Raw genomic sequence first — 72,089 nt, forward strand, 5'->3', positions numbered from 1 at the left:
GGCGTTTCAGGAGCCGGGGTGTCCGGTATGAAAGCGGGAGGTGGGGTGAAGTCGAGAGAGGCGGGGAATATTTCTACCGCAGCACGAGAGTCGGGTAAGGTGGGGATGTTCGGAAGACGGGCCTTTGGCGCAGCGTATTCTGGCTCTGTTGGCGCGTTGCCGAAGTCAGAAGGCGCCGGGATCAGAGGAGCCGGTCCAGGACCGTCTAAGCTCAGGGTGTCCAGGATGGGCTCTGCTGGGACCTCAGCGGAATTCCTCTTGGGTGACTTCTTGAAGCCCAGGAAGCCCTTCTTCTTCGACAATGTGGCATAAAGAGGCTGCGGCGGTGCCGCGGCCGGCACCAGCTCCGCGGTGCCGTCCTTAGTCGCCACAGAGAACAGCGGGAGCGACGGGAGCTTCTTCTCTTTACCGTTCTTCTGCTTCTGATCTGCCGAACCCTCGACCGGCTTCTCTTTGCTCGCTTTCACCTTGTCTTTGCCCTTTTTCGGCTTCCCCTCGCTCTTGTCTCTCCCCTTGGAGTTGATCTGGATGAGGGGCTTTTTGCTCTCCTTCTTGTCGTCCTTGAAGATCACTCTGGGCGCGTTCCCCGACCTCCCCTCCAGGCTGATGGAGGAGAGCAGGGAGGGGCGCGCCCCCGCAGGGAGGAAGTGAGTGGGGCTCTGGGGAGAAGGGAGCAAGTGAGTGGGGCTCTGGGGAGGAGGGACGGCCCTCGGTTTCTCCGGGAGACTGGGTTTGATCATGGGCTGCTTCATGAGGTGCTCGTCCTCCTGGAACTTGGCCCTCAGGGCCTGAAAGTCCAACGTGTCCTCCTGGTGAGAGAACAACACAACACACAGTGTTACGGTCAGGAAAATCAAACAATGATCACCTGATAGTGTCGGACAAAACACCTGCTGTACAAGACGTGAAGAGTTAAATCTTGGGACAAGTTTCACAGCAAAATGGTGGTTTTGTGTTTAAATCATTTGCATATCAATCAGTGTTTCTGCCTGGAGGGAAAGTCGACAGACCTGATTTGTAGTGAATCAGGAAAGTTTCAACACACATGTTTTTTATATTAAATCCTGAACAATCAGTCTATTCTCTATACAGACACTATAACTCAGCTTATTTAAGATGATGTCATTTTCACAAGAACACAAAATAAAACAACATAATTAAACAAACACACGTTTCGTTATAAAGTAATAACTCACTTTGCGGAAGGATTAGAGTCGATTAAAAAAGGGCAACAAACCTGATCCATTGCGTGTTTAATTATCCACCGAAACGACACAAATCTTCTCAGCAGCTTCTCATTCTCTCGTCCTTGAACAGATCACTTTCTATCGACCAACTCGAGTCGCTGGAGACAACTTCAGCGTCCCACGCGCACAGGTGAGAGCTGCAGGAATGAGGTCGAGTAGGAATACCCGTCTCTTATAAAAAAAAAAAACAGTCTCGTCAAACGGGTCGAGCGTTTAACAAACCGACTCTCAACACGCTGTTTTTTCATCCCTCAGGAATGTGGCTCAGCTTGTACTAAATGTGAGTCACCGCCAGGAAGCCTCGGAGATGGAGTTGTTTCTTTTCTTATAAATCTCCACTGTTATCAACGTTTAAATAAAGATATGTGTGTGTGTGTGTTGAGACGGTGATACGTCCTGAGATGCGCGGTGTGTGTGTGTCTGAATGTTGAAGGAAGAACGTAGAAGGAAAACAAAAGAGTGAGGTCAACAATCCAGGTTGGTTACGAAGAATACAAAAGTATTTAAGAAGGTATTCGTAATATGGCATGAATACATAGTGGCATGAATACAGTTACTGTGTCAGAGACGTCAGGCCTCCTGATTATTAAACATGATCCACTTGGTCCGGTCTCAGAGAAATGTTGGTAGATGAAGCTTGTGGGTTATTACCTTTGGTTGTTTCCAGTTTATTTCATCTTTATTTTACAAGTACTACCCCTTTGATGTTTAAAATATCTTCATTTTTGAGGGAGTCCTGGCCCGAGACAGCAGCATTTAAACTCAGTGATTCTCAACTGGTGGGTCGCGACCCAAAAGTGGGTCACGGACCCGTTTTCAGTGGATCGCGGGCCTTTGCCTGAAAAAAACCCCAAAGCTTTTATTTTGAAGGGGATTTTTTTATGCAGCGTGGTGCCTTCTATTCACACTCCTTAACAATATTTGGCGTTAATGCCTTGTAATGCTAATATCAGCAGAGGATGAACTGAAAGCTATTCCTCTGTCCAATGACACTATAAGTAGACGGATTGAATGTCGGATGACATCAAACAGACCACAGTGGACATTTTGCATTACAAATGGACGAATCTACAGACATAACAAACAAAGCAGTTTTACACGTTTACGTGGAACATGTGTGGGACGAGTACTTACAGGAACAATTCCTCACATAAAAGCATATATAACAGACTTAAAAACAAAACAGCAGAAAGTTTAAAACAACGTAAGAAAGTCCACATGAAAGAGACGAGTAGATTTAAAACAAACGAATGAATGAGCAGCGTTCAGTAACAGGATGTGTGCATTCAGTGGTCATAGTGTCTTTAATCCTGTTTTATTTATTAAATAATCTCATCACATCACGCACCAGGTTCAAGGTTTTGTCTGCTTCAGTTTTGAGACATTAATCTGGCATCAACATAATTAAATGTGGGGTGAACTTAATCTCTTTTGTGAGACTATAACTGTATTGAAAAAAACAAAAAAAACCTGCAACTTGTCTTTTCCAGAAATACTGAGCCGATAATCCGGGACAGAAGAAATAGTCCCAAAGAAAAACTGCTGACAGTGACGTTTGTGGATAATTCAGGAACTGGGACGATGTCTTTGGGAAACACAAGCTGCTGTCAAACGTTTCCAACGCTGTGAAATGTAGAACTGGAACCAACTTTGGCCCCGACAGCGTTTCACAGGGACCGCTTATCTTTCTTGTAATATGTGTGTAAATATATATGACAAATACATATAGTTATACTTTGTTTTTTGCAGTCTGTGTATAGAAAACATCCATTAACCCTCAACTCGCCACATCAATACTCAACACAACGAAATGCCTTATTTTGTATCATAGTCTTGAATAAAATGCTGACGGTGCATTTGTTTTTTAAGCTTTGCAGATGATGTAACTGTAACAAAGATAAATGTGTTTGTGAAATGGAGATGATGATGAGGAGGAGGAGGAGAAAGAGGAGGAGTTTCTGAAGGAGAGGAAAGGAAGTGGGTGAAACTCTCTGGCAAAGATGACATTTTTTTTCGCTGGAACCAAACTGCAAGAATGCGACTCATAGATGCAACATGCTTCCTGTAGAGCAGGCGATGGCAGCGGGCAACCTCAGACGCAACGGTTGCAAGAAGATGAAGCAACTATGAACGGTTGAAGCAGGAAGTACCGTGACACGTCCACAAGAGACTGATGCTGGAAAAAGGACAAATCGGTGCATAAAAATCACCAGGATGCAGGAAATGAAATGTCTGATGCTCAAAGTTTCTTGGAGGACTCTCGTGTGTCTACTGGTGTGATGTCATCGGCTAAGCTGTTAACCAACAAGAGCATCTTTCACAGGTTCCGCATGCCGGTGCATAAGTTCATTAAACAAATGTTAAAACTGAAACAATTGAGCTGTTTAGACGTGCAGCAGGCAAGAAAACAGACAAATAAGAATTATATAAGAAAACGTTTCAGTTCAGAATCGATGCTCCATCAAACTAATAAACATAATAACACGAGGCGATACGTTATTAATCATTCAGTTAGTTAACGGTTAACGGGTGTCGGCTTATCGAAAGTCCCTCGTCAGATGTTGAAAGACAGAAACCGCAGTGGTGGGTTAGTGAGAAAGTGTTTAGTTTGTGTGAACTGAGCCTTTAAAACCTCTGCCAGGCGCACACCATTAGACACACACACACACACACACACACACACACACACACACACACACACACACACACACACACACACACACACACACACACACACACACACACACACATTAACAGACACATCAGTCATTTGGGATGTGTTTATTTGTAACAGTAATACATGGTGGAATACGTAAAATCAAGAGAGAACCAACAAATCATCTAAAAACCCCACTGTAGAATGTCATATTCATAAAGATAAAAATAATGTGTCAATGTACATTAAGAAACTGTTAGCTGAGGTAAAGTTAAAATAGGTCTAGAAATGTTTACGTACTCAAACAGACACCGTTCCCCTTTTCAACGTCTTTGCTCACCTTCTAGTCGTCAGATTTTTAAGTTAATCAACATCGTAGTCCAAAAAAAAATCAAAAAAAATCAAGAAAACAAAGAAAAAGTTCTGAAGTTGACATGAGGGGGGGGGGGGGGGACGGGACTCTGGCCATAAAATAGAGAGCCACCGGCATCACAGTGGATGTCGTAGCAGAGGTCACCTGACCAACAGACAGACGGATGGGCGGAGCATCGCTGCGTGACTTCATGGTGCAGAGACTACTCGGGGACGGTGTGAGGCTATTCGGTAACGCAGGAATCTGCTTCGGGACATAACGTGAGGGGGGGCGGGGCTTAAAAAACGTGTGCAGCTGGAATCAGGATTAGTAGGCGAGGTTAAGACGACAACATCCGTGCACGAAGATTTAAAAACAGGGGGGGGGGGGGGGGGGGGGGGCAACAACACAAAGGAAAAAAAGAAAACAGGTGTTGGTATTGCTCGGGTTAACGTCAAGAGTTTGCATAACTGAAGCTTTCCTATTTTATGGCGCAGAAGTCCAGTGGACAGAATGCTTGTTGTTGTTGTTGTTGTTGTTATAATTATTTACAAAATGAGTTTGGCAAACCAACGATCAGATGCCTTAAAGCCTTGTTGACTCTATGTCTCCCATAGAGCTGACCCCAGCGGCTTGATTGACTTATAAAATAAAAATTCAATTTTTCAATTTCTCCATTTTTTGTTATTTTTTTTTTTTGTGGTTTTTTTAAATCGGTATTGTACAAAAGCTATAGAGAATGAACAGTTTCGATCGCAGAATCTGTTTTGACTTGCAAACACACCTTCCCTCTCAGGGTCCGTTTTCACTCCGTAATGTCCGGGTCCTCTGGCCTCCGCGTGAGTCCGTCCGTCTGTCCGCGACGAGAGACGTTTTGGCAAATCACTGCATGTACGTGTGTTTAGAGAGAGGGTGACTGTGTGTGTGTGTGAGTGTGTGTGTGTGTGTGTGTGTGAGTAGCTCCCAGAGTCTGTTTCTGCATAGTGATCCAGCAGACACTCACAAGAAATTTGGGGAGACAACACCCGAGGCTGACCGGAAAAAACCCAATCAGAAGCAGCGAATCCCAGTACCCGGCCATCCCTGATAGGCTCGTTTAAAAGAGTCCAGCTCCTCCTGCAGGGGGGGGGGGGGGGACCTTCCATCGCTACAGATTCTGGTCCGTTGATGGTCATTCTAATCCCGTGGTCTGTGTGTGTGTGTGTGTGTGTGTGTGTGTGTGTGTGTGTGTGTGTGTCGGAGACGGGGAGGCACTGCTCGATTCAGTCCCTCCTTGGCGGCACAGATGGAGGGAGGAAAGAGGGAAGAAGAGGGAAGGAGGGAGCAGGTTATGTCCCGTGTAAGGCTGGGTGTGTGAGGCGCCACAGGGAGGAGGAGGAGGAGGAGGAGACAGCGCAGTGGAGGGAGAACTGGATCCGTCTCGGTGATTGATATCCCTCCTGCCTGGAGAGAATGGGCTCTCTCCTCTCAGGAGCAGGAGGAGGAGGAGGAGGAGGAGGACGATGAGGCTCCTCCTGGGAGGTTGTTAGCCGGATGAGGAGGAGGAGGAGAAGAAGGGCTTGGCCAGGCAGGGAGATGTGCCAAACACACACTCACACTCACACACACACACACACACACACACACACACACACACACACACACACACACACACACACACACACACACACACACACACAGACACACACACACGCGCGTAGGTGAGGGTTCTCCTCCTGGTCTCTCGGTGCTGGTCTGGTTATTTCTTCCCTTTGTTGATCTGGGCGTAGAGAGGGTCCTTCCCCTTCTGTGCAAAAAGAAACAAAACAAACACACATGAGCTTCTCTTATGAACCCGGTTGGATTCGTTTATATGTCGCATGATTATAAAGGGAGGATCCGAGTTTCTGCCTCTGATTCATTCTCTTCAACCGGCTGAACTGCACGGTTTCACCTACAAGCCCGAGCAAGTCCAGAGATCCAGATCTGCAGAAAGCTCCCGTACCGGACACGACCACCAGGTGGCAGTATCGCTTTAGATGAGACGTCCAGTCATTTCCCCTCTCCTCACTGACTAACTCGCCTCTCTCTCACGTCTCCAAACCTTTTTCTGGTGTGTGTGTGTGTGTGTGTGTGTGTGTTTTCATGCAGTATTCTCTCCCACCAGGACCAGTATGAATCAGAGGTAGACACGCCTTGAAAGACCAGTCGTGAGTCGTCGTGTCTGTTGGACGGGTGATGGAGTCGGCTGCAGTCACTCACAGCGGAGCCCCGTTATTATCGTACACATAATTACAGCCAGCGACTCAATCCGCCGCGCAGACAGCTTGATTGGAGGCTACTGGTCTCTTTTTTTCATGTTCTGGAAGACTTTTTCTCTCTCTCCCAGTAGCCTCCACACGAGGACAGAGAGACGGCAACCGGACGCTCACGGAATCGGAATATTTAAAACTGAAGAGTTTCTGCGCCGATGTGTTAAAGGTGCGACATTCTCTTCAGGGCGAACAAACTAACGATGTTACGGTTTTAGCAATTATCAGAAGAAAATAAAAGGTTTCTGCTGCCGCCGTGCGCCGCCCTCCGGATCTATTACACGACACGCGACAGCTACGTGAGAACCTATATGACTCAACTTCCTGAATCTAGAGTGAAGAGGTGAAAAGTTGATTTATTGATTGGCCATATAGTATATAGTGTATATATAGAAGTTGATGGCGATATATCTGTACTTGTGTATTGGTTGGTTGTGGTCAAAAGACACACGATAAAATCAATTCTGTGTTTGAATTTGCACAAATGAAGCAAGAATGCAGATCTCTCTGCATCGGCCTTCACCTGAACAGTGAAGTTCAATTCAATAATATTTTGTATCGCACCAAAATCACAAATCACACATCTGCCTCAGAGGGCTCAGAGTGGGGTTAAAGTTTGGGAGGAAAGCTTTGAACTGAGGCTACAGAGCTGTAACTGTCGAGGTCAGACAGGCAGCAGAGAGTAGCTGCCAGCAGCCCTGAGAGAGGTGACGAAGAGGCTGAGACAAGCAGTGACAGCCAGCACACACACACACACACACACACACACACACACACACACACACACACAACCCGGCAGTGTCATCCTGCATCATCTAACCAGCGCCGCTTCAGCTCCATAAAGCCGAGGAGGGGAGGGGAGGGGCTGGGGGGGCGAAATATCTGGCCTGGCTGGTACACATGTGGACATCTATGTGTGTGTGTGTGTGTGTGTGTGTGTGTAGTAGGCCCTGGGCAGTGAGGGGGGCGGGGGGCGATGTGAGATTGCTCAGTGAACCGTGGATGCAGGCCATTTCACGGCTGAGACTCGGGAGCGTTCGCTGGACATGATGAGATCACCCCAGAAGAAAAAACACTTACACTCCCACTAGCCTGAACACATGTCCGTCTGAGGGGGGGGGGGGGGGGGGCGGGCGGTATTTTTGGCTCCGATATGAACACAGGTGGCGACAGTATCGAGCACAGGTGTGCTTATCTGGGGAGTAACTGGGCCTTTTTTTTTGCACAGGTGTGTGTGTGTGTGTGTGTTGTCTGAAGTCGATGCGATTGAGCAAGTAAACACCATCTGGGAGCAGCGTCATTGGACCGGGACCAAAGTAGTCCACCTACTACAGAGGGGGGGGGGGGGGGGAGGACTCGCTGCTTCTGGCCATCACAGCCAGTCTGCAGCCAAACACCCCCCAACTCTACAATCCGTCCTCCCACTTAAGGCCCCACATCCACCTGCTGCCCCGCAGCCTTCAGACCGTCTGAGTGTGAGGAAGGAGGCCAACAGGGAGGGAGGGGGGGGGGGGGGGGAGCTGCTCAGCCTCCTCTCCTCCTCCTCCTCCTCCCCTGAAGTGGGGAAGGACACTTGGGTTTCTTTAATTAATGCCAATTACGCCGAGGCAGTCATTAATCTTGGCGCGGCGGTATTAGCTGATGAAAACCAAACCGTTACATTTCTCCAGCAGCTCATCATTAAGGAGCTGAGAGGACACCGGGCGGGGACGCAGCGTCTCCTTCTAGTTCGACTTTAATAAAAGTTTTACTGACGATAATTCGACCGATATTCAGAATACGAGATCAGATCAGGAGAGCTACTGAAGTTAGCAACGTTGGAGCTAACAGCTAACGAACGGAGGTTCCATTCAGTTCCATTATGATGCGTTCAAGCTCTACTCAGTAGAGTTATAACTTCATTATGATGTGTTCAAATGTCATCTTGTAAAATTAGGTTTTTGGTGAGAAACAGTCATTTGAGGGAAATGTTTTTACAGAAATATAAAACAGATATTAGAGGGAACTATGAACACTCGCTCTAAGTAGTTTGTAACACATCATTAAAACTAAAAGGCCATTTAATTGTGTGTCTGTGTGCAGATGACCATAGTTGACTTTAACAAAGTTAAAGGATGACATTTAGAGTTTTTAACTGTTTACACTGATTTCAGGGAGGTTGAATTTATTATTTCGGGACAAATCGACGATCGGCAATCTTAAATCTTTTTCTTTCTGCTGATCCGAACTGTGGCTCCAAACCAAGCTACGATCCGAACTGAGCGTTTTGTGATGCGTTGGACGTCTCCTCTCCTCCGTGGCGTGTTTGTCCCGTTGTCTCCTTGAGTAGACAAACTGCATGCTCACACGTCTCCCACAGAAAAGTCGTGTGAACGCTTTCCTGTCGGATGAAGTGTTAAAAAGTCGCACACGTCATCAGCTCCCTGAGTGTCCACAGCAGCTGCCGGTCTCTCTCCACATAATGTTCAGAGTTACGTGACATCACGCAGCACTTCACGTCATAAAGCACACAAAGTGACAGCACACAACGAGCTAAACATCCAAGATCAGCATATTTGCGCACACACACACACACCACGTCGGCAAAGCCCAGGCGACGTCCTGTTCACTGAAGTGCACAAGTTTCTGATTGGCTGTCACACGCTATTGGCTCTCCCGAGTGGGGATGTGTGCTATTCAGGGAGCGAGGGCGTGATTTACAGCAGGAGGACACGCAGACGGGACACAATGAGGACGACAAAGAAGCAGACACGACGAGCTCGTCACACGCCGTTACAAAAGAACTGATGCCACATGCTTACAAAACTCCAGGTGACACAAATAACCAACACACACACACACACACACACACACAACACAATCACACACGACAAACCAGAACCACTCATGCCTTCCTTTGAGCATGCGAGACATCGGGTGAAGGAGGAACGAGGGGTGAAAGTAGTCGCTTCATTTTGTTATCGTGTGAAACAAAGAAACTCTTGACATCATGTGCAGCAGAGTTATTCATTTAAATGGTTCGAGCGCCACAGAAAAGTGACGGAACTTTCAAAAATCATCAAACAACTTGTTTTTCTTTTTAAATTAGAAGAACATTGCCGCTGTAATTCGTTGAGCAGTTTTTGCCAGCGGAGTTACAGATGTGGCAGTTTGTTTGACCTGCTGTCTGTGTTGTTGGAATAAAAACCGATCGTCACGAAACATATTTTACTATTTTGTGCGACAGACTGCACTTTGATATCAGACAATCAGCTGCAGCAGCAGGTGAACTTCACAGTTTTTGGAAATGCAGCGAGCACAGATTAAAAACCCGTTCCTCCGACTTTGGCGTGTTTATGACCTTTTAAGTCGTAACGTAGAAACAACTTGGACGCCACAAAGAAGACGTGTCGTTCTGTATTTTATTGCTTTAACAACACGGCAGCTGTGGTTCACTTGGATTTTCTCCAGTTGGGAACACATTTTTCAGATTATTCCGGAGGAGTGACGTAGAGACGGCGTATACGTCTCTGGTAGAGACCTGTCAATCACAGTAAGCCCCGCCCCTAAAGCATCCCCTGCTTTATGGTCTGTGTGACTCTAAATGGACCATCATTTACTAAATGAACATCATGCTGTATTGAAGAAGACTTGAAACTAGAGATTGAGACCATAAACTCATGCTTACAATGTTTACTGAGGTAATAAATCAAGAGAGAAGTAGAGTCATTTTCTCATAGACTTCTATACAACCAGAGGAGTCGCCCCCTGGTGGACATTAGAGAGAATGCAGCTTTAACACATGAAGCATCGTGTCTTGGAGGAGGAAACAAACTGCATGTTGACATGTTAGCACACGTGTGTTCTTGTTGAAATGTGATCGCAACGGGTCGTTGAATGTGGGTTTTGACCCCCTTTGAGTGGTACCGGACTGTACCGGTCTACTTTCACCCCTCAGAAAAACAACAACAGTGGAGGAAAACATGAAAAAAAACAAAAAAGAAGCAGCACACAGAGAGCGATCAGCTTGATTAATGTAAGTGGGCGGTACAACAGTCAACCAGAAGAACAGATAAGGGCAGGGAGGAGGAGTTAGGGAGGGGGGGGGGCAGGAGGAGAGGCATCGATACCTACCCTGCCCTGCTGCTATCTAGCTCCCAGCCTCTGGACTGGCCTGGTCTGGGCTGGGCTCTGCTGTCTCGCTGGGGCAGGGCGACCCAGAACCACACGCCTAGAGAGGGGAAGAGAAAGAGGGGGAGGAAAGGAAGGTAGAGAAAAGTGTGGGAGGAGGAGTTGATGGAGGGGAGAATAAGAGAAGGGGGGGAAAAAAAGGGACAGAAGAAGAATAAATCTGAAAGAAGGACTCAGTGGAGACTACAAGAGAGGACGTAAACAGGAAGTAAAAGGTGTCAATACTCTGAAGGAGGAATAAGGACACTTTGAAAAGAGAAACCCACACACACACACACACACACACACACACACACACACACACACTTACAGTTGTATATCATAAAAGCCTTCATTCTATTGATCTATCTCCTTGTTTTTCTGTTAAAAGCACTTCTGCTCTTCACACCTTGCAGAGAGTGGGAGGCTGTTTTTCTGCCTTCGCTCCATCTTTCCCGTCTCTCTTTTGTAACCTTTTCGCTCAGCCGCCGTCACCGACGCACATTTTCTCTTGGTTGTGAAAAGCAACTGCGTGTTATTTCAGGGCCCGGTGACATTTTCAGACATTTTTTCTTTTTTTTTTTCTTTTTCCAATAACAGCTGGATTTGGGGGCATAAATCTAATGTTTCACGGCTGGAGAGTTGGGGGGGAGCAAAAGAAAGAAACACAAAAAGAGAGAAAGAGAAAAAACATGTCGAGGAAAGAACTGCTTGTTTCTTGGAAGGTCACTCCTCCTACAAGCACTTCGGTCAAAGGCAGAGAGTCTCTCCGCCCTCCCTAAAAACCTCTTTATCTTCTCATCTTCCCTTAATTTCCCTCTCGTGGATCAAGGTGCTGCTCCTTATTAAGATAAATATGAATCCCCCCCCCAGGAAGAAGAAGAATCGGGGTGTTCTTCCTCCCTCCGTGTGGAAGTGGTGATGTATGGACGCTTCCTGGCTCGTATTAATAACAACTTAATGATGTCTCTGACAATCGCGCCAGCTAATTTAACGCGGTGTTGACCACGCACACGCCGAAACCACATACTTATGCAGGCACGCAGAAACACACACTTCATGTGCACATTCATTCACACACACACACACACACACACACACAGCATCGGTCCCCTAATCAGCCAGAGTGATTACCTGGCCCGCCAACACCGCTACAAAGGCTATTTATCAGCAGATCTCAACACGCTGCGCAGGTTATAGCAGCATAAGGAGTGAGTTATTAAAGGCACACACACACTTGACTTTACTCCTCTTCTACCGTCCTCACACACACACACACACACACACACACACACACACACACACACACACACACACACACACACACACACACTTACAGCGTCTTCCTCTCCACTGCGGCTCGGGCTGCCTTCTGCCTCCCCGAACGAGTCGTCTGTGGGCGGGTCTGTGGCGTCGGTGGGGGGGTCACTGACGTGGGAGGCTGAGGACTTGGAGGGGGGGCTCTGCCTAGGAGCCGGGGTGGGAGCTGCAAAAGGTGTGTGTGGGGGAGGGGGGGGGGGGGGGAGACAAGCCAAGTCAGACAAAAGAGAGCGCAGAGTGCGAAGGACAAAAGAAAGGGCGCAGGCCAACGTGAATGGACGGAGCGCTCACGTGAGTTGGTGGACGGCGTCGTGGAGGTCACCGGTGTCAGGTTCATCTGAGAGATGTCGAAGTCGTCGCAGTCGTCCGTGTCCTGGGCGGTGCCCACGCGGCTGAAGTAACTGCTGAACGCCTCGGAGGTTCCCGATAAGCCGGGCTGCTCGCCCTTCTTCGCCGGCATGGCCGGAGGCTTCGCCAGCTGGAAATCCTGAAGAAGAGGCAGAAGTTGGTGAGGAAGGCTCGCCAGTACAAACTGGGCAGAAAAACGATATCTGGGCTTTGGGTATGAGTGTTTAAATCATAAGCTGTGTGGAAGTGCTCTCCATCTCTCTCCCCTCGTTCCCCGTCGCCTATCTATTTACAATATTCCTTCAAAAACCTACAATTAAGACAGGACGTACAGAAAGCCACAAAATAGGAACAAACGGAGACGTAAACAACAACAAAAGGGAGCAACAGCAGTAGTCACAAAGAGTGGTGTTATATTTATATAGATTTGTTCCCTTCAGACTCAGAGCTGCAGGGACGACGTATTTCTTTTAGACCAGGAGTCAGCATCGCTCTGGTTCCCTCAGGAAGCCAGAGGGATTCTGTCACCTCGTTTAGACACGGCCGTCTTTGAGATACGTAAAAAACCTTTAAATACAAAGAGACATATTCTATGTCGTAGAACAAAACATTAAAATCTCTCAAGCTTGTGTGAACCACAGACTTTATTTCAGACTTCTAACAACAAAACCCACCGACTATAAAACGAGGGGAGTGCAAACACGCTGACTCATGTCTTTGTTTTAGGACTCGTTCCTGCAGCACTCTGTTACTCGTAATCATTCCTCTTTCAGATATATTGCTTTTGGGATCCAGGTCGCTACATTTCGGTTCTTTTGCATCAGACCTTCCTCCCCACCTTGAACATCTCCTTGCCCATCTTCCTCGCCCTCTCCCCGTGCTGCGGACTCGACGACGCCGACGGGGAGGCGGCCGACGCGCCGGCTCCGGCGCACGGGTGGCTCTCGCCGCCCGAAGTCATCGCCGCGACGGGGGCGAGGGCCTGGAACATGGCGGGCAACCCCACGGGTTGGGCGGGGAGGTAGGCTGTGGGGGGGAAGGCTCCGGCTGCCATGGCTGCCCACTGCTGCTGCGTGGCGGGGAAGATGTTGGCCTGGCCCCAGATGAGCGGCTGGCCGCCCGGCAGCACCTGGGCCACCGGGCCGAGAGGAGACTGGACCCCGAAGGCCAGCGCCTGCTGGGACCAGTGGCCGGGCGGCACGGCTCCCATCGTCACATAACCTGGTGGAGAGTAAACGGCTTCAGGTTAACCTCTGAACACAAAGCAGTTCGTTAGATCTCATTCTTCTCTCCGTGGCCTTGTTGTTCACTGTGATATAGAATCCTGCCCCTCTATGGAAACAGCATCATCAGGTTTGGGGTTCAGACACATATAGAAAATGTTGGTATTTCATAAAATGTGATTAAAATACCCACAGTGCATATGCATATTATCCACACAAACCCAGAGAGTGCTGCCCTACTTCTGCCTGCAGCTAATGCGGTGTCTCCTGACGGTCACGGTGAACTATTATAATTACCTCCAGAATGAGGGAGAGTCATTACGAAGAGCCCGACGCGCGCTCATTAAAATCACTCAAACTCATCAGCAGGAGCTCTTTCTATCGCGCACTCTGCTCGTGTCTGCTCGTCTCTGCTCGTCTCTGCTCTCCTGTCCTTACCTACGGCGGGGGAAGTTGACATTTAACCCCCGGCCGCCCTCCCACGCCGACACACGCAGAGAGCCGGGGAGACGAGAGGTGAGGAGGGGAGTAAAGCAGGAGATCCGGTACACACCGACGTCTAATCCACTGTGCATACCGAGGAGCCTTCACTGCCGTCATCTCAGCGTGTTTTATTGCTTCCCTCTGACCACCACAGTTGCCTCAGCCACAGGTAAATCAGCAGCATCCGAGGCCGCAAGTTAATGATGCATTTTATATTCAACGCACAACCAACACCACCGTTTCCTCTCTTTCCCCTCCCTCATCTACATTTCAATCCTATTCCGTCCCCCTCTATTTATTTCAAACCCTCCCTCCTTCTCCTCATCTCTCTCTCTCCCTCTCCTCGTCTCTCTCTCTCTCTCCCCCGCTGCGTTTCTTTCCCCCTTCGCTTGTAGCAGCGGGTGTATTTAAGCTTAGAAATGAACAAGGTCCTACCTGAGGGCACAGACGCAGGATTGAAGGGAGCGAACAGTTCCGTGGGAGGCTGCAGGCCCAGCGAGGGGTCGAGGATGTTGGCTGGAGAGGCGGGAGTCTGTGCAGGTTGTGGATTCAGGAAAAAAAACACATCTTCATCATCATCATCATCATCATCATCATCATCATCATCGGAAATACAGTTCGGATTTTATAAGATGTAGAACACAAACTGTGTACGTAGGAGAGCAAAATAACTATTCGATAAGAGAGTATATGCGGAGAAACCATAGAAGAAGAACGGGAGTAGAACAAACTCATTAGGTGCGTCAGGTTTTAGCAAATGTTTTCTATTTTGGTTCGTCATTTTGAACAGGAAAAGTAGACGTTTTTAGTAGTTTGCCTCCGTGGCTTTCTGCCACAGTTTATTTCAACCTAAACCATAATCTCGTACTAAATCTAACCGAGTAGATTTGTTGCCTAAATCTGTCAGAAAGCCCTGAAAGGCAAACTTCTCCATCTCCCAGCGCTTGTGACGGTAAAATATATTCTTTTGAAGACAAGACAACAGTCGCATAAACTATTCAAATAGTAGAGAATCATGACCCATCGTATGCAGGACGGCTACTCACCGATGGAGAGGTGATGTCAGGAGGCGTGGACATGTCTCCAAAAATCTCTAATTGGTTGATATTCTGAGAACAAGAGAAACTACCAGTCAGGTACAACAACAATAACGTTATATAATATATATTTATATATATTATCTGGGGTCGGTTTGCATTCCAGTGCAACATGCAGCACACGACGCATGCGACACGACACTAGCTTGGTGTGTTGGGACATGTGGTACCTACCTGAACACTGTGGCAGCAACACAGAAGAAGAAGAAGAAGAAGAAGAAGAAGGAAACGATGGAGAGATGGGATAATGAGATGAAATGAGTGATTATGATGACATACCTACCAAGAGTTATCACAAGCTTCCAATGAAACACACAGTCTTTGTCATCTTCTCCTTTCTATCAGCTGGTACAGACCCCCCCCCCCCGCATCATTACAGCACCAGTGTGTTCTTTAGGACAAGTCATTACGTTCCTCCTGTCGTACGGAGGAATGTGTGGTTCGCCTCAGAGGGAATCACTATCAAAGACAGCAGACGTTTTCTATTTGATCTGAAATTCTTCTGTTTCCTTTCTCAGTCTCCCAACGATCCTCCTCTTTAGTATCTCGCCCTTTTTTTTCTCTCCGTCATTAATAATATCTTTAGGCCCGGTGGCGAGTGAAGTAAAGCTCTATTTATAGCCGTAAAGGAATTTAAGCCTTGAATACATGGTCAGAGATTTGCATAAATCATGGAGGCGGATAATTTCTTTGGAGATAATGAATGTTCTTAGAATATCTTCCCCCCTCGTAGGTCACAAAGTTCTTCTTGCATATATCAGAAAATGGATCTGAGAGCACGGTGTTTTTTACAGTCATGGGTACGTTAGGAGGATGATGTAATGTGTGCTACTGCTGCTGAGCCTAACGTAGGAGATAAAGATCAACAAGACCAGACGAGATGTATCCAAGATATGCAACATGGACTGATAACAGGAAGTCCATGGGATTAAAAAAAAACACTCTCCTGGACATAAAACACAATAAATTCCTTCGGCTGTTGCTCTGAGTCGATACCGCGGAGCCTTTGCTAATGTTCTTCAAACAGAAACCGCAGACAAACAGTCCAGGAACTTGGACGTTTATAGACTTTCCGTCCACTTCCAGCACTCAATATTCCTCCCGTGTGGCGGCGGCGGGGCGGTGGGGTCAGGCTCCTGTGATTGTCAGAGTGTTTTGAATGCTTTATTAATGTACCGTGAGCGTATGTGTGTGTGTGTGTGCGCCGTGTCTGCCCGGCGAGATGACCGCCGCTGTCTCGCTCACCCCGCCGACCTCCACCGGTTCTCTGACAGACGCTCTGACCTTTACGTCCACTCCGCCCTGGAAGGACCTGCAGCTCGGTTTGCTGCCGGAGAGGTTTCTTTTTCCTCTCATCTCTTTTCGCACAAGTACACATGCAGATATGAACGCTCCCGTTATGCACCCGTACATACGGCGCCACTCCACTTTACCTTCTGCCTCAACCTGGTTGCTACGCAACAGCAGGGTCGCATGTTTTATTCATGCGCGACGAGGGTCAAGAGCCGGGCCGACCTAACGGCTGGAGACGGACAAAAAAAGAAAAAGCGGTAAAGACGAGGGCGAGTAGATCATCTTGAGAGTGCGCCTGAAGAAGCCTGGTCATCAGGGCTGATGGGTAACAGTATGTTGAGGACCCTTCTTTGCTTTTGTCGCAACTGGAGTTGGGTTGATTTCCATTTTGATCAAGTTTGAACCACTTTGATTTAATGCAAACCTGCTGACCCGGCATTTGTTATTATGACACATTCTAGCAAATGAAAACGTTGCCTACATCATCAACCTGAGCCTGGCCTGCATTCTCGCTAATGACCACCAGGGGGCGACTCCTCTGGTTGTATAGAAGTCTATGAGAAAATGACTCTACTTCTCTCTTGATTTATTACCTCAGTAAACATTGTAAACATGAGTTTATGGTCTCAATCTCTAGTTTCAAGTCTTCTTCAACACAGCATGATGTTCATTTAGTGAATGATGCTTTAGGGCGGGGCTACCCGCTGATTGACAGGTCGCTGTTGCTACCAGAGCTGCATATACGGTGTCTCTACGTCACTCTTCCTCAGTCTAAATGTGGTAACTTTCGTTCAATGGTTGCAAAAAAGCCAAGATGGCGACGGCCAAAATGCTGAATTTGAGGCTTCAAAACCGCATCAAACAAACCAATGTCCACTTCTTATATACACAGTCTACGAGTGTAACATGGTGCCGCTTCCCTCCCCGTCCATCTTCTTCTTCTGTAGTGTTTATTGGCGGATGGCAAACCAGCTTAGAGGTGCATTACCGCCACCAAGTGGACCGGAGTCGCTACACTCTTATTCCTGGGCTTTCTCTCTCAGCGTCATTATGTTCCTCTTAGTGGTAAAATTCGATCTACCGGTCCGGTGTTTGGTCTTATATATCAAACCGGGTGAAAAAAAGACACAAGCTCCTTACCTGAGTCACCATTTCCAGGCCTAAGTCTATCAGATCTGCCACTGCCGGCTGCTGCTGTTCTTGTTGGAGCGGCTGATCGTGATAATGATGATGAGGATGATGGTGGTGTTGGTGGTGGTGGGGGGGGCTTTGATGTCCGTTCTGCAATCACAACCCCAGTGTTAGATGGCAGGTGGGGATGAAAATGTGCTCACACACACAAACATATTAGTTGTTTTTCTTACACTCAGAGAGAGGGTGAGACAGAGGGGAGAGAGGTGGAATGAGGGGGGAGGAGGATGGTCTGCAGGTGTCACGACACACACACACACACACACACACATTCAGAGCACAGAACAACGCTCCTCTCGCCAGACTTCGAGCCCAAGTGAAGATTTGAACAGGTTTAGAGATCATCCCTACCTTTAGTCTACACTACAGCGCTGAGCTGGGCTTTAAAGCCCCTTTTGTGTTTCTGTAAAGCTGCTCCCCGGTGTCAGCAACCACAGTGTGAGACAGACAGGCACAGCGAGAGCACCTGGATTAACTAACATGCTGTTATGAGAGCGCAAACGGGGAGGCAGGATGTTACATTATAGATGGGGGGGAAAACTGCTTCCTTCCTGCTGAGTTTGCTCTCCGTTGAAGTGAATTACAATCTAAAAGTCTTAATAATCTGAAACAAATCCCATTAAAACAAAAAGCCAAAGAGGAATTTCTCACACTGCGTCTGTGCAGCCAACAGCTTAATACTCTTAAAACACACATATGAGAGCCATACTGGTGGTATTTGCATGTATTTTGCACCCTGAATGATGACGCCTGGCACCGACACACAACGTGCAGATTGGTCCTGGCAAAGCGGGAGCAGTTGGTGCACGACGTACAATATTGCTGAGTGTTTTCTTTTCTCTGGATGAAAGCATGAAGTATGGCCGTCATTAGCCGAGGCTGAAGAACGGGAACAGCTTGCCCAAATACTAATCAGTTCTGGAAATATTGTCCATTTCTCAACCCCCCGAACTCATTATGGTTCATTTAAAACCCAACCGATGAAATGTAGTAAATCCTTTCGGGACGTTTAAATGCACCTTTGACAGTTTGTTTGAAACAGATCTTATTCTTTGCTTAAAGCTACAGTCTGCTGCTCATTCCTCTGCTTCTCTTCCTCCACTCTCTCTCGCCGTCCATTGCCCGGCCAATTATCCCTCCGTGCCCATTATACACCCTCTCCATCTCTTCAGCCCGGCCCTTTATCTTTATCAGAACGGCCGCCACCTATCAATTAGCCGTCTCGGGGGGAAACCGTAATTACCTGAGCACATGTGTTCTGCATACAATTATCGCAGCCCCTTTAATTAACGCCACCTCGCTGATCCCCCGCCGTCTGACTGATCGAACTCTGGCACGCGGTCGACAACACTGCCAGACTGACACATGCAAACACACACACACACACACACACACACACACACTCACAGAGACTCACAACTGGGAACAAAACACAACCAGGCTGTGGACGTTTTTCACGACCTTTGAATCATTTTCTCGGTCGCTCTTTCACACGTGGACGTAAAGCAAATAAAGGACATAAACCCATAAATAGACCATCTTCTCCCTGAAGGTCTTGTTGGTTGATGGAGGTCAGATAGAGGGTCCGGACTAAACTGAGACTGGTTCAGAACCAGTTAAAAGCTCCTCACAATAACTTTAGTTTTAGTTTTAACTTGGATTTACTAAAGAGAGATTCGTGTTTAACTGAGCAACAGAGATCCGCTTCATCTGGATTTACTCATTTTAAACCTAGTTTTGCTAAACTCTGGTGAGAACTAACCTTAGATGAGAAGAATCCTTGTTGGTTCAACTCAGCCTATTTGAATGCAACCTTTATTTAAACCAGGACGCTAGGCCATTCATGCACGATAAATGGTCTGATAAATATCATGTCATGTATCGTACTAACCTAATGTTTGGACAGAGTTGGTAATATGCTGCTGACCTCCACATGTGGGCTTCTGTTGATTCAACACTCTCAGTTCTTAGGGGGTCAGAGTCTCAGTAGATTGAAACGGCCTCGTGTGTGTGTTTTATCGATTTGTCATCGTTGAAGAAGGTGACAGAGTAAACAACGGAGGCGATTGCTTAAGACAGGAGGTCGTGTTTCTGCAGCCGGCGCCATCATTTCCTCACCAGACGTAGCGGAGCAACTGTTAATCCTCCTCCTGAGAATGCAACGCACCTCCGCTGCCAATAAGACACACATTAAGTCCACCGTGAACAACGACGGTCAGGTAAAAGCTGCTGCCTCTGGTCAATCCCGCCTCAGTGAAGTCACAACAAGCTTCTACTGCTGCCTTCACGCCACGTCCGCCGAATAGGAAGAATTAGAAACCAGCGTTCTGTCGTCAACTCCCGTAAACGTCTCCGCTCGTCCGTCAGCAGCTCGCTGACCGCCTTCACCGGACTGACTGCTGCAGTAAAACACCGTACATACACGTCGGCTCCACGGGAAGAAACAACAGTGCTCGTTGTTGATTAACTGATTGTAGTGATGCAGACTACTTTGATCAATCAGTCAAGTCAATAAGCTCAATACGACCCAAACACACACACACACACACACACACACACACACACAGTGGGATATTTGAGTTTCTATGCAGACACGCTTCACTAAATGCTACAAAGCCCTGCAGTCTCCATATGAACAATACTATAATAATGTTATTTTCATATAGCTCCTCTGTAATTACCTTGTGTTGGTGTTAATGTATTTCCATCACATCTTACGGCGGCTTCGCTGCCATTTTCGCATCCTTTTTGTGGCACTTCTGCAGTTCTTTCCACTAAATGTGAGACATTGTAGCTCTCAGAAATGTCTCCTTGCGGCTGCTCATATACACAATACGATGTGAATTCTGTCTTCTGATGTGAAAGACGTGCTGTGACATCACTTACTGTGGTGCCACATGCTTGAAAGATTCAACCCGTAGAGAGAGAAGCACAGCAGCGGTTTCCTTTCTTCCCTCTGAGTGAGTCTGAATATTCACCGTACAACCAAATTACAGTATCTCCAAATCACAATACGAGCCACAAAAACGCATTCTTAAATTTGTGATCCGTTCGTGTCTCTATGATGCTGGGTTGTAGTTACTCCCTCAGAGAGACTCGAAACTCGCTTCGTTCAAACTCAGAACGGACGACTCGTCCAATTGGTCGCACAACAAGAGAGACATATTGGATTTGCTCACGTTCAGACACCCGCCAACACAAAGGCAATCCAAATAGCAGCATGTGTTGTGGGCCCGGGTGAGGAGGGAACAGAAATACTACGGTGCCTGTAAGCTTCTTACCAAAGCTGGTGATAATATGCAGCCAGAGAACTGTGAGACCGATTCCAATTCCACCAAAAAAAAGAAAATCATGGAGTGGGATTGCGACTGCCAGTTCTTAGCAGGTTTAAGGATTAATAATGGAGCCGGTGGTTTCTGGATGGGCTGAGGGAATTACTGATCTACAGACCAGCAACATGGGATGAAGTGTTCACACACACACACGCACACACACACACACACACAGGGCAGCAGCCTGGTTATGGGGAGTGTAAAGATTTTAGCAGATTAAATCAGGCAACAATATAAGAAGCATCTTTATAGGCAGATAAAAGAGCAGCTGAGTTATAGAGCAGCCTGGTCAAGGTCATCTTTCATTATAACCAGTGGCAGTGTGTGGGGAGCTCTCTCTCACACACACACACACACACACACACACACACACACACAAGTACCGCACACACCTGCACAAACAGCGATATAGATTTATACTGCAAACACTTTGCTTAAATGCATGACCGTCGTGATATGTATAAATTGAAAAATATGAGGCCATGCACATTTTAAAGTCAGACACATCATTCGTGTCCGTTACAGGGAAAGATGACGGAGACATGAACGTGTGTTGGGCACAATCAGGGAGAAGGGCATGCAGGGTTTTGCCGCTGGATTCAACCACCGGTGCCAAAAACCACCAAGCCAGGCATGCATTCACACACACACACACACACACACACACACACACACACACACACACACACACACAGACACAGCGTCCCCCGGGTTGTAACCATATGGGAGCAGGCACCACGGAGCACGAGGAGAAGGGGCACCAGCCACCACAGCTACAGCACAAGCAGAACAGCAGCACAAGAGCACTGGGTCTCAGCAAAACCTCTCAGGGGGAACATTGAAGACATGAAGACTTTGTCTGAGAAGGGGGGGGGGGGGGGGGGGGGGGGGGGGACGGGACGTGGAGCAAACACACGGGTCACTCACTGGGTGTCGCTTTGGGACGTCATAGACCCCTTCCTTCTGCTGACTGGTGGGAACCTACACAGTCGGCCAAGAGAGCCCGTTACCTCTGGTTTAATCACACAGTGAAACGTCGCACATCACACGTCACATGCTGGGACAAAAACCCTGAAACCTGGCTCCTCGGTTTCAAATCAATCACTAGCAGTGTGTGTGTGTGTGTGTGTGTGTGTGTGTGTGTGGGGGGGGATAATCAGAATTAAAATCTGCGGAGTGAGAACTCATCCAAGAGGCTAATCAGTCGACTATCGGCCTGCGGTGACGGTCTCTCTGTCTCTCTCTCTCTCTAATAAAGAATGGATAAGGCTGCTCATCACAGCCACAGACATGTAATAACTCAGATTGTCACACACATGGAGACATGTAATAACTCAGATTGTCACACACACGGAGACATGTAATATCTCCGTGTCACGCAGGCGGATAGATTTGACGGCGTGTGTGCAATAGACTCAAAGGGCACGGGTATGTTTGAATCCTCGGTCTTTGTCTCTCCCACAGTGACACGGGGTGTTTAAAATAAAGTTTTCATCTTCCCCAGGTGGACGCGCACCAATCAGAAAATGAAATCCAGCGCTGATAGAGTGCGGATATCAATCTAGCACCAGCCTTTCGCCTTCTTTCACATGTTTATTTCCAGAAGCTGCCATCTTTATTCATACGTTAGCTCCTCTGTGGCTGGAGGCTGGCTGAGGCTCACGCTTCTTACGCCTGATGTGTGTGTGTGTGCGCTTTGTTTGTTTGTGTGTGTGTGTGTATGTTAGTTCACGCGCCAGCACTCCCTGTCTATTTTCAATCCATTTTATTTAAAGATCAAACGAGAGGCTGGTGATTAATCTTTCTCACCCCCCCCCCCCCCCCCCACCGATCGCCTGCTTTTCTTTCATCTCCTCGTGAAAAGAGGGAGGGGAGGAGAGAAAAAAGAGGAGGGGTAACCAGGAATAACCTCCACATCCCCTCCACGCGGCACCGATCCCTCCCCCTCTCCATCCCTCGGAGGTCTACCCACGTCCTCCGAGGAGAGCACCCAGAGAAAGGCTCCTCTCCCTGGGGCAGCCAGCTTTAGCTGTCGGGGGCCCTCTGGAGAGTGTTGTTCGCCTCTGTTCTTAGTCTTTTATTTCCTGTTTGTACATTTTACGAGTGAACAAAGGCAGCATTTCATTTTATGAGCACTATATATATGTAGTGATGTAGCTGGTGGCAAGCGAATGAAAGATTCAGGCTACATCCACACGACTACGTTTCTGATTTTGAAACGCCTTTCTTTTGCTACGTTCACGCTTAGCGTTCAACATCGATTACAGGCGTTGCCGACCTTGTCGTCTTTACTAGCAGCTGCCGCGCAGTTAAATTCTGCATTTTATAATTCTACTACTGCCGACAAAGCAAAGCTATTGTTGGGAGAGATTAGCGAGCAGCGTGTCCAGCGGCGTTATCGGCCCTTTCGGACCGGAATGTTTGAAGTCACTGTTTGTGGCTTTGAGGAGGGCGACGCGTTATTTTGTTCTGAGCAGCTAATGTGATGTTCACAAAGAAACTGTAAACAAACAAAAAGCATAGATGCTCTCCAGAGCGCGAGCTACGAGTCAGAGGAGACACCGACGACACCTCGAGAACGAGTGAAGAGACGCGTGGTCACCACATTTCTTGACCCATAATCTAGTACAACTTTAAACTTGTAAGTGTTCATTTGTTAAATAAATTGGATGTGTGAGAGAGAGAGATAGAGCCAGACCTGCAGCGTTGTAACTAAGTTTGACAAATACACTACATGTGTCTGAGTGCATGTGTGGGAAATATAAGGAAAATCTTAAGTATCAGGCGCGACCTTTTATTGTGAAAGAGTACAATATTGTACTTTGTTTGAACACTTTAAAGAGCTTCTTGTTGTTATTGGTGGTGGTGACTCGACCACAGCTGAGTACAAGATGACGGGATAAAAAAATAAGAAAACCTCAAGCAGACAAGACGAGCTTGTGAGTACCTGATAAATGCTCTCTTCTGATTGGTCGCGGATGGGCTCGTGTCCCGCCTCAAACACAATGTACTACAACGTCAGCAGCGGAGGGAGGAGAGGAGAAGAAGAAGAAGAAGAAGAAGAAGAAGCGGGAGAGAAAATTGGAAGATAAAGGAAGTTGAGAGAAAAGTGGTGAAATTGTAGGTGATTAGTCAAACAGCATTGTCAATATTATTTATAAAAAAAATAAAAAGCAGAAGAAGAATAGATCCGGGTGACACAAGGAGGAGAATTTTAAGCAGCAAAGATTCCCGAAGCAGAAAAGTAATACATCTTTCGACTGGCAGACATGCACCGTAGACACACAACACCCACGACCGCACACGTTTGGAGGGCGTCTCCTACTGTTGTCGACATCACACAAACATCTGTACCGTACACACTGTAACCAGACGTCTCCCCAACAGTGCACACACACAGAGAGGAGGAGCAAGCCGACTAGAATGCAAAGCTGATTGGTTTAGGAAGTTACCTGGTAGACCGGGTCCTCCAAATCCTCCTCCAGTATTGTCTGCAGAAGAGCGGCGGGGCAGGCGGATATAGAGGGAGGAGAGAGAGGACACACGGGGAGGAAGGAGGGAGAGAGGAGACAGAAGAGGGGGGAGGAAGTTAAGCCGGTGGAGCAGAGAGAGAGGAGGTGGAAAGCACAGCAAGACGTGGCAGCTTCCCAGCATTCAGACAAAAAAAATCATTTGGCAATAATCAGAGGGAGAGAGAGAGACAGACACGGAGATAAAGAGAAATGAAACAGGTGATGCAGAGAGGACAGAACAGAGGACGGCGAACGGGCAGATGGTGCCACTGATGGAACCTGAAAGCTGCTGCTCTGCATGTCACTCACTTTGCTTTGATGTTTGTCTTTTCCAAGTCTTACTCAACTTGTCAGTCAAGAGTCTCTCAGATGAGGCTCGTCATACTTAAGGCAGACGATTAAAATAAGGTGAACTAGCAAATAACTAGAAGCAGTCGAGTTAGCGGTCCTCACTTCATCCTCCCGGTTCTCAGCGCTAACTGTTCCACCAGTCGACCAGTCGGAAGCGCTCGTCGTCTCTCCGGGAGCCTCCTCCTCCCCCTCTCTCCTCATTTTGCTTCATAAAATAACCAGCTAAAGACGGCACAGTGACAGGATACGAGCGTCCTCTGGAGGGAGCATATCTGCTCCGTGTGCACAAATGGCGTCCGGCGTGCATCGGGCTGTGACGGCGGCGTAGGGAGTACACGCCGTAGGGCTGATAGGGTCGATCCTCAAGATGACTTTTACAAGTCTGGATGTGGGGACGGATTACACTGTGGCTGATGTCGCCGCTCATCGTCGAGCGCTTGGATTGAATGCGACGACGTGACATTTTGACTCACAACATTTTTTTTGCATTTGCAAACCATTTCGTTCGCAGCCATTTTATCCTCTTAAGACATTTGTGTGAAATTGACATAATTAGAATATGTATTCTTGAGTAATGGGGTACGAATTAGTTTTGTGAGGTCACAATGACCTTTGACCACCATTCTAAAATCAGTTCAAACCTCGGGTCCGTGTGGACGTTTGGGACAAATTTGAAGAAATTCCCTCCAGTGGTTCCTGTGATATCACGTTCGCGAGGATGTGTGCGAACAGACGGACGGACAACCGTGGCCGTCACTTGGCTGTAAAAAAGGTCAAAGCGTGCATCGGTTAGCGTACCTGGTAGACCGCCTGCTCACACTGCTTGTCCTTCTGGGCCTTCTTCTCCATCTCCTCTCGCTGCTTTATCTCATAGATGAGCTGGAACAAGTCCCGCAGGTCCAGGATCACAGGCTCAGCCTGGGAAGATAAGGACACGTTATACACAATCACACACACACTACACACACACACTACACACACACACACACACACTCCTCAGCACTGATTAGAACTGCAACCATGCCTTCTTATTCTAGTTAAATGGCGATTAATGTCGACCTCCTCATGACAGAAGATGGAGGTCATGCTCAGACCAACATTGCAACTAAAAACATTATTTTCTCAGAGTTCCCGAAAAAGTTTAGACTGGCTCAACTTCAACACGAGCACATTTCTGCTCATTGACTCTTAACTCGAGTGGTTTGTAGCTTCTTTTTTGCCTTGAAATTGTCAAGACGACGGAGTCTTGTTATTGTCGCCGTGATCGTTTTCTCAGAGCTGTGAAACGCTGCGCAGACGTTTTAGTGTCTTTGCCTTTCAATCTGCTTCCAACTATTACTCAACGTTGATCATATTTCATCTTCCCATCTGTGGCAATGTGTCCCAACAGATCAGGCCGTTACGTTTTCCTCTAATTCGGTGCTTCTTGAGGTCGACTTACGCAGGATGAGTCACAGATACCTGATTGGTTTGCTGACAGCTGATTATGGATGAGTCCATTAGTCCACCAGCCCGAAAAAAACAAAATGGCAGCAAACTGGATTGGACAATTTTGCCACTTCTGCAATTAGTTTGTCTGAAATCTTTCATTCCAGGAAACAGTGTCTTTAGTGACCGATTGTTTGCTGATTAGTTAAACGCTGACAAATTCTTGCAAGAAGTGAAAGCGACTAAAACCAGAAGACTGAAGTTCCAGACTATGAATCTCTGAATCAACAGAGCGGCCTGAGATGTATTTATGAAGGTGTTTGACAGGGACGGAGCTATATCTATATATATCTATAGAGATATATCTAATTGACTTAAAACTCATCTATTTAAATCTGTAAAGTCAGTTATGTATCTTTTTATTCACTGTTATGACGTCATCTATGTTATTGTAATTACTTCTATTGTTTCTGTTTTTGTAAAGTGTCTTTTAGTACCTTTTAAAGCGCTATACGAATAAAATGTAGTATTATTATTATTAACTGTGTTTATTTTGCATTTGCGATATGATTTGCAATTTTAGAGGGAATGATCATTTTTACATAATATTTTGTTCTTTGTTCTTTTTTGCAGCGATGTGTACGCAAACAAAATGCTAAATCCAATAAGATTTTGATGAATCTACATTTACATCTTCATGTGGACGCTGATTTGTTTGTTATCTGGGAACCAGATTACGGCATCGCTCCATCTCGTTCTCCTCTCGGCCTCGTTCACACAGCAGAGACCGTCTCTTAGTCTCTTCTCTTGTCAGGGGAGCACAAGTACAGACGATGAACGAGTCAGACGACAACTTAGAACTACTGTCACAGCAAAGAGTCCTGCAGTACGACGGTGTTTCAGACCTGATCAATTATTGACCGGGGCGATGCGGAGCGCAGCCGGAGTCAACAGACTGACGGCTGCCTCGGATAAGACGGTTCACATTTGAGTTTTCTTTCTGCGAGACGTTCATGACAAGACACTCTCCCCGCCGAGCCGACACTGAAACATGTTGTCACTCTGTCGGATTCAAGATCCTCTTTGCATTTGACGACACATGCTCTTTATTTTTCCTCGCCATCTGTTTCGAGTTCCATTTTTTTTCCGCCGCTTCTCCGTCAAAACTTCCTGGCGAGAGAAGCCGAGACGAGCGAAAAGGTGAATTCTGGGTAGAATGCAGAGAGAGCTCTGAGGTGGATGGAGGAGGAGCGTCCATAATGGACCGTAGAGATGAGATAACCTCGGTGCAGCGCTCTTCAATCAGATGAGTGATTCATCGCCTGCGGCAACGGCGCCGAGTGATTCCAACAGAAAGAGATGAAGACTTTTACTGCAGATACACGGTTCTATTAAAAATCTGCACTGATCGGGAGTTTTGGTTGAGATCCGCCTGAATATTAATAACGGCTTCACCTTTTGCCCAAATTAAATCCTGGTGTTGGTTTCCTTCTCCAGGATCTCTGAATGTATTCAGAACCCTCCAGAGAACTGAATAGACAGCTACAGAAAGTAAGTGATGGTCAACTACAAACAGGGAAATGTTCAAACTGGACAGACGAGCAGCATCTCTGACTCCTCTGAGACCGACATCCCATCATGTCAGACCACATGCCGAGGTGCTCAGACACAAATCAAAGGTTGTTTTTTTCCCCATTAAAGCTTTTTTTGGGGAGTTTTTCCTTCCCGGGTCTGAGGACAGAGGACGTGGTGTGTGTGGTACAGATTGTAAAGCCCTCTGAGGCAAATCTGTGATTTGTGACGTTGGGCTATAGAAATAAAAATTGAAAGTCATTTTGCTCGGTGACTCTGGGCTCAGACAGCTTTGATTGACACCGCTGACATTTTGGATAGTTTCAAAATGTTTCACTAAACTAAGCTGGAAGCACTGCCTCCAAAAACGGTCCAGAGATGAAATCTGATGGTGTAAACATTTAGTAAAATCACCTTTATTCAACCCGACAATATCGTAGCAATATCCATAATGAGCTATTTGGTCAAAAATATTGTAATATGTGATTTCCTCCATATCGCCCATTCCCAATTAAACAGTAACTTCTCTAAAAAAAAGTTACAACAAAGACTGTGATGAGCTAACAGAGTGTCCAAAAGCCTTTCTAACACAATTAATGTGCTTCCATCTCCGCTAGAATAAAACACGTCCTTCTCACGCTGAGACTTTGAGCCGAGCGCTAAGCCAATTACTTTTCAATGCACTCCCAAATTGGCCTTTTTCGGAGGAACCTCGAGTCCTCAGTCTTGTCGTGACGACGGAGACGCTTTGTTAATTCACATCAAAGCGGTTTACTTCCCAATTACAGCCTCGGCTGTAAGCTCCGCGCCTCCTCTCGTGGTCGGCTCCGCGACAAACCGGCGGCGTGCGAGCGAGTGACGGCGGCGGGTTCAAATCGACCGGAAAGATGTGAGTGAAATAGAGCGCTGACCTTTCCTCAGGCGCTCGCCAGGTAAATGACAGCCGAGGTGACTGATGAGAGCTCGCGCTACGCTGTTCGCCACGGTAGCATTTGGTAAGCAACACCTTTTCTTTTTTGTCTGGCTGGTGTAAAAGTGAGTACAGCCCCCGTGTGTGTGTGTGTGTGTGTGTGTGTGTGTGTGTGTGTTGAAGTCAAAGAGCCACGGTCCACGGCCCTGGGAGGATGGATATGCCATTAGAGCCGGTGACACACACTCAAACCCTCATCGACTCTCTACGGGAAATCAATACGGCTCCAGAGCGAGCCAGCTGGATCCAGACGAAACAAAGCCAGGCACATAGACACAACAACACCACAACAATCACACCGGGTCCAAGAAGAGGTACTCAGTACCAAGAAGAGGGTGTGGCTGCAACGTGAAATCATCCACACACACACACACTCAAGGGCACTAGAGTAAACCGTTTGTTTGATGATCGAGCTGGTGTTCAAGGGTCCTCGTCTAAATGACAAGAGGTCCGTGCAATTGAGAGAAGACCCCGATGAATCAAACATTAACCTGCATGCAGCGGACGAGCGGTAAAACATGGGACACACAAGACAACTGACCGACTGGGCGGTCTTGATGGCCACGAAGCGGTGGTTCCCTTCCTTCCCGCAGACGTAGCCGAAGGCTCGGTGGTCCGTGATGTCCTTGGCGATGTAGGAGATCTCGTGGACCGCGTGGTGGTGTTGGAGGACCTGGAGGGAGGCGTGACAAGAGAATGTGTTAATACATCACACAAGACGGCGCCGAGAACGTACACGTTGACAGATTTACACTTTATTCTCGTGATTATTATTACTTTGTTGTTCTAGAATTTATGCAAATAACATGCAACTTTCTGCTCAATATGTTGATTTTATTCATGAAATGAGACAGTGGCCCCAATACCAGAATACTGCGTAAAAACACATAAATAAATAGGGATATCAGATGTATTTGGCATCTTTGTTAAGTTTGATGCTGTTAATATTTCATTGTTGTGACTTGTTCTGTTCGCTTCTCTTTGGAGCCATGTAAAGTCGGCTCGTGCTGATTTAAGGGACGATCGACAATATTGTTTCTTTTCTACGTCGATATCGAGGCGATTTGAACTGACTTACTATCAGAACTACAATAATCTCTAGAATCTGCAGCCTGCTGGTTCTGGTGGAGCTGCATGTCAACACGCTGTGAATTTAAAATCCCTAATTAGAAAACTTCTCCATGGATCTGAGACCCAACATCTCCGTTCTCACCGACACGATGCGCTCCATGAGAGCAGCTGATGTTAAGGATGAGGCTGCATTGAATGTCATTCTATTTTTACATTCTAGGCTTCATTCAGAACCTCAATAGAAGCTTCTGTGGTCACATTTTAGAGATTATCACCCTCAAGAAAATGAGAAAAACAAGTTAGATATAAACATGTGAATTTTAGAAATGATGACATCGACCTTTTTTCCAATACATTTTTGACTTTTGGACCGAGGAGTGAACTAATGTGTTCTGATTGTTTGAGACTGAGCTGTTGGGTACAGCCCTAGTTACAGATGCTGTGATATCGTCCCACCAGGCACAGACCAGCGGACTTTTAACATTTCAACATTCTATATAAAACGTGCACGCTTCTTCTTAATAAAAAGTCATTTCAAAGCTCCGTCAGAGCGCCGCCGCCGCCGCCGCCTCCTGGCAATCAGATCACCGATCAGTGTCTGTGAGTCGCGTCGGTTTTAGGATATGATCATAAAAAAGATCGCCCAAACCTAATTTAAAGCACTAATAAGAAGCAAATAATGCCACCGAAAGGAATGTGATTGAGTTTCAGGTGTACAACAGCTCTCAAAAGACAAGGAGACAAAACACAACAGAAGAATTTCTACGCTTTTATTAAAAACTCGTGGGAAGCAGAAAAAGAACCTGCATGCTACCCCCCCCCCCCCCCCAGGCGTTCACACAGACACTCTCACACGGAGACCTTGTATCCGATATTAAACGGCTCCTCGCTCCCCTGCCCGCTCTGGTTTAGCCTGGGTGGGGAGAGTGCCAAGCTGGCATTGCCCGTGGCAGATGGCACTGTTTTTCCTGAGGACAGGGGGGGGGATCAGTGACAATCACAGCTCGGCAAGCTGTCGACTTGATCACTTCATCTGTGCCCTCGCTCGCACAACACACACACAACACACACACACACAACGTGCAATGGCCCGCTCTGTAAAGTCGCACTAAATGTCTGCTTTGTTGTGATTGTCTACGCCAGCTGCATGCTGGGAAACAGCGACACACAGTCGACATAATGACCCCGGTGGCCCTCGAGTGCATGCGAGGGGGCTGCAGCTCCATACATCAGAGGCTAAACACACACATCTGCTCTCTTTGAAGCTATTCCAGAGCCAAGACACGGCAGAATGGAGTGACACCAATTTAACATTGGGGCACGCACACACACACACGCACACGCACACGCACACACACACACACACACACACACACAAACACAGTGAGAGCCCCAGTAGAAATAGATAATCATTGTGTGAGTCATGTCTTCTAAATTTAATAATTAGATAATGATTATTATTATCACCTCTGATTGACCTGAAAATGACTACTAGGGCAGTGCATGTGAACACACAAACACAAACACACACACACACACACACACACACACACACACACACACACACACACACACACACACAGCTCATTTGCAGAGGTTATTGAATTATCTCTGGGCGGGTGGGGAGGTGACAGAGAGGGACTCTGATTCAAAGAGAGCAGAGAATGAGACGGCTGCATAAATTCAATTGCTGCGCTCCGTCTTGGCGGCGAGTACGTCTTAGAGAGTAGAAACAATTTACATAAACTTACAGTCACTACCTGGTCTGTCAGGTGAAAATGTTCCACATGGATCTTGAAAGGGACCTGTTGTACTGGCTTTGTATGCCAGCAGTTTACCCAGACCTCCACTCGACTACTTCAACAAATATTCAATATTTTTATGGGCAGCCAATGTACTTAAAAGTTAATACTAATATAGCAAACTGGGCTTTTGCCTTTTGTTGTTTTTGTTCTTTACTTTTTCCACATGTGACGTGCACACCAGCCGTGCAGCTGCACCCAATCAGAAGGCTTCCTCTCTGTGGCGGAGTCATGCTGTGAATAGAGGTCATGAAGCTGTGCTCGTTATCAGACTACCACCAGTAGAATGAAAGGACTGTTGAGGCTGTACCTGATAGGTCAGATTTGTTTAAGTGGCCGGGCGTTGTGCAAATGCCAGCTTGCGAGCCGCATCTCCTCTTTCACTTAGTGTACAGCCGGTGTTTTGCTTTACCAAGTGACCGTGTCAATTCTCTCAGACGAATGCGTCACGGTTGCAGTTGTTGCAAACACGAACAGAAAGCCTTGAATTTTCCTTTATTTATTTTAAATAAACACTTCCCCGTCTCTATCATCTGAGCCGACCATTTACATCAAGTTACTGCGAGCACACAGATGTATTCGGCTGAAAAGTCACCAGATAACACGGCCACAGGAACACAAGAGTTCCAACTCTTCTAGCTGCTTTTAATGGAATTTAACATTTAAAATAAATATGGTGAAACACGGCAGTTTGCTTGAGTTCATCACACAAAGACGGTGTAAAGCGATAACAAGTCAGTCGGAGAACAAACTGGCATCAGGGCATCATACGACAAAAAGAAAGAGTCAAATAAAATCAAGTTAAACGCTGCCGCCTCCGGCTGTAATCATCTAAAGAAGCTACTTTAACATTTTGGACTGGAGTGACTTATTCCAATATTATTGTTTATTGGGTATAGATTTAAATGGATTTGATGCTGATGTTGCTGCATCTGCCATCTGTGTGTGTGTGTGTGTGGTTTACGTGGCCGCCGTGCCAGTCTATATCATAAGTGTCATTTTTAACGTGACTGGACATGTTGGTGCGGCTCCATCCAGACGCTTGATTAATGATGCTGTGCGTCTGTCAGCTGTGTGCGGCTGCTGTGCCAGGACCCTGCTGCTAATGCTGGTCTTCCTCTCCGATGATGATGATGATGCATAAGGCCTGTATGATTAAACGCGAGTGCATTCGGGGAGGTTTAGTGTGCAATGGGCCTTTTTAGGTCAACATGTGTGTTTCAGAACAGATTTAGTAGCCGGTTTGGTCTCGGACGGACGAGGAACCACCGACTTCATGCCCAGCCACACTGAGATTTCTGCAAACTATAATATCATTTTTAAATCAATTTGATAGAACGGGAAAATATTGGGACTCCTGGACTTCAGCAGCAGCACTCAAGCAACGCTCCTGTCTAGTTTTAGTGATAAGAGGAATAATGTGTTCTACTAAATCAACTAGAGCTCAAACTTTATATTGTAAACACCAGTCGTGCTGAGTCGTTATTGGCACAACAAACGTCATTATTCTCCTTCGATGTCCTACGAGACGACTGCGACTTGCTGCTGTTTTCGTTGCAAACAAACCCTCTCGATGTTTTCGTGTGAGGTAGAGTTTGGACTGAACGGTGAGATTAAATCCCAGGAGGGCGAGCCGTTTGCTGGAGCCCACATGTCTGGCGGCATCTCGACTATCAGACGCCGCTCAAAGTTGCTTAAACAGATGTATTCTCTGGGGAAGTGGATTGTTTGCAAAAACAGGTGGGTGTATAAAAAAAAAACACAGATACTGACTGTGTACTCTGTCTTCTTTTCTCTCCGGCGATGCTGATAAGAACTATTAGTCTCTCTCTCTCTCTCGGTGTCTCTCTCTCTCTCTCTCGGTGTCTCTGAGGGACTTTGGGCAGCATGCCCTTCAGCAGCAACTGGCCACTGAACCAAGATATTCTGTTACAGTGGGAGGGAGGAGGGAGGAGGAGAAGCAGCAGGATACCGTCTCTCTCTCTCTCTCTCTCTCTCTCTCTCCCTCCCGGAGGGGAGACCATCATGAGAGCGCCTGCAGAGGCCGTCCAGCATCCAGCACAGGACAGGAAGTAGATTAGCAGTTAGCTGTCAGTCACTGAAACAAATGCACATAAACTAGATTGTGCCTGTAAATAATCAACAGTTTGACACGGCGTTGGCAGGGATAGTGACTAAAAAGACTGCGGACCCAAACAAAAGTCCCCCACTCAACCGTTTCCTGCTTCCTTGTCTTCCTCTCTGCTTCCTTGAGAACTTGCTCTCTGCTGTGGGGTATAGGACACGTGTGCAGCGTAACTGGAGCTGTGATGACGGAAGGCAACACGAGGATGATGTTCGCTCAGGTGCTCTTTAGGTAAGAACGATATTGGGTCCGTCCTTGAAATGAAATTCTTCATCAACTATGACTCAGATCTGTAAGATCGGTGGAATTTCTTTATATTTGTATATCTAAATATGTTCTTGATTTTTAACTAAATGTTCATGAGCTGCTTGTGTAAATACACAACCCAGGGAATATTTGATCATATATACAATGTAACCTTCAAGTTGTTAACATCCGTAAGACTTAAGATATTAAATGTCTATTTTAGTTTGAGCAGTTTACGCTCGTTTGTACGCAGCGTGTTCACAGGACGGCGTTGTCAGCAACATCATTAAGTCAGCGTGGATGAAGGTTTACTGACCCTCTACCAGTCCCCGTTTATTAATCTGGGATGGGACCTAATGCGGCGGAAGCTGCAGGCAAACACACAAACAAAGTGGAAAGTTGACGTGAAGAGGGTGTAGGAGACGGATCGGAATCCTTTCACCACCCGCCATGACGCCTCCCAGTCTAGACCCGTTCATTTCCATCCAACCCACGGTTCCTCCCCTCAAGCTTGACCCTCTTACCTCGAACCCCCTTAACATCCTCTGGCCCGTCCTTCGTATTCACACAGTAAGTGTGATGGTCTTTGTTAGTCGTCGTAAAGTAACTGCATCTCTGTCTACCATCCGTATGAGTACTTTGCTCCGGGGTAGTTTATTTTTCTACTTGTGCACTTCTTCCCGCAGTCCTCTCTGCCGGCTGAAGTGGACTAATTTATGATTTCATTCTCTGAGAGAGCAGCAGGTCGGCGGGCTCGTGAGTTCTTGACCTGACGTGGTGCAGCGACCCTGACCAGACTTTAAAACGTGGCGTCTCTATGAGAGAGAGAGAGACATGCCGGTCTCCCCTCTGCTAGATTAATGTCTCCCCTCTTCTTCTCCTCCATCTCAAGCACCAGCTCCCTCCATCCTGCACGACCTTCCCTCCTCCGAGAGAGAAAGAGAGGCCATCCATCCATTCGCTCATCCGTACATCCATCCGCCCATCCGGCTGACTGATGCCCGGGAGGGGAACGAGACTGTCAAGATCCCTGAACCTCAGCAGAGTCTCCCCCTCTCTCCCCCTCTCTCCCCCTCTCTCCCTCCTTCCCCTTGCCATTAGAAGTGGTTGAAGGACTGATTGTAAGGACAGCATATCTGCACGGTTAATATTAATGTGCGGAGACAGAGGACAAAGTCTCCCTGCAGAGAGCATTACTTTGACATATGCTCCCCTGATTCTCTACCTACTCCTCTAACTCCCTTTCTGTCTCAGCCTCCTCCCTCCCATCATCCCTACTATCTGTCTTTTTCAATTCCTCTCACCTTGTCTTTCTCTGGTTTCTTCTCCTCTTCACTCTCTACCTCTCTCTCTCTCTCTCTATCTTTCAGTGCAGAGGGGTTTTGGAGCACGAGGAAGGGGAATGAGACGAAGAGAAATGAGGGCTATAAAGAAGAGGGATTGGACTGGTGAGGGATCATGCAATATGGCTGCCATGTGGGAGGCCACCGGCTACCGTGTCCTGTCTGTCTAATACCCTGCACTTTTGAATTACTGCTGGGCACACACACACACACACACACACACACACACACACACACACACACACACACACACACACACACACACACACACACACACACACGTTGTAAGTGACATGCAGCTCCTGTCGAGGTGTAAATCTCCGATGCTAAAGCATCATATTGTGTGGAGACCAGACTGTATTACCAACCAGATCCACTGGCAGAGCGCAGAGACACAGACGAGCTCACACTGCGGATTTACACAACACACGCTCAAGAGCAGACGTTGCTGCCGTCTTACGGTTGATAAAGTCGATTTTTATTGCTTGCCGTGTTGATATTTTACCCGTCTGAGGGGAACTTGAGCGCTGGCAAATCTGTACCTTGATTACCCGAGTTGAAGTGAAAATTGACTTTCATTTTTTAAACATCTTCCTAAAGAAGAATGAATTTGAATTAATTGATAAAAAAAATCTATTTATCGTCGAGCTCTAGCCAGAGCACAACACTGTCCCCTCACCTTTTGGCTAAATCCCCAAATCCTGCCTCTGTATCTCAAACCCACCACCTCATCCTCATCCTCACTCTGCGTCATGTTTTCCTTTAATGGAAATGTTCTAATATTAACACAATTTAACAGACAAATGGTCCTTTTTATTGAGGCTGTCCTCCGATCACAGCGCTGAGCATCCTGGGAAATGTAGGCGTTCTATTTGTTGCTCAAGGACACTGTGACAGGTGTGGTCAGTTGGGGAATCGAACCTGAACAATTTCTGTCAAGAGGATCCTTGAGAAATAAATCACTTTACGCTCTAACGACCACTTTACCTTGAACTGCATGCAAACTCGCTCTGCTACAGCCTTTAACAGGATTCACTGTTCATCCGTCCATAAAGTCTCCTCTATCTACAACCTGAGGTCCTGAAGTCTCCTCTAGCCACAACCTGAAGTCCTGAAGTCTCCTCTATCTACAACCTGAGGTCCTGAAGTCTCCTCTATCCACAACCTGAAGTCCTGAAGTCTCCTCTATCTACAACCTGAAGTCCTGAAGTCTCCTCTATCTACAACCTGAGGTCCTGAAGTCTCCTCTAGCCACAACCTGAAGTCCTGAAGTCTCCTCTATCTACAACCTGAGGTCCTGAAGTCTCCTCTATCCACAACCTGAAGTCCTGAAGTCTCCTCTACCTACAACCTGACGTCCTGAAGTCTCCTCTATCTACAACCTGAAGTCCTGAAGTCTCCTCTATCTACAACCTGAAGTCCTGAAGTCTCCTCTATCCACAACCTGAAGTCCTGAAGTCTCCTCTATCTACAACCTGAAGTCCTGAAGTCTCCTCTATCTACAACCTGAAGTCCTGAAGTCTCCTCTATCCACAACCTGAAGTCCTGAAGTCTCCTCTATCTACAACCTGAAGTCCTGAAGTCTCCTCTATCTACAACCTGAAGTCCTGAAGTCTCCTCTATCTACAACCTGAAGTCCTGAAGTCTCCTCTATCTACAACCTGAAGTCTCCTCTATCTACAACCTGAAGTCTCCTCTATCTACAACCTGAAGTCTCCTCTATCCACAACCTGAAGTCCTGAAGTCTCCTCTATCCACAACCTGAAGTCTCCTCTATCTACAACCTGAAGTCTCCTCTATCTACAACCTGAAGTCTCCTCTATCCACAACCTGAAGTCCTGAAGTCTCCTCTATCTACAACCTGAAGTCCTGAAGTCTCCTCTATCTACAACCTGAAGTCTCCTCTATCTACAACCTGAAGTCTCCTCTATCCAAAACCTGAAGTCCTGAAGTCTCCTCTATCTACAACCTGAAGTCCTGAAGTCTCCTCTATCCACAACCTGAAGTCCTGAAGTCTCCTCTATCTACAACCTGAAGTCCTGAAGTCTCCTCTATCTACAACCTGATGTCCTGAAGTCTCCTCTATCTACAACCTGAAGTCTCCTCTATCTACAACCTGAAGTCTCCTCTATCCACAACCTGAAGTCCTGAAGTCTCCTCTATCTACAACCTGAAGTCTCCTCTATCTACAACCTGAAGTCTCCTCTATCCACAACCTGAAGTCCTGAAGTCTCCTCTATCTACAACCTGAAGTCCTGAAGTCTCCTCTATCTACAACCTGAAGTCTCCTCTATCCAAAACCTGAAGTCCTGAAGTCTCCTCTATCTACAACCTGAGGTCCTGAAGTCTCCTCTATCCACAACCTGAAGTCCTGAAGTCTCCTCTATCCACAACCTGAAGTCCTGAAGTCTCCTCTATCTACAACCTGAAGTCCTGAAGTCTCCTCTATCTACAACCTGAAGTCCTGAAGTCTCCTCTATCTACAACCTGAAGTCCTGAAGTCTCCGAGATGTCAATATGTCTAAATATCAGCTTAACAAAAACTAAATATGCTGCTTTTTTTAGGGGTATTTGGGTCATTTTGGGTCAGTGTCAATTGAAGAAGACTTGAAACTAGAGATTGAGACCATAAACTCATGTTTACAATGTTTACTGAGGTAATAAATCAAGAGAGAAGTAGAGTCATTTTCTCATAGACTTCTATACAATCTGAGTTCTTATTGCAACCAGAAAAACATGCACCATGTGAACGACCCCTTTGGTGATCCTAAGATTTCAACAGTAAGAAAAAAATTAATAAAAAAGACAAGAAAAAGGTGAACAGATCCAGCAGGTCAACCAGAAAAGCAGCCATGTAAAAAGGAAAACGTATAATCCTGGAGCGTAATCTCGAACCAGTGTTGTGGCTGTTTTCAGAGAGGCAGACAATGGGATAGCCATGTTCTCTCATCTACAGAGGCCTTGTTCTCAGGGTTTCAATTAGGGCCTTCTGATTTCCCCAGGGCCCCCTCCCCCCTGTCATGGAGCTGCCTCATTAACAGAAGAAAACACAGACACACACACACACACACACACGTATTTGCTTCGGAGCTTACCCCTGACTTCTCATCATAGATCTTGATGCCTCCAAAGGAAACGGTCAGAAACACCTTCAGCTTGTGGTCTCCTTTAGAGCGCGCTGCTGCAGCGAAACCCTGAGAACAGAGAGACACACAGACATGAAACAAACAGCCGCATCACGAGGGAACGCAAGCCTTCTCTCTCATTAAGACCTTTTCTCTGCCGTGTTTCTTTCACTTGTCAGTTGGTGGTCACGGAGGAAAACATATTCATCACAGAGGAGCTGAGATCACTTCCTCATGATAGTTATTGACGTGTACGGCAACATGTACAGCTCACTTGAATATGCTCCATTATTGAATCTATATTATCAGAGTACTTATGGCGGCGGACAAAATACACACATCAACATCGAAGCGTGGGGATCTCTGTTTACGTTCATGACGCTCGGTGCTCAAACACAGTCAACGTGGACGGACAGTGTTTCCCTGATGTCGAGTGTTTTATGTTGAGATGTCGGCCATATTGCCCGGAGAATTGTTTTGTTTGCTGCTGTTTGCATTCCTCCTGTTCCAAGCTCCACAAATGCACCACAGGAACAGCACTACTGCTCTCGTCTTCTTTGTTTTTCTTGTGCAGTAAATGGACGACGACTGCATTTCATTGCGCAACCCTGTGGTGCATGATGACAATAAATTATCCTTAAATCCACAGTAGCCTCAATAGTCCATATAAATCATTTGAGGCGTGTGTGTGATTCATATAATATTAAAAGCTATTTAAAGGGACAGTAGTGATGTTCTGTAGTGTGTGTGTGAGGTTCTCCTCCACAGTCAGGGTTCTACTACATCTTGCAACATGCAACGTAACGGATTTATAACTCCAGAAGTGTATCTCAGGGTGCGGTTTACCTTCTCTATCTGCATAAGTGACAAAACAAAAAGGAGACTTGAGAGTCGGGCGAGGAGAGGGAGGAGCAGTGTGAAAGGAGGAGGTGGGGAGATCAGAGAAAAAGAGTTGATGGATTTCCTGTCTGAATAAATGAGGAGGAGGGAAGCTGTTTGATCAATGAGCCGTCTGTCCTCTCCTCACCCTTTCTACGCCCCGACTGGAGAGCGTTTTCACTCGGCATGAACAAAACATAAATGTAATTTTCCTCAATTCAAACATCTGCTGCAGCTCGTGGACCCCGCGTGTTAGAAGATAATCACGAATGAGCCATTTGTGGAAAGAGAAGTCTTAACTAAAGTTTTCTGAACATTCGTAGCGTAGCAGAAGAAATGTAAAATATTTCTCTGAATCAGCTTGATTTTTTTTTTAGGACTTTAGTTTTAGACGAATAAATAAATGGCTTATTTCTCCTCATCTTCATTCCCTCTCACCTATCATCCGAATGATTGCCCTCATATATGCCTCCTCTCCTCTGCTAACTGCCCCATCTGTCTACCTCTCCCTCTAATTCTCCCTGTCCTTGTAAATGAGACATTCACCCCGATTCCCTTCTCATCCATATGGCTAACCCTCCTCACTTCCTCCCTTCCTCCCGCACTCATCATCATCATCATCGTCGTGCCTATAAATTACAGCGTCCTCATTTCCCTTCACCTTTCTCCTCTGGCAACTCGCATCAAACATGTACACGCATGCAAGAGACACAAAGTTGTGCAGTGACGTACGGAACGTGCATATTTAAATCATTGAAACTTTAGAATATGCGTGATGTTGAACAACTATTTACGGACAGCTTTTTGGCTGCAGGCGATCCCGTCATGCCGTTTCTAAGATGCGTGTTAGCCGCGAGCTTTAAGCAAGTGATTTAATAAAAAAAGCGAGTACATTTCTTATTTACGACGGCGTCAACAGACAGAAAGTAGAAGGAGGGAGAGAGAGACTCTTCTTACCTTGAGCTTCATCATCGAGTCCTGGCAGAGTTTGTCTCCACGGGCGGCGGTGACCTCGTCCAGGCCGATGAGCTTGGCCTTGTAGCGGACGCCATCGCCCTTAAAACGCCTGATGAGAGCCGCCTCGCTGCGATCCTGCCCTGCTGACACACGCAAACACACACACAGACACACACTCGTCAGTCCACGGTCCATCTTCCAGTCAAGGACCTCCGTCTACCTCGGACCGGAGCTATTACCTCGGGATCATCAATCAAGTAGACCACAAGACTTCAGCAGTAATCTTACAGGAAAAACAACAACAACAGTGCAGGTCAAAGCTACGGATGCTAGCAACATCTTGTGATACTGAGTGTACGGCACCGGTCAATACACGAAGACGCATCAATCAATGGAGATTCAGCGGGATTAGAGTTTAAACTGCGACCGCTCTCCTCTCTGGCTATTTCTCCTGCAGGATAACGGTGTGACATTTTGCTCTTATCCCCCCCCTCCCTCCCCCCTTCTCCCCCTCTATTGTGTCCGAGATTGTCGGCATTGTGCGCAAGCATTCGTGTCGCCACGGCGTGCGTGTGTTGACCTTGCTCTTGTCCAGGAAGAGTCTGTGCTGTTATCTGCTGAAGTGACTACAGCGCTGCTCTTCACACACACACACAATGCAGAGAGCATGAGGGAGAGACTTTCTCTTTGTGTCGCGCTCTCTCCATCTTTCTCCCATTTCCTGTTTCTCTATCTCTGACCTGCAGTGCGCAAATATTTCATCATCAAGTGTCGTATAGGGGAAACACTCCTGCATCTGTGTGTGTGTGTGTGTGTGTGTCTGCCTTGTGTTTCTGAGTGTGTACGATGTGAGTAAAAGACTGCAAGAGCGATAGTGAGAGGGAGAGGCGTAATGATAATGCAGCATATTCAGATAATATATTGAGGCATTAGTTCTGTACTCTCTAACAGCGTGACTGTTGGAAGGTCATAGTGGGAGTTGATGGAGAGGTCCCACTCCTCCTCCTCTTCTCCTTCATTCACACAGAGTTCCCACAGCATTGCAGTAGAGTAGAAATGAGTCCTTTTAACCACATCGCGTCAGATAGCTCTACTGGATCACCTTCTCACTAAGCTCCACGTGGACGGATGACTGAAAGCGCTAGAGACACAAAATGACCACAAAGAGACACAAAACCACAGAGAGATGGGTAACGACTAAATAATAACTAGCTATACTAACTATAAAGTGTGTTTTGCTGCTCTGTAGGATAGGCGGTGGGGCCTTGTTTGTCTAATAATCTGCCCGTGATCTTCCGCCTCACTCTGTTTTGTCTGCCGACCCACAAAAAAAACATTTTTTAAAAATGCTTCATCACCATCCCTCTGAATGAAATCATATTAGCGTGGGGTTCTGGAGGTTGGACAGCGTTTAAGGACATTTATTAAAAGGCCTCATTACCAGAGGAAGAACAGGGTTGTTGTGCCGGGTTGGCCTTAGCGTAAATAGCCCTGCACTGTGAAACTCTGTTATAGCAAATTCCTCAAGTCCAAGGCTGCCGGAGATTATGTTTGTGAAAATGCATCTGTCTGAACATCGTCACTTAGTTCTCCATTGATTTAAAAAACACACCACCTACACACACACATATATATATATATATATGTATATAAATGTGGTGTGGATGAGCTCATTCCTCTGAATCATTCAGCAGACACTCACTCAGTCCTACTTAGAGTAAATCATGACTGTCTGCCTCAAAAGTCTTCAGAGACAAAGGAGCTGTAGAACATCTGTCCTTATTTCGGGGAGAGTAAGAGAAGAACAGCGCTCTCTGTTGTGTGTCACGTCTCAGTTGGGCTGAGATGAGAGTAAGTGATTAAACCACCGGAGGATTTGTTTCCGTTTGACGCAGAAGACATTTAAATATTGCCTTCATTAAACTTGAAACAGCGCCGTTGAAATGTGCATATAAGCGAGAACACACATTAACTCGCTCAGCGGCTCTGATGACCCCGCCGTCTCTTCCCTCCGTGTAAACAACATGAAACATGCCACTACTGTTCATACTATACAGGATATATATTCCACAAACAAACATGAGCTGTCTGTCAGGAAAAAACAAAATTGTCTTTAAATATTCTCGAGGAAGCTCCATTTTTGAGTGACTGGTGGTTAACTCGTGTTAAAGAACAAGAGTGTATCTTTGATGTGGAACTCATGTAATGAGTGCATTCTCTCTACTGTCCACCAGGGGGCGACTCCTCTGGTTGTATAGAAGTCTATGAGAAAATGACTCTACTTCTCTCTTGATTTATTACCTCAGTAAACATTGTAAACATGAGTTTATGGTCTCAATCTCTAGTTTCAAGTCTTCTTCAATACAGCATGATGTTCATTTAGTGAATGATGGTCCATTTAGAGCAGTGGTCCCCAAACTACGGCCCGCGGGCCGGATGCGGACAATACCAGAGACGCATTATGATTTTTTTTCAGCATGATCGTCTGCGATATTGACGTTTAAAATACGTGCTCTGCTACATATCAAATCAAACGCTTCCTGAATCAGCCAACCACCAGGGGGCGAACGAGATGAGAGCTGTCATGCGCGCACCCTGTAGAAGTAGAAGAGTAGAAGAAGTAGAAGAGCCGAGAGACGGGAGCTTGAAGGACGAGTACTTGTGCTTAATTTATTTACACGCCGGCATGTCATGTTCTGTCACTACATGGTCGCGCGTTTTCAATTCCCCTGCTCTCTGTGTCGCGCACGGCGGTGTTCCGCCCCGATCCGCGCGCACGATGCAACAGTCGCTCACCTGCGAGTAGCACGCACGTAGCACCCCCCCCATAATCGTGCGGCTCTAGGTCAAACGATATGTTCAGTGATGTGGCCCTCACAGGAAAAAGTTTGGGGACCTCTGATTTAGAGTCAAACAGACCATAAAGCAGGGGATGCTTTAGGGCGGGGCTACACAGTGATTGACAGGTCTCTGCCGCTACCAGAACAATATACGGCGTCTCTACGTCACTCTTCCGCAGTCCAAATATGGTCACTTCCGGTTCACTGGTTGCAAAAATTCAAGATGTCGACAGACGCCGAACTCGAGGCTTCACAACGTGATTCCACAAACCAATGATGTCACGCTGCTTACGTCCACTTCTTATAAGGTCTTTGCGTTAAACACAGGTGAAACATTAAATTTACACAGAAATATTAAGGATTCTTTTCATAAAAACAAAATTAGAGGAACGCAATCAGAGACTATATTACACACAAAAACAAATCAATTAATTATTTGACAGTTGACTCTCGTTGCGTAAGGCAAGAAACTGGAATAAAAGTAAAAATATATATCAACAACTGTACATCACATGTTATGACATTGTCAAGGTAACGTAATACGTGCTGTCCGTTTCGTATTTATACCATTTCAAGCTCTTGCAGCCTCTCACACTCTCACCAAGAGACTCAGGTCCCTGAGGGTTCAGGGTTTACGGCCTTAGGGGGGACGTTGGTACCGGGCCCCGTATCACACGGCCTGCATGCTTGTATGCGAGTACATCCTCGTGCATAATGCAAATAAAACGTGGAGTCTCTCATAAAACATTGCTCCAGAGTGCTACTAGTGGTCAAAACTCAACACGGTAAAAAAATAAAAATCCTTCTAGTTTGAAAAACATGACATAATTAGATAATATATATTACACAAAAGGAACAAATAGAAATGAATTTGTAAAGCAAAGAAGCTTGAAATGATTATTTCTTTCTCCTCATGTGAGGATCACATAGTCTGGGCGGTGCAGACTGTGTGTGTGTCCAGCTGCTTCTGTCTCGCTGGAACAGCGGTTTTCATTTGAGTTTGACATTTAAGACCCGCTCCCTCCATCTGCATCCATCACCGTTACTGCTGCTGCACTCAGAGGCAGAGACACACAGAGGGTCCGGGGTTACTTCTCCTGCTGAGTGGCTCATATTATTACCTTTAGGAAGCATGTTGCTGTGTGAGAGTGTGTGAGTGTGTGTGTGTGTGTGTGTGTGTCAGCACAAGAAGCATTCAGTCTGCTGTAAATAAATGTCTGTTATTGCCGTGACCCCGCTGAGCTTCAAACACAACTAATGAAAGAATCTTCCATTTCATCTGTCATGGCTGCTCCGCGCGCGCACACACACACACACACACACACACACACACACACACACACACACACACACACACACACACACACACACACACACACACACACACACACACACACACACACACACACACACCACCAACCATCCCATAACATTCCTGAAAGAATCTCCTGGTGCATCACTCATGGCAGATCCATTGCTGAACACACACATTCTCTTTTACAGTCATTCACAAAATATACAAACTCACATCTTCACAACACAACATGTAAGACCAAACCACACACACACACACACACACACACAGTGTGAGTTTGTGTATCTGAGTACTTGGTATGCAGGGCTGGTTTGACTGTCTGTCTGAAGCAACAAGCGGAGGAGGGGGGACGACATAAAGCGCAGAGCGACGGATAGAACGTGATGGATGGATGAATGAGTGCGGCCGCCATTGGATAAATGTCACTCAGGATTAGAGCGTTATGACAGGCAGAACCCCCCCCCGACTCTCTCCTCTCTCTCACACACACACACACACACACACACACACACACATCCACAGGTGATGCATGGCAGGTGACTGCAGGTACAGTACGTCTAAACCCCTCAGGGAAGCCCCGAGCATCGCCCCCGGCAAACTGTAACCATCTGCCTCTCTTGTGCCCCTCCATCACTCTCTCCTCAACTCGTTCCCCTCCTCTCCTCCTCGCCTCCTCTCCTCCTCTCCTCCTCTCTGTGTCTACATGACTCTCACCTTTTGCTCGGGTTACATTCAGATTACATGTCGGGAGTCTTTCTTCTCCTGTAAATCTGCCAGACTCTGAACATTCACGTTTCTTACTTAACTTACATCACTTATGTTTTTAGTATCAGAATTAGGAAACGAGGTTTATAGCACAAACATGTGCCTTGGTGTTTGATACGTACAACAAACAGGAAATACAAATATAGAATGGGAAAATAGATACTACAAAGTTTAGCAGTTTATCTAAACTTTAACACTGCTGTAAAACTGCTGCACGCACAGCTACGCTCGTGAAAGCAGGAAGTTAGTCTCTAAACTGGGATGCTTGTTTTCAACGGGCAGTTTGAGGATCTCACGTTCAGAATAATTCTACTTCTCACGTCGGTTTGAAGACCAGATTGACTGCTCGTGTGTTTCTTTTCAAACTAAATGTCTTTTCAGCGATGTTGCCACATTCCAAAAATCTCAGTAATTAAACTTCTTATCGTCACTGATAGAAATGACGGCTGTGAAAATAAGGCTGAAGTTGTATTAAACTGGAATGTCGCCATCTCATTTGCGTGTTTGATGGATGATCTGTTCCTCTAGACTGATGTACATGAGTCCAAACAAGCCGACGCCACTGCTTCTCTTCAGCACGCCCGCCTGTATTGTTTTGCAGCAGGCTGGTTAAAGTGAGTAGCTTGTTTTCGCTGCGCTTCAGATGAAGAAGCACCCAGAGGCTCTTAACTACAGCTGGGACGGTTCCCAACAAACACTCAAACAGCACATGAGGGAACCCGCCAGTTACTCTCCAATTAATCCTGCTTCTAAACCCGGCTGCCGAATGTGTGTGCGCGAGTTGTTTCTGTGCTTTCTTTACCTATCAGAGGCTTTGTTCAGATGAAGCAGTCACTCACACGGACTCGTTTAAACCCCCAAAAAAACAGCACGTGCCAAGAACAACAACAAGTTTCCCCGTCTGCTCGCGCTTAATTCTGGCCGATTGATTTGGCAAACGACAGCTCACACTTGACTGAGTGTACTCGCGCGAGTGCGCATGTTGCAAACACACAGCCGCAGTCGCTGGAGCGAAACGGCGGGTGTAAAATGAGATTATGAAGTACTGTTAAAAATACATCTGAATAAACGAGTGCTGAGGTGCGTTTTTTGTCCGTTTTTGAGCTCAAGAGGTGAAAGGAGGATTTGAACCGAGCAAAGTAGGACTCAAGTCCTTATAGCGGTGTTTTTCTTCCTCTCATCCCAACGCTCCTCTTTCTCTCCGTCTCTATTTCGTTACTCGGCTCCATCTCCCCCCAAAACCGCTGCTCGACATGGACGACGGCTGCACACAGCAGAGACCTCGAGCTGTCTGTGCGTGAACGTGTGTGTTCGTCCATGCGCGTCCTGAGGCGTGCAGAGCGATCCCCACCGGCCCAGAAACATTAGCACCGAAAGATACGTCAGGGACGGACGCATCATCACACCCACACCCACAGAAACACCCTCCGACAAGGTCACTTCAGAAGAGGAGACAGAGAAAACTTTGGACTTGCATGTGATGCGAGTTGTTTCAAGAACTCATTTTTATAGCGTATGACAGCACAGGTACTTTTCAATCTAATTTTGAAAGTCATATATATACTGTATATATATATTAGTAGTATTTTTTGTGTATGGATGAAGAGCAGAGGGGGGGGGGGTAACAGGAAGAGGAAGGTGAAGCAGCTGCTGCAGGTTCCTGTGAGTGCTGTGACCTTCGGCACCACAGAGGAAGAACGCTGTAAAGATGAAGAGTGGGACCCGCTGCTGCCCGATATCCAGAGTTTACTATGAACAAATAAAATCAAAGAATGCTTTCGGGTGATTGGCTGCGAGGAAAAACCCAGCCCGCCCTCATCCCCGGGTCACCAACGCACAGGTCACCCTTTAATGAGACGCACCGTAAACACATCATTACGAGACGCTCGGAGGAAAAGCTGCAGGGAGTGTGATGACACAACATAAAGACCAACAAAGACCCCAAAGAAGGGTCAAAGAAGCACAGGACTTCAAAAAGGAGACCGCTTTTCCCTTTTTAAATGACGTTAGTGACGCGTTTTCAGGGCCTATGTTACGTTGTTCACGTACATACTTTAAGCCTAAACCTGAGTTTAATCTCAGTTTGACGAGCTGGACACCGAGGACTGATCAAGCGTCAGAATGTGACGAGCTGAGATGAGAATGTTTGGAATGCAGCCGTCGTTAAACTGGAACAGTTTCAATACTCGGGTTATTTTGGTGAATATCTTTAAAGGTATTCCGTACTGATACCCAGTCTTAAGTATGATGCAGGGCTGAGCAGATAAAAGGAGTTTATGAAACGCTGGTTCACTAAAAAGATCGGCCTCTTCCTCTTTAGTAGAGCTTTAAAAAATTGAGTTCCTTTTTAACTTTCTCCCCCAAACTCCGGCGCACAGATTCTCGTCTGCGATACGGAAACTGGCCGCGGGGCAGCGTGACTTTTGTGCTCGTTACTTACTTACTTACTGCTTGTTATTTTTCTCTCTACAGATCTTTGTTTCCAGCCACAAACCCACGGAGGACTTTGTGCGGCACGGCTGTCACGACAAGAGTTAATTATTTCATTGATCACTTAGCTGGTACGCAGCGAAGTGGAATTTTAGGAAATGCTTGAAGCTTTTAATAACAGTGCAATGAGGAACAGCTCCCTGCTCTCTGCCTGTAAGATTCTCATTGGCAAAGGTGTTTCAATAGTGTGTTCTGGGGTTTTCTTCATTATTTTCACCATAACAAGATGTACTGCCGTCCACATAATCGTGTTTCACCAGAGGAAAGTGATCTAATCTCACGTCATCTAGAACACAGCAGCTTCTAAAGAGGATTAAGGTGATTTAATCACCTCCTCTACCCTTTCATTCTGGCTCATTCTTTTTCTATGTTCTCCCCATTTAATAAGAAGCCAACAAAAGCTCTGCTAGCATGAGGCCTCTCTCTCTCTCTCTCTCTCTCTCTCTCTCTCTTCCTGTATCCCTCCCTCTCCCTCTCTCGCCTACCCAGCATCCCTCTGTCTGTGCAGGACTCTTGGTGCTAAAGCTCGTTTCCCGCCCCGGCTTTAATTACGAGGTAATTGGTCTCACTAACGAAGGGGAAACATGGCCTCCGAGTGTGCACGCAACTGTGTCTGTCGTGCATATGTGTGTGTGTGTGTGTGTGTTTTGTTTGTGGGTGCAGCTGTGTGTGTTCTGGGCTCTGACAGGCTATCAGAGAGTGGGCTGTGTAAACAAGCCGCTAGAATCCTGTCATGCAGCAGTCCCCCCCCCCCATGGACCGCACTGTCGGTCGTCCCTTTGCCGCCACCGCTCATTCACTCACACACACACACACACACACACACACACACATAGTGCTGCAAAAGAACAAACACTGCATTGAGAGCTTCCGAAAAAACCCTTCCTGTCTTCAGATGAAGAAGGAAAAAGCACCTCACGCTTTGTCATATTTTGTGTGTTCAAACGCTAAAAGACTGAATTCTGACTGAAAAGTGTCACAACTACTTGTTTCCTTAATCTGTGTGAACAGGTGTGTGTGTGTGTGTGTGTGTGTGTGTGTGCAACTGTCAGACACTAGAGGACATTCTCTCAAAGCATTAGGAAACATAGGTAACTCCTCAGAACACAGCGGCGCTCCTTTCATGCTGACGCGAGTGAGCCAGAACAAAGATATCTCTCTCTCTCTCTCTCTCTCTCTCGTGTCTGTCATCTCTGCCAAAATATGGAAGCACTTGAAGTTGTTGTCCTTCCCCTCTCTGTCTTCCTGTGTCTCATCTTGCGTAATTAACCCCTTCCCCTTCATTCGCTCGGCCGGCGTCCTGGAAGGGAGGGACGGAGCGGAAGGAGGACCGAGGAACATCAGAGAGCAGGAAAAGGAAGCTCTGCCATCTGTGTGTAACTCTTTCTCCTCTCTCTGTGAACAAACTATCATCATCTTCTCTTTAAGTCCACTTTAAATTAGACGTTCTGTTGCATGACTCGGATGTTTGAGCCGGATGTGACGAATGAATGAAAAGAAATTGAGCTCAATATGATGATTAAGAGTGAACGTTGTCCTAAAGCCATTCGTAATCGCTAGATCACATTTTTTAATAACCAATGCCGCTGAAATGAATGTGTCCCCAGAGTCTGTTTCGGGTGCCCTGGTAGGAATGTGCCTCATGTAGCCGTTGTGCGGTGAAACATTTGGTGAAACACCAGCAGTGACTGCGGTCTAAGAGTCATCATGGTTCAGCAACGCTGATATCATTAACATCTTAGCGTGTTTGATTCACTGAGCTAGCTGCTGTTAGCTAGCTGCTGTTAGCTAGCTGTTGTTAGCTAACTGCTGTTAGCTAGCTGCTGTTAGCTAACTGCTGCTAACTGCTGTTAGCTAGCTGCTGTTAGCTAGCGAACTTCCTTTCAATATTCCTTTCAATATCTGAAAATCACTTTGACATGATTTTCAAACTTTTGCACACCAGTAGGTCGACTGGTGTGCAGAGGACTATATGGTCGACAACATGGAACAAATAAATCTCCCGCACACCTTATATAGATATTTAGTGTGCTTTGGTACTCAGACCTTCATCAGGTTACTTTACATCAGGAGAGCATGTCTCACGTGGACCAATCAGGTGACACTACAAAATGACATCACTCAATCAATCAGGGATCCTGATAATCACATCATGGCACCAAAGGGCCTACAGTATGAAGTATGAAGACATAAACATAATCACATACAGGAAGTGTGTCTTTAAAATGTATCAAAATGCACAAAAAAATACCAAGATACATTTTGAGTGTGTTGGATAAGCTTCACACACACACACACACACACACACACACACAAACACACACACACACTGTGAGAGAACTGGAGTAGAACACAGCAGCCTGTCAGCGTCTAACAAATGAGAAACGTCCTCTCAAAGCACAGTCCTTCAACCAGCACAGCAGGGTGAGGGTATCGGCCTCCGTCACAGCCCACGTGTGACATTGGGACGCTTTCTTTCCTTTTGTGCAAATTATGAGCGGGGCGAGGGGGTGGGTGGGGGGGGGGGGGGCAAACTGTTGCTATGGAGACTGTAGTTAGTGATGCGGCGGGCAAAGCCACACCGACTAGTGTGTAGGAGAGGATCACACACACACACACACACACACACACACACACACACACACAGTCCAAGACTCAGGAAAGCAAATAAAAGGCGTTTGATATACATTTGTTTTCTGAGTCAGGCATCATAATCCATGTGGCGACATTTAATAATAATCAATATCATTGACAATACTCTCAATATCATGCACAATATTGTCTAGTTTAGTTAGTGTCCAATTAGTATCAGACATGTTATATTCTTTCTTGTATTTAATCTTTCTACTATAATTGAATTTTTACTGTATGTATTTATTTATTTACCTCGATAGCTGTTCTATTTTGCACTAGTCTTCTTTTTGTCATTCTTCTGTTGTAATCTTTGATCAAAACTCCAGCAGAAAGAATTTCCTCTGGCATTGATAAATAAGTCTGGGACTTATTTAAAAGCTTGGACGGAGCCCTGAAAACATGCGGGCATGGGGGGCAGAAGAGCGTGTCATCAGTGTGAGATGCTGCACAGAGAAGCAGATTTACAGCGTGGCATGCTGGGAAGAGCATTGATCACATCTCGCCACCTTTACCTTCAGTCCTAAGTGAAGAAAAAAAGGAAAAGAAAAGTGGATGGATAAATAGTTGGGTGCGATGAGAGCACAGTCGGGTGAAAGAGTAGACAGCAGGATGGAGAGATTACTACTTTTCCAGAAATAAACTGATGGGAGAGAGAGAGACAGAGTGGAGGCAGTTATCTCTAAATATAGTGTTGCGCGCCGGGAAAGCCGCGTTTGAGAAGGCGCCGCTATCTGCTGGCGAGTGTCGCCCGTTGTCTTCCATCCGCCGTCGGCCTCCACTGACAACCCACAACAGCACACAGCCAATTCAATTCAATCTCCGTCTGATTGGAGGGAACAGATCTGCTTACCTCTCATAGACGACACACACACACACACACACACACACACACACACTCAAAATACCGTTGTTTGTGCTCTAAGATTCCCCAGGGAAAGATATCAGAGTAAATGGCTTCGGTGATTGTGCCAGATAGACTGGATGTGTGCATAATATCCACACCAAGAAGATAATGTGTTTGCTAATCGCACACCAGAGACGAGCAAACACACACACAGACACACACACACACACACACACACACGAAGGCTAACAGCTGCACAGCTATAACCCTTAACCACTCTTTTCATGCCGCTGGCTGCCAGCTACAGTGCAGAAACACACTCCCACGCATCCTCAGCCAGATCCCCCATTGTGGGAGAGTCGTGATTTTTCAGAGTTGTCATGACAGCTGACTGCGTGTGTTGACAGCGGCAGGAAGTTATCATAATTTTTAATCATATTCTGTGTCACATCGCGGAAAAAAAGACAGACAAGCATCAGTGAGTGTTTTATCGGAAAACATTTCACGATGTTATGAATAAAACACAGCAAATTGAGAGGAAAAAAAAATGAAAAAAACAGCGATAAATCAGCAAAACAGGGAGTGTTGTGTTCACACGTAGGATTTTAGGAACGCTTAAGTGACTGTTGGTTACCTGCCAAAGTGGCTGCTGGTGTGGACCAGCTTACCAATCAGGGTCACAATTGTCAGTTCTAACTGGGTGGAAACAAGCGAGTAAAACGGCTCCACGACGTGACTCGCTGGTTTGATTGTGCCTCTGCGCCGGTGACCACGGTGGCCGGAGGCGTCACACTTTATCGTGTCGTCCGTCCGTCCGTCTATCCGGTCCATTCTCATGAAAGCAATCTACATCTGGAACGCCTTAAGCAAAGATCTTCATATTTGGCACAAAAGTCAACAAAACACGTGTTTGGCCATAACTCAAGAATTCGTATGCTTATTAGGGGAAATCTGGCTCATATGTTTAAAAGGATGAAATGGCATTTTGGACAGACATGGATGTGTGTAACTGCAATGTGACTGGTTGGCGGAGACATATAACCACGAGGCGGTAATTCTAGTTGCTGTAGGATCTTCTGTCTCTCCAACAGAAGACGCCTCCGTGCTTCATGTAGATAAACAGACGTCTAAACCCAGGACGTTTAAGGAGCTTTAGGTTTGTTAACGGCTTTTCTTGGAACAACTTTGCATTTAGAAATACTCAGATATTCGGTAGGCAGAGATCACAGACTGTATAAGAAGTGGACGTAGACGTCGTTTTGAAGCCTCCTGTTCGGCGTTTTGGGCCGTCACCATCTTTCTTTTCTTGCAACAAGTGAACAGAAGTGACCATATTTGGAATCCAAAGGAGTGACGTAGAGACGCCGTATACAGCTCTGGTGACGACCTGTCAATCACAGTGAGCCCCGCCCCTAAAGCATCCCCTGCTTTATGGTCTGTTTGACTCTAAATGGACCATCATTTACTAAATAAACATCATGCTGTATTGAAGAAGACTTGAAACTAGAGATTGAGACCATAAACTCATGTTTACAATGTTTACTGAGGTAATAAATCAAGAGAGAAGTAGAGTCATTTTCTCATAGACTTCTATACAACCAGAGGAGTCGCCCCCTGGTGGACACTAGAGAGAATGCAGCTTTAAGGCACTTCAGCATCGGCTTCACTTTTACAGAACCGGAGGTTGACGCGGAGATCTGCGATTGTCTGGTAACTAACTAACATTTGGCTAATCTGAAGTTATTTTTCACAAACCTAAATATCCACACATGACAATGCCGACTTCACAGAGATGAGCCCTGTTTACAGTATAGTGGAATCTCCTCATCATGTGACATAGTAAAACAAAACAGTCTGCGGTATTTATTCACGACATATCAATGTTATACAACTGGACTAAATTAGAGTAGTGTAAAATAAAACTCTCACTACCAGCTAACGGACTAACACCATGCACTGTTTTGACAAGAGATCCTCTGGAGGATGAAGCACAAGCAGAGCATGCGTTCATTAAGCATGCTGTAACATCTGTCATTTTATTCATGACACTACAGTTGAGAAAGCGTGTGTTGTTGAAACCCGACATCGTGATGTTTCTTGCACGGTGAAAGTGAGAAAATGTGATTCAAAGGTTCCCCAGAGAAAGGCGTCCGCGGGTCATCGCACTTCATCAGCGAAGGTGGGCGCCGAGATGTAAAAGTTTAAAAGTGGAGACAAAACTGTCGGCCGCTGTTGGGCTCAAATGTCGAATTGGCCCGCTGTTCTAATTTGACATGCACATAAAAAAAGTGTTTGCACTGGCAGAGTGTCAGCGCTATGTTTTATTGATCATGAAGAATATCAAAATGTGCTTCGCTCGTAGTAATTAACAAACATCCTCTGTGGGCGTCTCGCATTCACAGTCCACTTTATCAGGCAAACCTGTTCAGTCTAATGCAAATAAATACAACTGTTCTGCCATAAAGTGGAACAGTATGATAATAGTGTGCTCTACTTTGATGATGCCTGTAATGTTCAGTGTTTGTTCACATGGTCAGTTAGGTCTTTGAGCACTGAGGTCCCTGAGTCGTGTGTATATTCTGCCTCCCTCATGTACGCAAACAGTAAGAAAAAAAACAACTTTGGTAATAAACCTATAATTGAATTTACACATTTCCGACAATGTCACCACAAGCTGAGCATTATGAGTTTACATCGACTCGGTATCAGCTGATATGTCGGCCTACAGGCGTGTAATACGACGTGTTTATCTGTTGCATCACTTTCTCTCTGGATAAATGACGAGTCGGTTATTTGCAAGTTAGTGAAATTTCTTCTCGTTGAGTCGGTATTTGTATATCTGTGAAAAAAGACGTTTGAAGCAGATATTTTTCAGAAACAAAATGTTTCTAATTTGAAAGGTTATGTTAAAGGTTGTTTTATAAATGTGTATGATTGATTGAATTTGTGCTCATTCAAAGACGGTTTTATGAAATGCTGAATAAGTTCAGATAATATTTGTATCATGAATGTCTTTATTGATTTTATTCACTTATTTATATATTTACTCGTGTTCACTGTCCATACAAACGCACATAAAAAAACAGTTGAAATAAAAGAAGACATCTTTGTTTCGGTACAAAAGGGGAATAAATAACAAAAAGAAATCAAACATAAAATCATTGTTCTCTGCCCAGAATTCACAGTCGGTGCTTCCTTAGTACAGCCTGATGGCAGGGCTGTTGTGTTGGATTGCATTAGAATGTACAGGCGTACCTAATAAAGTGGCCACTGTGTACATTTCTGCTACTCAAAATGACATCATATATATATATATCGTTTCTGAGTTAACTGACACATTGTTTGGTTGACCTGCTCAGAGTTCACAGAGTTATGAACCGGCGACGTTGTGGGGTCGTGAGAAGACATCGCTTTGTTATAAAAGGTCACACATTAATATTGAAATCGATATGATTTGCAGATACGCGAGTAGACCAGACGGGCGGAGGAAGGAAGGAAGGCGGGGGCGGAGAGAGACAATGAGACGGGGCTGGAGAGGTGGACAGATGTAATCTTTCTGGATTTATTGAGGATTAATAAAGACTATTATGCTTCAAGAACCCGGCCCGACCAATAAGAGCGACTAATTCTTTGTCGGGAGGAAGCAGAGAGCCGCGGTTATTCGCCTCAGGTCATGTTAATGCTAAAGGTCAGAGGTTATCTCCATCTTGTCATGCTAATTCAATAAAAAGCCTTCTGGTGGAGAGAAAAAAGAACGACCCCTGAGCTCACCGATGAAACGTAACCGTGTGTGCGAGACAACACACACACTCGGATACACACACACACACACACACACCGGCTGTGATTAATGTGTGACACGCTGCCGTCCCAGACTCTTTTTCATTACATTCTTCACCACAGAACTGTGAAACAAAGCCCTGAGATTAAACAGCTCTCCTTCACATTGACTCATTAGTCTCTCTCTCTCTCTCTCTCTCTCTCTCTCTCTCTCTCTCTCTCTCTCTCTCTCTCTCTCTCTCTCTCTCTCTCTCTCTCTCTCTCTCTCTCTCTCTCTCTCTCTCCTGGTGATCAGTCTCTCCTCCGAGTCTCACTCATTCAGGGCAAGGTCATTTAGGAGTCAGAGCAGTGGGGCGGAGGAGGAGGAGGAGGAGGAGGAGGAGGAGGAGGAAGGTTGTTAGAGGACCATCCTGCAGATATTCTCACAACAGCCGAGCTGCCGTTCCAAACCCTCGTGATGAGCGGCTGCTCAGTGGATCTTCATCTTCTTTCACTCAAATCAAACACGTGTACGTACTGTACGTAACAGGAACAGTATTTCCTGCTTGTTGCTTGCGTGTGGTATATGATTGCATTTGACTTTCATCACCCTGCCGAGTGTGTGTCTGTGTGTGTGTGTGTGTGTGTGTGTGTTTGAGTGACCCAGATCAGAACAGAGATGAGGTCTCTGTGTGAGCCCAGCTCCACCACTTTGTAGCAAAGTGAATTCTACACCTGCAAACATCTGGCTTTTGTCTTTAGTGGGAAAGGTTACAATCTGCATTTATTACCAGATAATTGAGTCACGTATCGGCTCCAGCACCAGCGGACAATTCTGACAATGATCATAATTTATCATCGTAGCCAGCAGACTCCAGTCAGATCATCATTTTAACTCACTGATCGTCAAAACCCACTTCAATCAGACTCATCAAAAACTCTCCTTGTTTGTCTTTCCTGTTCCAACAATAAATAAATATAAAATAAATTCCAAGAGTTAGATGTGAAAACAAACGTTATACGATCTCATCAAAGTCACTTTACCTCAGCGATCATTATAAAACACACTTCATTCAAACTCGACAGACACAAAATAAAACTCATCAAAAGCTCTCTCTGTTTGTCTTCCCACTGTTCCGACGATCACCAACTCTGTTTTAAGAGTTTGAAAGAGAGACTAATAAATAATAAAAGATCTAAAAAAACATAAAGAAGTAACCACTGTAACAGTTTTACTGTTTCCAACTTCTTACAGTGTAGACCCCGCGGCCAAACGTTTTGGTTTTCACAAAGTCTGCTGCTTCAGTGTTTTTAGATCTTTTTGTCCGATGCTACTATGGCATACTGAAGTATGATTACAAGTGTCAAAGGCTTTTATTGACAATTACATTCATTATGCAAAGAGTCATTATTTGCAGTGTTGACGAGAAGTTGCTCTCGGAGGATGTTTCTTTATTCATGGCTGTGTTCTGAGGCTTGTGACCTTCTCTCCTCTCTGGTGCCCCGATCCCGCAGCTGAGTCAGCTCTAGGAGACGGTCCTGGCGCTTGCTGGACTTGTTGGGCGCCCTGAAGCCTTCTTCACAACAATTGAACCTCTCTCCTTGAAGCTCTTGATGAGTATATGCAGGATATGCAAATTGCCATCATAAAAACTGAGGCAGCAGACTTTGTGAAAATTAATATTTGTGTCATTCTCAAAACCTTTTGGCGACGGGTGTGTTTGTGCCCACCAGAACAAAAGGTGTCTATCGCCTATTTTCAGCAAGTTTTCCCGTGTTTGAACCCAAAAAACGTGTTAATTTTGTTGGAAAAACGGTGGAAGATAAGGTGTGTGTATGTGTGTGTGTGTGAGACAGAGGAAAGAGACGAGAAGCTAAAAGACCCTCAAGTCTAAATGCTGAAGGCAAAGCATTCATCTTTCCTCTCATATGCTCTTCTGGGCTTCAATCCCAGTCCTAGTGAGTGTGTGTGCATGAGTGTGAGTGTGTGTGTGTGTGTGTGTGTGTGTGTGTGTGTGTGTGTGTGTGTGTGTCGGCATCTCCCCACATATGGAGAGCAGTCTGAATGATGAACATGATCTCCATTGCAGCAGAACAATGCTGTTTGTAAATAGGACATGGGAGGCATTCAGGCTTCCCTCACACACTGTGGATGATGGTGGTGGTGGTGGTGGTGGTGGTGGTGGTGGGGGGGGGGGGGCAATGAGGCGTCTGCTGCAGGTGATAGCGCGCGCGTGTTTCCGCGTGGCTGGCGTGCAGCCGCTAAGTGTCGTTCCCGGCGGTGTCCAGAGTGGTTTGCCACATCAATCAGATGCTTATTCGGAGAACGCCGGGCGTCGCACTCGATGTCGGGCAGCTGGCAGCGAGCAGCTGGGCGATGGCTGCCGCCCGCCCAACCCCCCCCCCCCCGACATCACCTCTGCTCTGGGACCAACCCGGGCCTGCTCTCGTACACCTGCTAGCTACCCGCCTCTGGAGCTTTTCACACCTGGAACCACACCAACCACACGGCATCCCTGCACCTGTTTGGTGACAACCTACTGTACCGTGGTACGCATCGCACCTGTTAATTAGCTACGAACAACAGCCGCCCTGCATCCTGCTGTCTAACCCAAATCCATCATTAATAAAGAGGAAAGGAACGTAGCTGACAAAAGTGTGTGTGTGTTTACCAGCGTGTCGAATATTTTACCAGCACCGAGGGCCGTACAAGGTACGCTAATAATCCACTATCACTCCTCGTACAGGAACGTACTCTTTGTGTTTTCTTTATCGTGTTTGTTGTGTTACAAGTGAATTCTGTGAAAGTTGTGCATCTCTGTGTTGCATAATGACAATAAATGATCCTTGAAATTAGGCCTCATTCCGAATCTACCGTTCTACGATTAAAGGTCTTTACACACCGGGGGCCGTTACTAATTAACGGCACAAAAAACGCCTGCGACTATTACGTGTCGAGGGCTTTTATTGTGGAAGGTAAGAAGGAGGAGACCTGGTCTGCGGTCTGGATTGATCAACGTGATTGATTGGTCGACGCCTTTATTTGAGGTGCAAAAGCTCAAAAAAGCTCAACCTGGTTCAAGTAAAAAGAGCTTTTTCGCCGCATATTTTTGGTGTTCTGTGTTAAAGTATAGTAAGAGAGAGAGAGAGAGAGAGAGAGAGAGAGAGAGAGAGAGAGAGAGAGAGAGAGAGAGAGAGAGAGAGAGAGAGTGAGTCTGTAACCATAACTTTATATGTAAAACGATTTAAGAGGCGATGGATTATCTACACGATATTATCATAGCTGTGTTGATAACATGATATCAATATATCGTTTTTTAAATTTCCCGGTTTTTGTCAATACCGTAATATTGCGACAGCCTTCATTCTGACTTGTCTGTGGTTGAAGGACTGAGAGGGAGGCTGTGCTGCTGTGCTGCTGTGTGGGAGGTGTGAACGGCTGCATGTAAACCACAATATGTGGAATATTCATGAGTCACGTAAACAGCTCGGTATGAATATTGTCAATAAGAACGTAGTCGCTCTCTCAGACTGTACAACACAGAGGTGGGAATCACCAGAGGCCCGGAAATACCATATTATCTCGATACTTAAGCCACGATGCGATTTTTAAAAACTTTTTTCAACTGAAAGTTATTCTATTTTATCTAACAAATCATTTTATCTAACAAGACAAAGGTTCATCTCACTTTAATCCTTTTTATTACGGGCTCGTCCCGAGCAGACCGACCGACCGACGCCGTCATTAAAGCGTCATAAATGTTGCATCACGCATCTGACGAATCAAACCGTTTGTCATCCAGGCTTCAAAGTCCAAACCCGCTGACTTTATCCACGATCGCACCACAATGACCTCGTTTAATTTGCATTTGCAGGATTAATAGTTCACATAATAACAGACCGATATACTCTGCATCCTTGTATTGATACACTATTGCCACGCAGAGTATCTGGATACTGTGCGGTGCAGATTGTTGACCCTCACTGAACAACAAAGTGTGACAGCGCTCCTACCTTTCCTCTTGGAGTCCCGTCTGACGCTGCTGGGCCGGACCGCTGGCTGAAGCTCTGTCTCTGTTGACATCCTCAGGCTCCAACTTGGGCTCGCCTCCGCTCCGCTTGGCTCCGGCTGGGCTCCTGAGGGGCTCCTGAGGGGTCCGGGTTCACAGCGTCAGTGCCGGCGGCTGTGCGTGCGTGGGCGCCGGGCGTGTGCGTGGAGGCGCCAGGTGTGTGCGTGGGCACACGGGCTCATGGGAGAGGGAGGGGCTTCAGCCCTGACACGACATCCCACACACACCCACAGAGAGCTGGAGAGAGAGAGAGAGAGAGAAAAGGTTTGGCTCGGGTTGCGGTGGTGTTTCCTCCCGGCAGAGTTCTCAGAAGGCGTGAGAATGAGCCGGTTTCTGATCGGGGGTCCTTTGAATAGATGTTGCCCATGGTAACAGACTGCAGAGAGCTGCTCTACACGTCCCGCTGCCTGTCAATCACGCGTCTCTCTGCAAGGACGCCGCTTAAAAAACACAATCCCACCTCTTCAAAGCACTTCCTTCTGCAAACACGCCGTGCATATTCAAGCAGCTTTTAAAAGCACCGGTCAACGTTACTATTGACAAAAGTTTTATTCCAAATGATCATCAAAGTCTTCATCAAAGTCCGACTGAAATGTCGGTTATAATCCCTCAGTTCACAGGAAACCTGCGCTCACACAACAGACAGTAGATCAAAGTAAACTGTGACACTGGGGACTCATTTTAACATTTACTTCTTGTGCGTTTTTCTCACGTTTTCCATCGTGTCTCCTAGTTTTCCCAATCGAGCCGATTGACTCGGTGGCTCTCATGTCGTTATAACCAACAGCAAAGACGACCCAAACTCATGAAACTACTCTCTCCCGGCATTCAGCGGCTGCTTCCCCGCCGCTCTATATTCCGGAGTGTTGACTGGCAGCGACTGCTACATAAGTACTCCCAAAAAACACTCCGGATCCGCACTCTTGACCCTCGTCGTGTGAACGCATGAAAACACGCCTCATTTACATGCGCACACAAAACGCAGACAAGAGAGACGCTGAAGCAGGAAGGCAGCAGGAGACGGCTGCAGGTTGACACGCTGAATAATGAATCGGACTCGCTCTTCACCTCTCAGACTACCAGCCTTGACCTCTCTTGCCCTCTCTCCATCTCCGTCTGACAGAGGGCCGACTTGAACAAAATGAAAAAGACTGGCGTTCCTTGGAGGAAGAGGGGAAATCTCTCTTCCCCCCCCTCCACCCCTCCACGGCGTTTCCGTGTGAATAGGAGGCCCCCGTGAGCCTCGGGCGAGAACAGATGAATTGAGAGGCTTTTAATTTGCCGCGGACGGAACAGAACAGAGTCCATTTAATTCTGCCAGCGGAGGCCATGTCGGGAGAATGCTGACAATATTCTTTATCTGCTCCAAACACACTGGAAAAGTGTGAGTCACTCCAATTACAGGCATTATCAGCAGCACTGTTCCGCCAAATGGATGGAGAGAGAGGGAGAGAGAGAGAGAGAGAGAGAGAGAGAGAGATGAACAGAGTGGGGGGAAACTGAGGGGTGAGGGGAAACAGAGTGGGTGAGTAAGATAATGAGGGAGGGGTGAAAGGGGAGAGAAAAGTAGAATCAGACAGAAAGGAAGGCGTCAGAGAGGCTTCAGCTCAACATGGCCGTCCTCTCTTTGGCTTTGTGTTCTCTGAGTTCTCCTTCTAGCTCAGAAGTCTTTCAGGGAGCATCTGGAGCTCCAGTTTAATGAGAAAGGCCGGCCGCTAAGCCCCCACCCCCCCTCCCTCCAAAACCCAAGATTCAATTAGCGCAGCAGCTAACGATTATATTTACTATTAACGAATAATCTGTTGATTATTTTCTCGATCGTAAATCAAGACGTTGACCAGGGTTTGCCCAACGCGGGAGTAGAAAACGTAAACCATGCTTTGGTGTTTGGTTTGTCCCTCTTCACACCTGTTCTGTGTGCTTTTGTAAAATCCTTAGACGTGTAAATAGCGCTTTTATCAGTGTCTTGTTACAAAAATTCAGAGGTGCACGACCGAGTGCTGCGACCTCTGAAGCTCAGGCCGGGATTACGTCATTTTTCCGCCACGCGCGCTTAGCGCCGGTTTCACTACGACGAGTATAAGCCACGCTTTAGTCAACTTAACACGTGCGATTTTGTCGACGAACCGATTTCTCCTCAAAGAATCGCACAAAAGCACCACTTTGAATCTTGCGTTCACCAAAGATTCGGCGTGAAAAACAACCGACCGAGAAGAAAACGACTAATCGACTCGGAGGAGGCGGCCCTACGGAGCAGCCGCCGGGCTTCTGGTGTAAACGAGCGAGAGAAGAGACTCTGAAGAGGCTGAAGATGAAAAGTCTGCCGCAGCGCAGCTCTCCAGATCTCTGCGAAGACCCCAGACATATGGTCGTTTCTTCAGCTCTACATCTGAGCTACAGTCCCCCACGGGGAGAACAAGCTAATTTCTTCCAAATTGTACAAATTCCCGCCTCGCACATACACACACACACACACACACACACACACACAAGACATGAAAGAAAGAGCAGCGCCATCAAGGGCCTTGGTGGACGCCGTCGTGGCGGTTGGACCTGGAAGCGGCGTGCAGGCTAAAAGTAGCAGCGAAGCGAGACGCGAGCGCGGCGCGGCGCGGCTGGATTTAGACGCAAATGTGAAGCAACACCAGACTGGAGGAGAAAAAAGGGGAGCGAGCGGTAAATTGGACGTCCGTAAATGGGGCGCTGCCAACGGGCAATCTGGCTCTGTCTGTGTGTGTAGGTGTGTGTGTGTGTGTGTGTGTGTGTGTGTGTGTGTGTGTGTGCTCTCCTGTGTGTGTGACTGGATAAACAGGATGCTGCCAACAGGAGCTTAATGCCCAGAAATCATCTGCAGCTATAGTAAAGTCTGCCAGGCGAAAAAAGAAAGAAAGAAAGAAAGAAAGAGAAACCTCCCCCCCCCCCCCCCCTCCTTCTCTCCCACACCTCCCACTCTCTGGGTAATTGTGTTCTGTCCATCAGGCTCAGAGTTAGATTAGCGACTCCACTCATTCAGCTCTCCTGCCATCTCAATAATGAATAATCACAGAGTCCACCTCCACTCTACCTGTGCTCTGTCCATCCGTCCCCCCCAACAAGGCCACCTTTGCATCCCGACACGTTATCAGTTCCTCCTGCGAGCTGTGTGCTGGTCGATGAATAACCAGGACTGCGGGTATATTGAAAAGGTTATCCGTACGAGCGCCACGGTTCAGATGTCTGAACGGCAGATGAACAATGTTTCTTTGGACGACGTTAACTATCGGACACAATCGGACGCTCGTTCGCTGCAGGCACCGAGATGGTTAAATGCACATTGAAATGTCAGCGAACCAAAGAGCAAAACAATAACCGTCAATCAAAGCACATTCTCTCTGTACAAAAAAAAAACAGGTTTACTAAATTAAATAGTGAGACCTACCAGTGTAATGATCTGCGGTATGTAAAAAGTCCACTTGACTGCAGTAGTCAACTCAAGAAGAGACGAAGGACGGTGGAGAATGAAACGGAGCGTCACAGATAAGAACGGCAGGAAGGGTGAAAGATCAACTTTAACCAATGAGTGAATGAGTTAATAGAGAGAGAGAGAGAGAGAGAGAGAGAGAGAGAGAGAGAGAGAGAGGTAATATGACAAAGAAAGACCTGAGCTGTGGGTTAAAGTTCACTGTCACACCCAGATACTTCAGCCAACAATAAGATCTATGAGATGTTAAAGGGACAGTAGTGATGTTCTGTAGTGTGTGTGTGTGTGTGAGGTTCTCCTCCACAGTCAGGGTTCTACTACAGTAGATGAGTTTATAGAAACAGACAGGAGAACCAGCACAGAGTAATGTTCTGCTGTGGACGTATTTTAGACTCCCAACAGAACCTCTCTCAGTTGAAGTGACGCTATATTTAGACTGTTTCACCTCTTTACCTCGCTGGCAGAGAGCTCTCTTCAAAGCCGACGCAGTCGGTTCACGTCAGTGCAGCTAACGCGTGATTACTCTGGGCCTGGGGTACCAGGGGCCCATTACCCCCCCCCAACACACAACATCACATTAGCAGCGCTAGATTTCAGACAATCCCTCTTGAGGTTGAAGCAAGAAATGACAAAAACAGTCCCTTCAACAGTGGTTACATCTGTACCGCATAAAAACAAACGTTACTGCAGCTGTCTGGCGGATGAAGCACCAGCCATTGCAGCAGGCCTGGAGGCCCACGAGAACAAGCAGTGCAGCTAGTTCAGCAGGCAGTGAGCCAGGCCACCAGCGCAGCACAGCAGCCCCCCTGCAGGAGGGGGGAGCCTTCAGGTAGCTCCGCATGGCTGCCTGCCTCGCTGGATGACTAGCAGGAAACTTTTCAGCAGAGAGCCTCATCAGGAAAAAAGGTAAACACGCACACACACACACACACACACACAAAACCACTTTCCCACCCACCGTCTCCTGCCAGAAATAGGATAACCCCGCAAGATGACAGATTTGCATGCACGTGCGGATCGCAAATTAAAAAACACAAAAAAAACTTGCACGCACGCACACACAGCGTAACGCGCGCCTCGTCTTCTCCTAACCTATTTACAGACACGGGGCTGGAGATATCAAAGCGCTGCGCTCTCTTTGGGGAATTCCTCCTTTCTCATGTTTTAAGGGGAAATAGATGAAAACGAACCTCGTTCTCCCTGCATCACCTCCTCCTCCCTGTGTGTGTGTGTGTGTGTGTGTGTGTGCTTCCTATGCCTTGTTAATGTGCTGAAATGTAAATTGGTTGTGCTCAACAATGTGCGTGAGGCTGTCTTGTTTTTTTCATGCAGAGTGGAAGCAGCGGTGGCGTTGCTGACTGACAGACTGTGGATATGCCTGTATTAACAAACCCACACTCTGATTCCACCTTTCCCGTCTGTCTGATCTCGTTGTTTCCTTCAATCCCACTCACTCCCGCTATTCCGCTACATCAGTCTGGCTTATCCTCGTCTTCCCCATTAGCACACGGGGAAACACATTTGCTGAACTCCCGGCGTTGAATGTAGGGTGCGACCGACAATTTAGCAATTCGTGCTTTTATTCAGCTCTGCTGCAGCCGTTCTTGCTGTCGGTCTCTAGAGATGCATCAGTGTCAGAACGTCTTCACACATTCCGGCTGCAAGTTATTCCTCGTTCCTCAAGCTCAGCAACATGTGGAGGTGGAGCAAGTAGTACAGCACAAACACACACACCAGACCCTCTGACCACGCTTTACTCTGACCCTTCAGACCAGACGGCAACCTCCGGGTCTGACTAGTGAAGCCAACGCTGAAGCGTCATTAACCTGCATTCTCTCTAGTGTCCACCAGGGGGCGACTCCTCTGGTTGTATAGAAGTCAATGAGAAAATGATTTATTACCTCTCTTGATTTATTACCTCAGTAAACATTGTAAACATGAGTTTATGGTCTCAATCTCTAGTTTCAAGTCTTCTTCAATACAGCATGATGTTCATTTAGTAAACAATGGTCCATTCAGCTGCACAGTGGTGTGGTGGGGGCCAGGGTTCAATCCCGGGGTGGACGGCCCTTCTGTGTGGAGTTTTGCATGTTCTCCCTGTGTCAGCGTGGGGGTTCTCCAGGTTCTCTGGCTTCCTCCCACAGTCTAAAGACGTGCAGCTTAGGCTAATTGATGACTCTAAATTGCCCGTAGGTGGGAGTGGTGGTTGTCTGTCTCTACATGTCAGCCCTGTTATGGCCTCACAAACGGTCTAGGACAGGATAAGCGCTCACAGATAATTGGATGGATCGTCCCATTTAGAGTAAAGCTTTATAATCTTTAACCGTTTCACTGTGTTTTCAGTTCATTGTAACATTTTGGTCACCGAACGTTAGCGTTAGCTCCTCCCTCTTGAGTCACTTCAAAAAAACAACACGGTGACAGTCCAAAACCAAGATGGCGACGGCCAAAATGCCAAACTCAAGGCTTTAAGACATCAGTCCACAAACCAGTGGGTGACGTCACGACGACTACGTCCACTTCTTATAAACAGTCTGTGCTTCAGGTACAAATAAACACAGTTTTTATTTATTTTCACGGCGTCTTTACTTATTTAATTTGATGCATCAGCAGTGAGTGACTTAAGTCTACAGGGGTTGACAATAAAAGGAGAGGATTGGAGGTTTTTCAATTATAGTTGAGAAAGCAGCCGTGCTCGCCCTTCACAGCTTCACGACAACATATTTGACATTTACGTTTTTATTCTGGTTGCAGCCAGCGCGTCCCCGGCAGCTCTAGAGCGAGCGGTCGCTATTTGCTCTCGAAAACCAAACCACTGAGCTGCAGCCCGTTAAAAAAATGCCCACTCAACATGATTTAGATCCCCCCACAGCCCCGCTGGACCCCCCCCCCCCCCCCCAGCTGGGCCTAAAGTGGAGGGATGGATCCGCTCCATCTGTGGAGTGGAAGAGAAGTGAGGAGGATACTGGTGCGTAAAAATAGAGCCGAAGCAAGAGACAGACTTAATTAGGGATGCAATCATCAATTATTCAAAACACTTAATCATGGTGTTGCACGATGCCGTTGCACGTAAACACACACACACACACACACACACACACACACACACACACACACACACACACACACAGACGTTCTACAGGCTTTTCAGACTGCGCCTCTGATGCAGACACACAGAGACAGTTAGATGGATGAAGAGGAAACAGAGAAAAGGACTCATTCTCTACTGACACAAATGATGTCACAGACACAACAAACAGCGATAAAGAGCATGCAGACAGTGCAGGGACACACGCTTCACAATCCAGGAGCCAACGCAGGTGTTTACACACGTTTGCAAAACATATGGGACGTTGAAACTGTAATTCTTCCATCATCTATACCCGCTTATCCTTATCCTGTGCACCTTGAACAGGGCGCCAGTGTCCTTGTTGACTTGCATGTCTTTGGACTTTTAAAAGAAACTGAGGGCACCCAAAGAAACCCAAAGCACACACGGGGGACACACATCGCATGATAATCAGACTCAATTGACCCTTCGCTAAGCCCCGCCCCCCTGCTGCTACGCCGCTAAGCTGTCACGGCTACCGTGGAGTCACTAACCGCACTCCCTGAATAAATCCATCTAATTCCCTGGAAAATGAACAATCTATCTCCGGGAGAAGCGGACAGAAGGGTCGACAGTATGTGTTGTTTTGAAGGATATATTTGGGATGTCAGACTGAGTCAGTGGTGAAGTAGATAACGATAGAAGAAGACAATGAAATACAGGATCAACTCTGTTCCTGTGGATTCAAACTGTGTGAGGCATCACAGTTACTGTAGCAGCACTGTGCTGCACCACTGAAGGGATTCAGGGATCCGTAGACCGTGACCGTACTGACCTTTTTGGTGGATCTGGTATCAGACATGATGTGACTGATCCACATTCAATACAGTCTTTGTCAATGTGAGTGTTTCCCTTATCAGTTACAACAGATCAGTGGTAGTGGATGTGGAATAGACATCAGGAGAGGTGTCAGTGCATCTATTGCTGCTCCCAGACTCAACAAAACATCATTATTCTCTCAACCATCAGCTCAATAATAACGTATATATTCATGTCCCAGTAAAGAAGTTCTTCTGAGAGTGAAACAGCTCAGACTCTGCACTTGATTTAAAAGTAGGAAAAGAAAGATAAGTTATAAAGAGAGAGGAGGAAGGACTGGATGGCAGAGGAGCGGAGGAGGCAGTGACTAAGAGAAGCTAAGGAAGCTTTAGGCTAAACCTTCAACAACAACAACAGGCCCCAAACTTCTTCACTTGCGAGCCCGCTGGCGGCGCCCTGCCAGAGCAGCTCGCCGCCAGCGACTTGTACCAAGACACACATCTGGAGAAGCCAACGGGTGAGTTTCATCGATGCTTCACACGCCGTCAGCCTGTCTGTCTGTCTGTCTGCGCTGCAGGGGGAGGAACAGATTCCCCACCTCGGTCCTCTGAGCCCCGTCAGACCGCAGAGGGGATGTCTCGGGGTTAAATCTGCCCTCCTTCATCCATTGGGAGAAATCCCCGAGAGGGTGCGAGTACATCTACCCCCCCCCCCCACCCCGGCGGCACAGCCTCCTGCCACTAGCGGCCATCAGTCAGTCACAGTTGCTGCCTCCTGGCCGTGTGTCTAATCGCCCCACGCACTCTGTCACAGTCGCATGCTCCTCCAGTTAAAAACACGGACGGCCGAACGAAATCAATCTTTACTGAGTGTCCGTGTTTAATAAGGCAGTGTTGTTTCTTATGGACTCTGACAACATGATCCGCCCCCCGAACACACACACACACACACACACACACACACACACACACACACACACACACACACACACACACACACACACACACACACACACACACACACACACACACACACACAGCACCAGTGTGTGGCACAGTAAGCTGGATATTTAACAGTGAACTTTATATCCGTTTGTTGTACGACTTGTGTCCATCAGTCTTTTTCTCACAAAGACAGACACACACACACACACACACACACACACACACACACACACTAAAGACTGCACCCTGTGATGTCATCGACAGACTGTGTGAATCACCACGGGATTGTCAGACTCAGGACACAATTTGCATAATTTTCATTTCTGAATTTCAAACTCTTTGAACATTGCGCAAACATTTCCAGCCACACACACACACACACACACATATAAACACACACACACACACACACACACACACAGACACACACACACACAGACACCATGGCAATGTGAAAAAAAACTCCCATGCTGCATATGAAGTCTGTGAAAGTTCCTGGAGGTGAAACTTTGTGCCAGCTCTTGAAATAGACCCTTTTAGCACCCTATGGTCTATTGGACCGCTGGTGTGTCTGAACTCTCACAGAGAGGAGAGAGGCTATTGGCATTCACTTCCCTGTGGGGCTCCGAGTCAATACAAACCTCTTAAAACTCAGAAAAAGGCTGTGTGCGTTTCTGAAAGTGTGTGTAAGTGTGTGTGTGTGTGTGTGAGAGAGAGAGGGAGAAGCCTCTCTTCAACCGCAGGAACGAGAGACCTTTCGAGGAACTCATTGCGTTTCGACCGCAGGGACCGGGGTTCGTAATGAAGTTCTGGGGACATTTTACCCACAAACGGTCGGGAAGCTGGTACTTTCTGAGAGCACGGAGACTTTTAAGATTGTGGTTTGCAGGGATGAATGTCACTGCTGTCACAAGTCGTGCACCGCTACATTCATAAAACAATGAAGTACTCGAGCATTATTTTAGGACCGTTTTATCTTTGATGGATGACATTAAAAGTAAAGTGAGGCTTTTTGCTGTCGCTTTCAAAAAAAAGATGCACAAGCGAGCTGAGCGGCAGAAGAGAGAGAGAGAGAGAGAGAACTCTGAATGAGGGAAATAAAGTTATCTTCTGTAATGGTAAAATATGCTTATGTGCGTATAACGTTTAAACAAACAATGTAATCAGCTAGGCCCGTATAACAGTGTAAAGACAATGTTCGTGTGCTTTCGTGCACCTAACATGAACTCATGTTCGTGTGCTTAAACATGAACTCACCATGACTTGTCCTTTCTAAGAAACATGACTCATCAGAAACATGACAGTTTGCAGACGGCAAAAGCGGAACCAGCCCCTTGTAGAAACAACACCTCGATAACACCTTTGAGATGGACGGTACCTAAATGCAGCGAAACTCGCTGGACATGGTTTCTAAGTGTATAAATACTCTGTACGTGCAACTGTTCTTTGAAGTCACTTCCACAGACTCTGCAATACGTATCTGTGAAACTGTTCTCCGCTTGCAAGCTAATAAATTGACTCTTACTACTTTGAGTATTCATCAGACTCTGTTTATTTTAAACAACTCTTATCCCGCATCTGCATAGAAATATTCCACAACACTTCCGAGAAACGGTCTCAGCAACACATTCTCAATGCTAAACATGGCTGTTAGCTGTGGAGGTGGAACGCGCTACGACCGCGACCACTTTGCAGACAGGAAGTGCGTACCTTCTCGAACCATTGACCGAGCTTGTAATGCGTCACCGTTGTTATAGAGCGTCTTTGATAAACATCAAACACACAGCAGTTATTTCCATTTGCCTCCTCTGCATGTCGTGCATCAGAATGTGCATTCGTAAATACTACGGCAGTAAACGTCGGCACAGTGTGACGATCTTTTTTTCAGTTCTGTGTGTGTGTTGTATGAAACAGGCGGACACACTGAAGGGCAGGCTGCAGATTGTGACCACAAGCAAACCTCCAGTTCTGACTAGTGAAGCCAATGCTGAAGTGTTTTAAAGCTGCATTCTCTCTAGTGTCCACCAGGGGGCGACTCCTCTGGTTGTATAGAAGTCTATGAGAAAATGACTCTACTTCTCTCTTGATTTATTACCTCAGTAAACATTGTAAACATGAGTTTATGGTCTCAATCTCTAGTTTCAAGTCTTCTTCAACACAGCATGATGTTCATTTAGTAAATGATGGTCCATTTAGAGTCAAACAGACCATAAAGCAGGGGATGCTTTAGGGCGGGGCTTACTGTGATTGACAGGTCTGTATACGGCGTCTATACGTCACTCCTCCGCAGTCAAAATGTGATAACTTCCGTTCACCTACTCAAAACAGACAGCGACGGCCAAAATGCAGAAACTCGAGGCTTCAAAACCAAAGTCCACAAACCAACGTGTCCACTTCTTATGGACAGTCTCATCGGATTCATTTCATCTCTACAGGTCTTCAGACCCAGACGGGAACACAGACAATGGGCTGAAGGAACCTTTCAGTTCCTTAAAAAGTAGTTCCGTGACTAAAATCTGAAGGAACCTCTTGGAGGGAGAGAGAGAGAGAGAGAGAGAGAGAGAGAGAGAGAGAGAGAGAGAGAGAGAGAGAGAGAGAGAGAGAGAGAGAGAGAGGAGGGATGTCATCTTAACATCTATAACTAAGCAGGCATCTGAATGACGTCAATAGTTCCAGCCATGTATTTTTTGTAAATGCACTTCAGTGCAGGTACACACACACACGGCATCGGTAGGATACAACCATACTTGTGTGTGCGTGTGTGTGTGTGTGTGTATCTGTACGCATGTGTATGTGTTGCAGGTAATGATGGTGTGCTAAAGCAGAGTCCCACCCCGTCAGGGCCCAGCCTCTCAGTGCCATCCATCATAGTGCAGCAGCTGCTAATGATACCAATACATACACCAGAGCAGAGAGGGCCGGGGGGGGAGGGGGGGGCAGTGACAGAGAGAGAGAGAGAGAGAGAGAGAGAGAGAGAGAGAGAGAGAGAGAGAGAGAGATAGTTGTGGTAAAAGTGAACGAGGCCGCTGGGATTAAAAAGAGACAAAGAACAACAAGAATGTCACTGTTATTACCGTACGGCAGGTTTTGTTGTATAGAAATCCCTTCTTGCCAATGAAGCTAATTTGAATTTGAGAGAGGAGGAGGAGGAGGAGGAAGAGGAGGAAGAGGAGGAGGGGAAAGGGAGCTGGTAGAGCAGAGGCAACCAGCATGAAGAGGGAAGGAAATGTGCTGTCACAGGCTGAGGAGTGAAAGACTGTGTGTGTGACTGGAATAGGCAATCTGATGCTCCCAGCCCTCCTCCTCCTCCTCCTCCTCCTCCTCCTCCTCTCAAACACACACAGTACACACAACACTGCCAACTTCTAAACACACAGAAGCTCAATGCACGTGTGTGGTTTAATATTAAAGGCCAGCGATGCTCCTTGTTGGACGTGACCTCTGATCTCCTGAGGAGTTAAGACACAAGTCTGAACTTCTACAGATGTGTTTTATCTTCAGAGAGCTTTAAAAACATCCTCCGTGAGATAGATTACATTCAAACGGATACATCAAGGAGAAGTATTCATGTCTGAAGAAACAAAATGACTGCATCAGTGCTATAAATTGGCCCTTTTTTTTTCCAGGTCTCGCTGACATTATGAGGTAAAACATGGGAGACATCTGGTCTCAACAACAACAAGAATTACTGAAGAGCAGGAAAACTGATGTCAGAGAACGGTCACCGCTCAGGGATCTCTTTGGTTTGTTGAAATGAAATTTAAAAAACAACCCGAGCTATTAGAAATGCATCTTATATACAACTGAGAACTCCAAGCACTCTGAAAGGTCTCGTCTATACAGAACCACTCGACCTCGTTGCTGTGAGGAATATCTAAAATATCTTTTTGTTAAATTACCCGCTCACTAATTAAAAAGCACTAAAGAATAGTGTCGACCGGCCAAAGAGCCAAGGAGCTGATATCACAAAGAACAGCTGAATCCAAAACTAAGACGTTTGCACAATCAAGCTTTAGATTTTCCAGACGACACCTTCAGCTCATTCACAATTCAGCTGCACCTGATGAGAGAAGGGAAAAAAAGGAGCACTTCTTTCCTCGTCTCATCTTTATTCCCAAGACACATCTTCCTCTTCACTTCCCCCGAGGAAGATGAAGGCCAGCGGGGGCCGTGAAATTAGCCTATCAGATGCCTCCGCCAGCTAAAGGAGAACTCTGAATATGCTAATAAACGGGAGATTAAGATATGTAGCTGGGGGCAGAGACACACACACACACACACACACACACACACACACACACACACACACACACACACACACACACACACACACACACACACACACAGCCTAAAACCTTTTATTCTATGATTATAGAGACACATTAATAATCTACTCGAGAACAGAGAATGTGACAGAGTCTTTGATGAGGGCACAGGTAATGAAGAGGATTATTTCTTATGTGAGCTTGAACAAAAAGAAGAAAAAAAAGAAGAAAAAAGGGAATAAAAAAAGATGCAGGTGTGTGTGTGTGTGTGTGTGTGTGTGTGTGTGTGTGTGTGTGTGTGTGTGTGTAATGATATACAGAGAACTTAGAGAGACTCACTAGATTACACTCTGTGCTTCAGGCAGAGGACACAGGTGAGGAAATCCCTCCCTCTCTTCCTCCATCTTTCCCCCTCAGCCCTACTCCCTCGTTACCACGGCGTTACACAAACAGGTGCAGCCCCCCCCCCCCA

General features: G+C 46.6%; 2 protein-coding genes across 2 annotated transcripts in view; both read right to left on the reverse strand.

The window, feature by feature from the left end:
* LOC306694778 (uncharacterized protein) overlaps positions 1-1,378 on the reverse strand; it is a 12,217-nt gene extending 10,839 nt beyond the window's left edge. Inside the window, exons 1-2 of the mRNA XM_079157782.1 lie at positions 1,238-1,378; positions 1-809 (exon numbers count right to left, since the gene is read on the reverse strand). The exon at positions 1-809 is cut by the window's left edge and continues 444 nt beyond it. Coding sequence (XP_079013908.1) covers positions 1-809; positions 1,238-1,246 — 818 coding nt within the window. The 5' untranslated portion in view covers positions 1,247-1,378. The remainder of the gene's footprint in view (positions 810-1,237) is intronic.
* A 9,297-nt stretch (positions 1,379-10,675) lies between these two features.
* dab1a (DAB adaptor protein 1a) lies at positions 10,676-59,094 on the reverse strand (the record flags this gene model as incomplete). The annotated part of the gene is made up of 14 exons (XM_079158457.1): positions 10,676-10,756; positions 12,033-12,181; positions 12,307-12,502; positions 13,202-13,584; positions 14,505-14,601; positions 15,116-15,178; positions 21,910-21,963; positions 23,930-23,992; positions 24,435-24,473; positions 25,644-25,763; positions 29,357-29,488; positions 38,498-38,596; positions 40,364-40,503; positions 59,025-59,094. 14 exons carry the CDS (start codon positions 59,092-59,094, stop codon positions 10,676-10,678), a joined length of 1,686 nt encoding a protein of 561 aa, XP_079014583.1.
* Between the last annotated feature and the right edge of the window lie 12,995 nt (positions 59,095-72,089).

Source organism: Pholis gunnellus, assembly GCF_910591455.1.
Source record: "Pholis gunnellus genome assembly, chromosome: 4".
Classification (NCBI taxonomy): Eukaryota; Metazoa; Chordata; class Actinopteri; order Perciformes; family Pholidae; genus Pholis; species Pholis gunnellus.